The sequence below is a fragment of the Poeciliopsis prolifica genome, unplaced genomic scaffold, assembly GCF_027474105.1.
Source record: "Poeciliopsis prolifica strain line A6 unplaced genomic scaffold, Auburn_PproV2 SCAFFOLD027, whole genome shotgun sequence".
In the NCBI taxonomy this organism is placed as follows: domain Eukaryota; kingdom Metazoa; phylum Chordata; class Actinopteri; order Cyprinodontiformes; family Poeciliidae; genus Poeciliopsis; species Poeciliopsis prolifica.
Genome location: NW_026562402.1, coordinates 3,135,340 through 3,207,428, shown reverse-complemented (window position 1 = coordinate 3,207,428; position 72,089 = coordinate 3,135,340). Strand labels below are relative to the sequence as shown.

At 39.2% G+C, this 72,089-nt stretch overlaps 3 protein-coding genes across 5 annotated transcripts; 1 reads left to right on the top strand and 2 right to left on the bottom strand.

Annotated features, from left to right (window-relative positions):
• Positions 1 to 19,452: 19,452 nt before the first annotated feature.
• Positions 19,453 to 39,654, top strand: snphb (syntaphilin b). 2 transcript variants are annotated; one of them, XM_055048401.1, is made up of 7 exons: positions 19,453 to 19,696; positions 27,502 to 27,634; positions 30,781 to 30,936; positions 33,521 to 33,694; positions 34,116 to 34,223; positions 35,206 to 35,352; positions 35,464 to 39,654. In XM_055048401.1, the coding sequence occupies exons 2-7, from the start codon at positions 27,585 to 27,587 to the stop codon at positions 37,385 to 37,387; spliced, it is 2,559 nt and encodes an 852-aa protein (XP_054904376.1). In that variant the 5' UTR covers positions 19,453 to 19,696; positions 27,502 to 27,584; the 3' UTR covers positions 37,388 to 39,654. The 2 variants fall into 2 exon arrangements, with proteins under 2 accessions (XP_054904376.1, XP_054904377.1); XM_055048402.1 differs by lacking the exon at positions 30,781 to 30,936.
• A 5,212-nt stretch (positions 39,655 to 44,866) lies between these two features.
• On the bottom strand, positions 44,867 to 60,033 carry sdcbp2 (syndecan binding protein (syntenin) 2). Of its 2 annotated transcripts, none has more exons than XM_055048404.1 (9): positions 59,873 to 60,033; positions 53,703 to 53,754; positions 52,577 to 52,673; positions 50,624 to 50,724; positions 48,848 to 49,009; positions 48,280 to 48,455; positions 47,807 to 47,978; positions 46,975 to 47,066; positions 44,867 to 46,272 (listed from the first exon to the last, which is right to left on the bottom strand). In XM_055048404.1, exons 2-9 carry the CDS (start codon positions 53,751 to 53,753, stop codon positions 46,218 to 46,220), a joined length of 906 nt encoding a protein of 301 aa, XP_054904379.1. In that variant the 5' UTR covers position 53,754; positions 59,873 to 60,033; the 3' UTR covers positions 44,867 to 46,217. The 2 variants fall into 2 exon arrangements, with proteins under 2 accessions (XP_054904379.1, XP_054904378.1); XM_055048403.1 differs by having other exon boundaries at positions 48,848 to 49,012; positions 59,873 to 60,032.
• A 1,674-nt stretch (positions 60,034 to 61,707) lies between these two features.
• Positions 61,708 to 71,706, bottom strand: fkbp1ab (FKBP prolyl isomerase 1Ab). Its single transcript, XM_055048528.1, has 5 exons — positions 71,547 to 71,706; positions 71,364 to 71,411; positions 64,760 to 64,872; positions 63,439 to 63,592; positions 61,708 to 62,843 (listed from the first exon to the last, which is right to left on the bottom strand). Exons 1-4 carry the CDS (start codon positions 71,581 to 71,583, stop codon positions 63,464 to 63,466), a joined length of 327 nt encoding a protein of 108 aa, XP_054904503.1. The 5' UTR covers positions 71,584 to 71,706; the 3' UTR covers positions 61,708 to 62,843; positions 63,439 to 63,463.
• Positions 71,707 to 72,089: the final 383 nt, after the last annotated feature.

The window sequence follows — 72,089 nt, the reverse complement described above, 5'->3', positions numbered from 1 at the left end:
TTTAAAAAAATGATGGAGAACCAATGTTGCGGATCATTTTTGTTCTTTTTTCCCGGTTTCAGTTAATTACTTCAAACAAGAAATTTGAGGTAGTGCTGAAGAAATGCAAATGTGAGGCGGTATATCTCGAATGCTCAATTGGAAATAAGCCACAGACCCAATTATAAGATAGTTCTAAAGCTCATGAATTATAATTCTCTGAGTCTGTTCGAAATAGAAAGACTTCCAGTCTTGTGCTTTTTTCTGTTGGTTACTAATCGGTCTGTGATGAAGGAGGAGTCCAATTCTTCGTCACAGAGGCAGATCACTTTTTTCCCCAGATGGATTTCATGTTTTGAGAGTTAGATCCTGGCACCTCTGTGCAAGATTTTCTGCTGGAGGTTCAGGCTTGAACCGAGAAACGCCAGTCAGTGCAGAAATTGATGAAGTGTTATGTGGAATGTACTTGATTTTTGTTTACAGTACGCCAAAATAAAGTTCAAGAAAGGTCATTTCATCTGACAGAAAAAGAAACAATTCTGCTAATTACAGCTTATTCTTCTCATCCAGGCTCAGTTCTGCCAAACCAGTCAGATGATCAACAACCAGATGTTACTACTAGTAGAAAACACAAAGATGATGACAGGAATTGAGTTGAATGTTTTTCAGTCACTTAATGTGTGAATAAACGTATTCTCGTGTGACTATAATTGTAATCTTTATTCAATGTAAACACAAAACTGTGAAACTGTGTTTTTTTGACACAAGTGGAATATTAAAGTTTTGTGCATATGTAGCCTATGTGTACATTACTTCATGTACTTACTGTCAGTCAGCAGAAAAAGAGAAAAAGAGTTAGCGGGTCCTTTAAACATTGATTGAATGCATCCATGGATTTCAGGCCGCAAAGCTCCTCCATGTTTTATGCACTCTTCGAGAACTATATCGTAGTATGAGATCGGATTCAGCATTCAGCATCTACGCACCACACATCTGTACAAACCTTCTGAAAATGCAAAACAGATTAAACACTGAGTTCCTCTGAATGCAGACTAAAATCCATTTGTTTAGAGCTGCTTTCGATTAGCAGTAAGTGGAACATTGATCAAAAGTATTTCATGTATTTTTGCTTGATGAATTCGATGATGCCATTCGTTCATGGCTTATTTCATGATTGGTTACTGCATTGCGTTTTTATAGTGTAAAGGATTTGGAACTGCGTTGTTGCTGAAATGTGCTTTCCAAATAAACTTGACTACTTTTGACCACTGCTCCTGACCCTTTGCATCGCCATGGAAACCTGATCCATGAGGCTGCTGCCACACTATTCCTGATCCAATCTGATGGCCACATGGAGTTTGGTTGGGTGTAGCCTTTGACTATGTAGAAGGTCAGTAACCTGTGGGCGCTACACACACCTCAGCATCCACTGACCCCCTATGGTGACACATGTGGTTCCACTTTGTGGCCGAGTCATTATTTCAACAAAACTGTTGAATATTTAGTAAGGAGAAAGTTTTACCACTGGACTTGTTTGACAGATGGCTTCATATCACTTCATCCAGCTAAAATCCACTGAGATGGGTGATGACTTCCTGGAGGCGGGGTTTCAGAAAGAGCATGAGTTTTAAAGAGACAGAGGCCCAATTTCAAATTGTTAATTTACAAAGTCTAATTTCTTTTCAGTGATATTTGGTGTATGAAGAATTTCTATATTAATTCAAGTTATACAGTCAGTTGCTTGACTGTGCGACCACTATATGTGCCTGGAAATCACTGCACATTTAATTATTATGCACAATGAACACAACAAAGTCTAACATTATTATTTTTTGGGGGGGGGGTTCATTTTTTTTTTTATCAAATTTAATTGAACTTACAATTTGAGCTTAATCACACTCAAGCATGAAAGTTTAAGCTAATTATCTTGATGATTACCAATAAATTATACACAAATTTTTACCTTACACATTTTTTTAAATGTAGGCATCATTTAAAAAGTGTTAAAAAAATTATTTTACACTCTGAGGTAATTAATAGTTTAGTAATTAATAGTTTGTTGTAGTATGAATGCGTGTGCATAAGGCAGAGAGAAAGAGAGAGAGAGAACGGGACAGAGGGAGAACAAGCGAGTGTTGGTATATTTATTGCAGTGAACACAAAGCAGAGAAATCTAAACTCTAATGCATCCCAGAGGAACATCACGTCTGAGCATCTAGTTAGCTAAAACATTTGCGTTATTACAAAGTCATTTAACCTTCCACATCTAAATAGCACATTACACTTTTGCAATACAAATTCCGACCATCTCTTATTATAGCAAATCCAATACATAATTAACTTATTAGGGAAGATGGGATAAAATTTGGATGGATGACCGTAGGTGGCCTTTTCGGGGTTAGGGAAAGGTCCTCTCACATCGTGCTCTCCTTTAATCAGGCAGGAGCAGCCAACAGTCTGGAGGATGCACAAAACTGAAAAGATCCATGGAATTGGCCACCAGATAATTTGGAAAAGTAGAGACAGCCCAGCAGTCCATAGTCCTCAACGCGGTTGTCCTGGGTTCGATTCCCAGTCCTGGGCAGTTTAGTGCAGGTCTCTGTCTTCTCTCTGCACCATTTTTCTGTCAAAATTACAGTTCGTCAAAGCGGCAGTATTACAAAATCATGTTGTTTTCTTTTATATTTGTTAAAACTGTCACTGTGTTGTGACATTACAATGAAACAGCTAATCTTGTAAAAGATCAATCTCCTCCACTTCCTATCTCAACTTATCATTGTCGTCTGAAGAAATTCCCGACCAAAAACAACCAATCAGAGCAAGGAGGTGGGGCTAAGCGATGTCAATCAACCTTGGTTTTTTTTTCTTAGGCTATCCTGTAATGCTAAATCATTTTCAGCTGTGATTTGCAGGAAGTAGTTAAAGTCTGTGGCTTCTGTGTGGAGTATTTATGGAGCTTTTAGAGTGTTCAGAACAAAAACAACATGATTTAAAGTGAATGACTATGAAAGGCAGAAACCACTGAGGTGAGGAAAAAAAAACTAGCCCTCCATGAAGTCGCTTGGTTTGAAAAGCTGACTTCAACACCAACTGTTGCCACTTTCATCATGGTTTACATTATACCGTCTCCTCCATTAACTCTCTTAACATTGTGAAGAGATAGTGTGTTCATATGGTCTGAAGAACTGTGTGTGGTGTGACTGTTTTGGCCGACTGCACAGAGACACCAGATTAGAGCTGAAATAGCAAAAGGAAAACTGAGTTTAGAGGAAACATTGACAACGTCGACACAAGGCCCATGTGATCAGGGAGCCGAATCTCTGAGAACCAGTGTGTGACATACCAATTACACCCTGGATCCTTATTATTCCAAAAGCATCACTTTCTGCCTCTTTGTCAGAACTCTGAGTGCCACAGATCAACAGGCTGTCTTCCTGTGACGCTGGGGACAAAAGTTCTGAACAATTAATCTCATCATAGCAGACTTTCAGTGGGTATTCTTGCAGAATAATTGAGCCTTTGGCTTTACAGCTTTTCCATCCACAAACAGCAGCACATAATCCACTCTGAAGGAATTTTGAGTCAGTTTAATTGCATTTTTTTACCTAAAGCATGCACTGCAAAAACTTACAAATCTTACAAAATCTTAGTGCTACTCCTCTGGAAATAAGATCAAACTGAATTAGAAGTAACTTTTCAACAAGAATTATTGTTTTAAGTCAATTTTTCCATCTTGATGAAAAAGTTCCAGCTCCACTGGAGGATTATTTCACTTATAATGAATCATTTTAATAACTAATTTTAGATGCATCGTCAGCTTTTCTTTTGAGTGACCCGGTTTTCAGCCCCTTTTCCATTATTATGGTAAGCCAATTGTACGAGTCACACTTTGAGCTCACGACAAATAATCGGTTGTTGACATTCAATACCTTGCGGATCACGAGGGGCCGCCCGCGGACCACCGTCAGTGTGGGAAGGACTGATCTGAACCCCTGTGGGACTGTGTGACATGCCCAGTTGTTTGATGCAGACTCTGATCAGACCAAGCCGTTGCCGTGTCATTCCAAGTCTTTCAGTCATTGGATGACAATCTGGTGAAACGTTTCTGCAAGCGCTTTCTTTTACTTTGACCTGATTAGTTTTACTGTGTATTTTCCATTTTAACTTATATTGATGTTACCCAGAAAAGGTCAATCTTCTTAAAAGAAGAAAACGAGAGAGAAAATGTGTTTTAGGGTATTTCATATGTGACCTGACCTTTCTGACTGCTCTCCCTCCTCCGCTGAACTGCAGCTAATGAGAGTGACAGCTCCCTCATGAAGACCTGTGGGAAAACCATCTCTAAGCTCCTGTGTTGGCTCTAGAAACAATCTGCTCGGCAAGTTCCCAGAGTTTAGGTTTGTTTACCTCCTGTGTTGGTTTACCTCCCACTGGTGACTGACCAGCAGCACGCTGTTAACATGCTGGACCAAACCCTCCACCTGCTGTCTGTCTGCTTATCATAAAAAAGCCCTTCTAATATGGATCCCCCTTTTTTTGCTTCTTCTTCTGGATCTCTTTTCCAAGGAAATTATCAAGAATTTCCTTGTTTTTTGGCAGAAATGTATTCGTCCTTTTTTTCTGTCTCCAATTGTCCTAATATGCTGCGGTGGAAAAGAAACAGGTTGTAGTTCTTTCTTTCTGCTTACAAAGCAAATGAAGAGGAAATTAAAAATATGTCACACAACTGGCTTTTCTCACCCTGTTGGCATGATTGAAAGTTTTCAGCCGTATTTGGTCTTTAGCAGCACTAAACTGTCCTCATGTGACTGTGTGTAATGGTTCTGGTGAAACAGCAGTCGTCTCCACTTCGTTCTGCATAGTTTTCTATTACCACTCATAGATACAATGATCATGTCATGTTTAGGAGCAGCCGGCAGACAGGCAGGAAACACCTGAGATAGTTCATTGGAAAGCAAAATTGATCTGACAGACAACAAGAAAGGCAGAAAACAGGGACATAATTAAAAAAAAATTAGGATGTGGTGACAATATGAGGCAGAAAGTGATTCAAGGTCAAGGTCCTCCACTTCAACCGTCCTGGTTCTGATTGGTTGTTTCTGACTCTGCGTTATATTTCTGTAGGTAGCATTGGGAACACTGGGAGAAGCAGTGGTGGCACTGGGGGAATGTTGTAGGATCCCTAAAAAAACATTAATGTTATTTAATATGCGGTTGTTGTCGTGTTTTACTCGCAAGAGACAACTAAATTTATTTTTACAACCGAGTCTCATTCTGAGCCTGACTTCGTCATGCCTGAATTTTCGGCTTCTCACATTTTGCACAATGTAATGGCCTTTGGAGTTTTTGGATTTGGGGAAAAGGAACGGCATCATGGCTTCCTGGTTCCTGATTTCTGAAGTGTACCCTTTGAAAAAAAAGTCAAGTGAATTCTTCACTTGTGGCACGGTGGGTGCCCAGGGCAACAAAGACACTCACAAATAGAAATGTATTTTATAATTCAAAAATATTCTTTTTAGCGATGCTCAGCTAAGAGAGAAGCAATGGCTTTGCAGAGAGACAGAGGGCCAAGCAGAGAAGTGTGGATTGTGGAGTGGGACGTTTTCAAGGACGGTGGAAGAGAGCCTGGAGAGATGGACCTGTGCTCTGAAAGAAAAAAAAGAAACTCAACTAAAAATCAGTAAAGGCATGTCAGAGGAAATGTGTGGAATACTGAAACTGCAAGGAGTGGAGTTATAGAAGAAGCACAATGAAGGACCTGTGGTCAACAAATAAAGGTAGTGAACAGGAGAGGTGCTGAGAGGAGATGAGTGTGAGGAGGAAGGTGTGACAAAAAGGATGGCTGGCTTAAAGGACGTGCTTTGATGAATGGGTGAAGATGGCGGCGCGAACAGAAAGACAGAAGATGGAGCTGAAGAATATCAGAGTGACATCAAGATGGGCAGCTTTAGAAATTATTTTATCCCAGTTACAGGCTGAGACAAAGTTACACAAGTAAGGTTGATGCTTTAAAAGTTTGCAAAGGAACCAATGCGGATGATCGACTCTAAAATGAAAAGCAAACAATTCAACAAAAATAATGTGTTCACATTTTTTCATCCACATTTCAGAAAGTGAAACTAATGTTTTTATAAATACATTTTTGTTGATTATGGCTTTCAGATAGTAGATCCCAAAATCTTGCATCTCAAAATATTGTGAATGTTGCATCGGATTGATAAACAAATACATATTTTAAATAATCATTCAATGTAAACAAGTTAGGGGTTGGTGACACACAATCGCTCTCTGAGTGAATTTAGGGCAGGAGACAGCAGAGGCGGTTCTAGGCTCTCTGGTGCCCTGGGCGAACCACCTTTCAGAATCGGTGGGTTTCCATGAAGCAGATTTATTTTCATAAACTCAATTTGTAATTTCAGCGGAAATGCAGCTCATGACGATCGTGACAGTGACTGGGCATGTCTGCTGCAGGTGAGGTGACTATTTCTGACAAATTACTTCTCACAAACTCATCTCAAAAGATCCAGTCTGACGCTGGAAGAAAACAAGCAAACAAATCAGCTTTGGACAGGAATACACACGACAAGCATAATTCATAACGTCAGATGTTGGCTCTAATCAGTGCACAAGAAGTGTGACTCAGTTTTCCAACAGATAAGCAGCAGGTTGAAGTCAACTGTTCTGCTTTAAGAACTCAGTCACACACGCAGGTTTCCTTCAGATATCACTGAAGAACTGGAAGTGGCCCACGTGCCACGTCATCTCTTTCCTGTGGAGACTTTAAATAGATCTCTAGATCAAATCAAAAGAAAGATGAACTGTTGTCTCTTGCGCTCTCCTGAATTGTGTTTTGTGAAGTAGATTTTTCTTTAAAGAGAAAATCTTTTATTTGCATCATACAGTAGCATAGTCAAGATGTCTTTTCGTGCAGCAGCAGACGGTGTACAAACTAATTGAACAAGATGTGTCTGTTGAAGTTTCCCAGATGGGTTACTTGGGAACTTGCTGTTTTTCGCATCCCGTAGACATGATAGTGAATGAATGTATAAGGTTGAACTGTTCCATCTGTTTTCCTTTGTTTCTTTTGTTTGGTTTTCGAAGATTGAGTCTCCGCCTCTGTTATCAGAGAGGTGAATAAAGCAACTATGCAACTCTGAGTTCATTAGAGCAGAATGATTTTCGCCTAATGCAGTGTATTTTTGCTCTCCGTCTGCAGATGTATTAAAGATTATTTTTGATCCCTGACTTTTGTCTGGACCTCAGTCTCTGAATTATGTACTTCACAGTTTATTCACACATCATACATTGCAACAGGTATTTACAGTATAGGCTTACACAGAAGCAGAAGAGTAACACTTCTTTAGTTTTATTGACACCCCCACCAAAAAAAGAGACATTTTTTAAACAACTTGTTGGAACACAGGGTGAAAATGTTCCAGCTAAATGTATTAAATATGAGATCTTTCTGCTCTTCAGTCAGAAATGCCACTCCAACAGTGACATCCAGCCGCCTGAGAAAACACCGCGACACTATAGAAACACACAAAAACAATTCATCATGGCTCCTGATCCACAACACAGCCTCCCACTCAGAAAAACCCAAGAACCTTTTTTTTTATTATTTATTATTTTTTCCAATTATGTGGAGGTTTCTCTGAGATGGCTGGGGGCGGCTGGGTTGATTGTTTACATACAGACATTTTTTCCCTCCACTTGCACAGTGAGCCCAACTGTATTCTAGAGAGAAGAGAGCATTTCAGTTTTGTATCACTGATACTGGAGTATCGACAGACGTAGCTGATGACCTGGCTGTGATGAATGAAAGCTGTGTCATTCATCATAAGTCCAGTTTGCATTCTGCTTGCCGCCGCTGATTGTTGGAGCTGGTTTTGAGTTGAGGGTCGTCGTACTGATAGAAGGTGAACTTGTGTCTTTTAAAACCTCTACTATCCAGTTCCAACAATCTTAAGGATGTGTCGATTATTTGGATGATTCTTAAGATGGCCTTAATAGATAATCCTGCACGGCATATCAGCTCCATGTCAAAAAGACTTCTCGATGTGGAGCCGACTTCTTCTTCTTGAGTTTATTTGCGGTTGTCAAACAGCTAACTACGATGCAGGGATGACGTCGGACCACTTTCTTCAGTAATGAGTAATCTAATGCGTTACTATTTCAAATCCAGCAGTCAGAATACAATTACTTAACAAAATCACTTTGCGTTACTGTGTGTTACTATTTTCTTTTGTAATTCATTTTATTTATTGGTCAGGAGTGTGACTCAGAATCGCAGTATTGTTTAAATATGCATAGAGATCTAAAGGTTAAAAAAATACTTATGTGAATGATCTCAGTTTCCACAGAGGAGAGTATTTACATTTATATGGACTTTACTTCAATTTTAATACAGTCATGTTTTAAAATTTGCACTCCATATTGAGCACAAGTGTTAGTGTGCTACTTTTATATTGTCAGATATTTTACTGCTCAAAAATGTGAATGCATGCACAGTAAAATAATTTACATTGTTTACATAGGCAAGAAATACATAAAAATCTTAATAGGTACTCCAATTAATTGTTGATATATTACTAAGTATTGAAGTATTTAAAGTATTTCAGTCAATACTGAATCAAAAGTTGAATTGTGAGGTTCTTATCGATTCCCGGCCTTTTTGTTCGTGATTTGAGACATTGTCTTGGACACTATGCTCCAGAGAAGGCCTTGGAAATTCATCTTAGAGATTCACCTAAGAAATTACATTAAACTTACTGTATCGCTTCATCTGTGATCTTGATCTCTGCTACTTTCCTGCAGCAGACAGGAATTACAGACAATGCTTCAGGCGCTCTCCACTGAATGTCCTGTGTAACATCTAAAAATGGGAGCAGGTTAAGTTGATTACAGAAGCCAGAACATGGAGCCTCCGGGTGTTTAAAGGTTAACGGAGGGCTCAGTGGACCACTGCACCGATAAACACAGTCAGGCTCCCACTCCCAGCTATCCGGACGTATTATTGTTCAGCGCAGCATTAGCTGCAGTGTCAGGCCAGAATGTTTTGGTGGCTGTGATTTATTCTGTTGTGTAACAGCATTTTCAAAGTACCTCACACCTCTTCGTTTTTCCCACATTTTGTCTCGTCACAGCCCCAGTTCCAGATAAACTAAATAAATTTTTTTTCCACTTTCGATGCAAAACCTGTAAAGCCTCCAGCGTCAAGCTGATTCACTTGAAACTTCATAGCAGTAATGACAAACTGACAAAAGCTTCATCTTTATTTCTGCAAATATATTAGACATCAAATTCAGAAAAGAAAACTACAACGTACTCACAGTTTGAGTTCAAAATTCAGGCATCAAAATGGGGCAACTTTTATGCCTTACTTTGATGGCATGAAAATAAATAAAAATGTAAAAGATGACCTTAATAATGAAACTGATTACAACATTGATAGATCAGCTTCAACAACTAAATTACTTTAAAACTCAGAACCTGTCAATACAGGTCACTAATGAGGAAAAAGATGTCTGTGGTAAAGAACTATTTATATTTATAAAAACTGTTGCTGGCTGTAGCATCTCTGACCACTTGGGGCGTTTTGCCATCAGATGTTCTGAGATGCAAGAGCCCAAAGATATATCTTTGCACTCAATAAATGTGATTAATTTTACCTCGCTGACTCTTTTTGTGCTGGTTTAGTGCCTTGCATACGGATCTGTGGGAGATTTACTTAAGCTAACACTAGCTTGGTAGTGTTTCCTGCTTCAATGTTTATGTTGAGAAAACAGAGACAGAAACACAGAAAAGAAAAAACAAAATAACATACATGAAAAAAATTAAAAATGTAAAATATTTTGAAATGTATTTATAAAAAAAAATTTTTTTGAACTATGGTGCCATTATTCCCTGTGACAGGGTGGAAACTTGTCCACTGTGTCCCTGGACAGACAAATGGCTGGCTGGACGATGATTTCATCAGCTAACAGTTCCATTACTCAATACTAGATTGAACTAGAATATCTACATTATGATTAATGTATCCTTTGAACGCTTCAATGAAACAAATCAGATGAGACGAAAAGCCTCACGCTTTAACCAAGAAATCTGGCCTCAGTCTGTCTGTAACTTCTGTTTAAATGTGAAATGTTTTGTTTTGTTTGCCTGCATCAACCCGTAATGTAACGCTCCTTCAACAGTCACTTCATGACATGTAAAGTTTTCAGGAGTGAAAACTTTTTTACCCTCAGCTTTCATGATTAATTTTGACCTTTTTTACCATCGGGTCCCCAGACTCTCTCTGTTTGCCTGCCCTGTTTGTACCTTTCCTCAAATATTGCTCAAAACAACATAATAAGAGTTAAAATTCAATTTTATCACTTCTCTGCAACGATCAAAAGCTCAATTTCAGTTTTTTTTTACCCCTCATTTGATGCTGAAATATATTCAATATGTCTCCCGACAAGAAGCATCAATTGGGAGCAACTCAAAAGCACGTCGAGGGTGTGAAGAATTTAAAGTAGGTGAGTAGAAAGACTGCGATACGGAGATGAGGGGGAAGAGGTCCGAAACAGCAAGCAAAACAATCTGTGATCCAAGGTTACAAACGATGTCGGAAAAATTGGAAAAGACTTTGATATCTGAAATGTGAGATTGAAAATAAACAGCAACCGAATAACAGGAGGCAGAGATCCAGACTCTATTTGAAAGAGCTGAGAGGCGCGAAGAACATCTGAAGATTTAAAGCTTACGCATTGAAAGAAAAAGAGGCCAAACATGGAAATTAGAAGACTAGCACACATCATTGTAAGCACCCTGCAGCAGCTGCTAAGTGTTCTCACTTCACATCAACAAATCCAATAGTGTACAATCCTCAGTGGTTCAGAGATTAATAAAATCTGCTGATAAAAAAGAAACAGAAGTGATCTTTCCTTGCTCCCTGAGTGTGAACTTTCTTTGTGAATCAGATTCACAACTCTAGATTCTAGAATTTTGTCATAACACAGATTTCACACATCTACGGGCGTTTCGCTCTTAGACTGGACGCCTAAACAACAGCTGGACCTAAACATGCCAGGACGGCACCAAAGGTAATGAAAACAAGGATGTACAGTGACAGGAAGGTGAGAATGTGGAATGGGCAGAGTCTGTTTGACGGGACACCCCCAGCAGGAAGCCTGGTGCTGGTCGTGGAGTCTGCACCCAGCTTCCACAAAATGAGTCGGTAAAGATCAGCTTAGATCGAACCTGTCCATGCAGTCAGCAGCTGAGAGTGAACCTCATCCATACCTAACAGTGTTTCACTGCATGATTCGTCTTAACTTCAGAGGCTTCCTGAATAATAGAGGCTGGACTTCCTTTGAATGACTCAATCCTTATTCCCAACAGGATCACAGAGAAATGAGAACATTCAGCATGGAGATGCATCACTGCAGACTGGTGGAGCTGATCTGAGCAAACTGGTCCTCAAACTGGTTCTCAATATGATTTTACTCGCATCATATTTGCAAGTAAATATGACACAAATATGAGTTGACTGCTTGAGTTGCAAAGTGAAACTCAAGCATTTAAATTTTGTAGAAAGTGTACACTTTTAGGTAGACTAATTATTAAGAGTATATTTAATTCAAGTCATGTAGTTTACGCTTTATTTAGCACTGTAGTTGTCGTTCCAGGCACAGCAGGCTCCAGGATGTGGCAGGAAAATTCCCACAAGAATCAGCTTTTATTGGATTTAACTAGAGATGCGCCGACCCCATATGAATATTTGCATCGGTCTCGAAAAGCATTCTAGGATGGGTATCGTGACAATGTGCCCAATCCTTAGTCTAATTCTTTGCTTTGTGCTCTGATTATGATTACATACTTTATTACTGATTTTAAATCACATATTGCACTTTCTGAACTGTTTGAATGAAGGTTTGGTTCAGTTTATTTTTTAAATATGTGACCAAGGTAGTCAACTTATTGTTTTTGGCTGTTAATACCAGCTTGATTAGGTACTGAACAAGTTACATTTGAGTTGTTTTTACATTTTTGATCAAATTTGTGAAGTTGTTGGTGTATCTAAGTGTGATGTACTGGTGCAGAGTTATCAGATATATTTACATTTGTAATTCAGTACATTCATGTTTGTGTTTAAAAAAAGAAATGTTTAAGTCAGTTCAGCTGTTTTTCTCTGTTGGATCAATCTATAGATTTAATCGGCTCAACACTTGAGATCTGAATTTTCTGTTGTTTCAACAACAATTTTATTCAAAAGGCTGCATTAGATATTACACTTTTGGTAAGTTTGCAGACCCATTTACTGTACTAATTAAAGCACTTTGCCTCTGGAATAATTTTAATTTTAAAGAGACAGAGGCCCAATTTCAAGGCATTAAATTAAAGTAATTAAAATGAAAAGTTACATTTCATTTAAGTCATGTTTGGTATGTAGAGCATTTTTTTAAATGGCACTATGTTCCTGGAAAATACAAATACTGCCTCTTTAAGACAAAGTATGTCATAAGTAGCAACTTTGGTCATTTTCCTACACTTGAGAGAAAAGGTCAGTATTTCCTCTGCTGTTTGTGAAAAAGTTCTCATCTCCTAAATGAGGTAAAACTTCTTCTCTACAGTCAGCAAATTCAAGCAGGACACACAACATCAAACTCAATTTCGCATTTTCATTTACAGGTTGTGCTTTGCCTCCTGCCTCCTCTCTTCACACACCGTCGTTATGATGCAAAAGATGAAGCATAAAATTGTTTACCTTTTGGATCTATTCAGACTCACAGTTCCATTTGAAAGTTTCATTGTGGAGCAACCGCCCAGTAACAGCTCTGTGTGAGTTCTCACCCAGGTGCTCAGAGGTGGCAAGTAAAACTGAGAAGATCCTGTTCTCAGTCCACTCAGGTGACGCAAACAGCCAACAATGTGACGCACATGCCAAATATCACCTCATACAAACCTACACAACACAGTTTCATAACTCACCATCAGCATTATTACAAACTTTTTATGGTTTAACCGGGACAAGGAGCACAGGAGAGAAGCTGAAGGTAAACGACAATGACTTCATTGTAGCTGTAATACTTTCTACTGAAGGAAAATATTAAAGACACATTAAATACGATTAAATTCCAACATGTTTCAATACTGTGACTGACTGATGGACTCCATCATGAATTTGCAGTCAGAGGCCCCCCATTTAGAGTATAAATGAGATTGCAGAGACTGGGTAATACCCTTGTTTGTGTTTGTATCGTGGCTTCAACAAATGAAGCAGGGTCAGGTTGCCTGCTTTTTGGAAAACACTGCAGCACTGAAATAGATTCTTCACGGGGACGAGTCCCGGGAGATGGAGCTCTGAATGAATGCTTGCGGGGTCAATTGTTTGATCGTCGCGCAACACCACGCTGCTGGATTCTCCTGAGAACAGCAAGAATGACGAGAGGCTGCACTGGCCATGTTCTATGTTATTAGATTGTGACATAAACCAACTATGGTGCTCTTTTTCACTGGCAGGTTTCACAAAGTTTAAGAGCATCCTGTGGTTCCAGCCTGGCTGCTGTGTTCTTAAAATAAAGATGCATTTGAACTTTTTATGGTTTTTACCTCTTTGAGTCTTTCACACACACCCTAAAACTTCTGCTGATGAAAGCAATCCTTTAGGTTTTGAAGGCTACATTAGCAAATGTTAAAGGAGGCAATATTATATCATTTCCAGGCACAAAGTGCAATTTTATAGCACAATCAAGGAATTATGTTACGTTCAGTTGTTATAAAAATACTTTACATATCCATATAGTTTGTCTTAAAAAAAATATTTGACTTAAATTATTTAGCTCCTTGAAACTGGGCCTGTGTCTCTAAGAAATTCCTGCTCTTTCTGAAACTCCGCCTTCAGGAAGTCATCACAGCATCTCTCTTCTATTAACCCTTTATCAATGTTTGTAGCAGAGGGACACTGAGAAGTAGCTCCTGTAATGAGCTGCGTCTCAAAGGTTGACTGGTATCCATGGGAGATTAAAGGATTTCTTAAACATGCATGAAGGAACCAAGGCAACACTCCAGGCATGATTTTGATGAGCAAATAACATTATAACATGGCGTAATTTCAAAAAAGTCAATTTTACATAATACTGTCCCATTTAACTTTCTGCACAATAAACTGTTGTTAAGTTTGTGAAACAACTTTTGTGTAACTACACAAATGTGATGTACATTTTGATCTCTTTCTATTAGAGTCTGACATCATCACTGGACCTATAAATAAACGGACCCTAAACTGACACACAAATAGACACTCATAGACATTCATGAGCAAACCTCTTCACTGTTAAGGTCCGCCCAACAACATAGCTTTTTATCCTACTGGTTAGGTGTGTTCAAGGGCACTCGGTATTTAAAGGTTTATTGCAGCTGTGTAACCATAGAAACTGTTTATGAAAGAACACATGAGCGTTTTCTGTGAAAGCAAATCAGCTGAGGAGTCAGTCAGAGATCCATGGATTCATGGTTGTGACATTGAGACAATCACTGTACATATACTTTATGGCTGAACCTAATTTACTCTCAGTAAAAATACTGCTTTGTTAAATCAAAAACAGATCATAGCCTCACTGAAATCTGACTAAATGTCTCAAATTTACTAACTTTTGCAACTGATTACGTACAAATAATATTTGCTCACCGAAAATCTCCTTTGTTTCACGAACAAGTAAAGAAAGGCTTTTGTCAGAGGCAAATTAGCTGAGGATAAAATCAGTTACATATTGTTTCTGATCTACTATTTCAAAGTTTTTGTTGTGTTTTTGCAGGAATTTAATCCAAACTGCTTGGTGCAAACAGACCAGAGTCTGTGATTTAAGCACTGCTAAAGGTGAAAGCTAAATGCTATGCTAAGCTAACTAAGACAGCCATCCAGATGGCTATTATCGATTCTGTTGTTTACAAAATCATTGTCTTCAGTCATGCTATGGTCAGCTGTAGCAAACTGCTGACACGAATAATATTGTTATTAGCGTAGCTGAAAAATAAACATGGTTCTTCAAGGGAACTTTATCTAAATAGTGTTTTTATCTTCTGCTTTGCACTGCGAACCATCCTATGTTCATGAGAGGTTTTGTTAATCTACATCTTTTCTTAATCTGAAAACCAACTTTCAACTAAAAAACGATATGTGTTAGACTTATTCTAAGTCTGTTTAATAGTATCTTGAGCTTCCTGGTGCAATCTATACATGCCACATTAGGACATCAGCAGACATAAACCATAACCATTGGTGGTGATGACATCATCCTTCCCATAACACTGATCACACAATCACAGAAATGTCCCTCCATCTTGAACACTCCTCAACCATAAAATTGAATCCTGCCTTTGCTTAGCGGTTCACACAGAGAAGAGGTACCAGTGGTGCCGGTCTGAACGCACACTCAGCGATAAATCATATCGACACAAAACAAGATGAGATGATGCAACTGCCAAGCAGACAAGCACTGATCATCAGACCTTAGTCATGTCTTTATGGTAACACCATCATGGTTTACATGGTTTGTGAATGTAGTTTCTGATTTTGCTGTGTTCTATACATCAGTAACCTAAGATTTGAAAATGCAGTCCTCCCCCCTACAAACATAGCAGAGAACTTTAAACCAAAAAGTAAATTCATTACAAATGAATATGCAAAAGTTTCATATTCTGCCAATGTAAAAAAAAAAAAGATTTTGTAATTGCAAACAATTGCAAAATGATCAACAAATGTTGATTATTTGTTTCCAGCAATGGAGGGTGAGCAGTACATGAGAGTGAATGTTACCATACCTTTTGTAGCAGTGGTGCACATTTGCTGCCACATTCTTCATTTTAGAATATCATTCATCTATGCTGCAACCAGAATTTTTACCTTGACTTGCATACCTGCAGTGTCCCCTCCTACCATATATATATATATATATATATATATATATATATATATATATATATATATATATATATATATATATATATATATATATATATATATATATATATATATATATATATATATATATATATACATATATATATATATATATATATATATATATATATATATATATATGTATATGTATATATATATACATACATATATATGTAATATATATGTATGTATATACATATATATATACATATATATATGTATATATATATATATATATATATATACATATATAAATTTTTTGTTTTTTCACTCACTGTATGGCTTCTTGATTGCTTTTAAATAAACTTAATGTATGTGTACTTAAGACCTTCTGTGGAAACACACACTGTCCTGGGAATTCAATTTTCTCCCGCAGATTCATGTGGATTACACTAGAAAAGGTTGGAGGGATGAGAAAATACCATCTGGACCAAGACAGCGGCTCAATTGTCTGGGTTAAAATTCCTGCCTGTTCAAGTTTACTTTTTAAATCGATAAATGGATGAAGCAGCCCAGATTTGAACTTTTCTGGATGGTTTCCAAACTAGCATGCACTAAACTGCAGCTGTAAATCTAGTTGTATTCCTGATTTATAAGAGGAGCCTTTCAAAATACTTAATGTCCTACTTGATGACTAGACTGAATTGCAATAAATTTATCACTGAACTGCCAACATTTGTTCTCAATTGGCCGATGATATGATGATTACTTTCTGTATTCAGTGCAACTGCTTTGTTGGGGAGAATAACTCCAGTTCGACTGTTATGTCCTGTAAGGCAGCTGGTCATGTATCCCAACATTCAGTCTGAGGGAATAACCTTTCCAAACCGTTTCACCCATCATGCAATAAAGAGCAAAATGAGTGAAGAAGAGCCATTTGTTGTTCCAGATGAGCTTTGAAAATAATCAGCATGTCCCCAGTCTGCAGTCTTTGTTATTGTGAAGGAGGAGAGGATTTACTTTTACCTTCCCAAACAGACTAAAATTTGCTGTGAGCCACACAGCTGCTGGTGACTACAGTCAGGCCTCTGCTGTGTTTGCTCAGGCTCAGCTCTCTGTTGACTTTTCTGAAATAAAACCAGAGGAGTCATTTCACTGATCCCTGATCTGATTAATAACTTGAAACTGACATTTTTTTCACTCCATCTGTTCTCGTTTCCATTCTGGATCATATGATGAATTATAAGATCATTTGGAGTTTAATATTCTCACAAATTAAAAGTGTGAAACCTCCTTACATGTTGAACGTGTTTTAATCATAATTGTGTATGTTGTTTGTGTTGAACAATTTGCTTTAGGATACCTTGATTGTTTTGAAACCGGTTGTTATAGCCACTGGACTTTGCTTTTCCGTCACAGTCCTTTTCTTAGCTGAGCTATTCAATGAATAGTATATGATTTGATTTTTACTCTTTATCATTCAATAAGGTTTGAAGCACAGAACATATTGCACTGATTCTTAGTAGAACAAGACGCAGAGCTTTCAGTCATCAGGCTCTTCTGGGTTTTCCTGAGCTAATGTTTAACCTCTGATATACTCCTGTTTTTGTTTTGGGTTTTTTATGTGTTTTTTTTTGTTGTTGTTGTTGTTGTTGTTGTTGTTGTTTTGTTTTGTTTTGGGTTTTTTTGGCATGGTCAATGTTTCATTATCAGAATAAGTTTGAAATTAGAGAAAGATAACTTACAAACAAAAAGCAGTTCACAAATGATTTCACATGGTCACAAAACGGACCTGTATATGTTCTAATGCACATTGAAGAGACTGTCGCTGCAGGTTGGCTCTATGAAGAAAACTCTGATTCAAACATTTCATCTTGCAGAATAGAGGGTCAAATTTAACTTCCTCCTGCAGTTCCAGTGTTGCAGGACTGGAACTGCAGCACTAGAATAGACTGAAGTATTTTCTATTGACTCAAAGTCTTTATGCAAAAGGAAGTGCTGATTGTTCTCCAGCATGTTAAAGAACATCCCACACATGAAAGGTTGTGTTTTAAGCATTCTTAAATACTGAGTCTATGGTAGAACAGAATTAATGTATACACCTGTTGTTGACAATATGCTTTTGGAGTTTTGTTTGGTTTTAGAAAGAGTTCAAGTATATGGATACTGGGTCTAAGTGTAGATTTTTTTCTACATGAACACTTGAGCTTACTGTTTTGTTTTTTGTTTTTTGTTTGTTTGTTAGTTTTTTGTCAACTTATACAACTTCCTGCTATGCCTTTCTCTGCTTTTTCCACCGTCGGATCCAGTCTCAGTAGAGAGCAGCTTATCCAGATAAAGGTGGTGATGATAAAGTGACCTCTGCTGTTGAAGATGTGGTATTACAAGTGATTGCAAGTATTGCAAGGGACTTCAAATGACTGATTAGTGGAGTTTTATTCACCCTTCCAACCATCCACTTACCTTCCATTCTCTATTGTTTGATCTTGGTATTTAAAGTGACGGTGAACATCTTTGCTGCAATAGAAAATAATCGACTCCATTCACTCCCAATTAGAGTTGATTTGAAAGAAAAGGTTTTATTTATTATTATTTTTTATTTTTATTTATTTATTTATTTATTTATTGGACACACGGAAGTTTCTGTAACATATTTTGAATAGAGCTCAGTAATGGGTCCTGATTTTCTTGACTAAAAGAGGTTATTTTTAGACTCCAAAAAAATGTTTGAAAACAAGTTTTAAAGAAATTCAATTTTGGACAAAATTTCAGCCTGGACATTTATGAACCACTCTGAACTTGCTTCTTATGACTCAAAACCGAACCTGCAACAGCAGTTAAGGAATAATCCAGTTGTCAATGTTTGGTAGAGAACATCTTACTGGCACACAGGGCTTCGTCCAAACCTGCCTTGATGTTTGCATATCCACCACTAGGTGGCAGGAGAGACTGGCGGTAAGGCATCGATGAACCGACTGTGGTTCTCAGCATCTGTTCCGAATAGTCGCTTGTCTGAAGTATGTCTGTCTATTATGGCCGACTAATTTAGAAAAATCATTTGGTTTTATGAAGCAAATGTCCCAGCTCAGGTGCTGAGTGGATCAACGTTGCAAATCATTTCAGGGAAAAAGTTTCGGTGTTGTAACTCGTATTAGAAATGTTGTATAATTAATCTAAAACTTTCTGAGTTTTAATTAGAACATTTTTGTTTCGTGCTTTGATGGAAATGCACTTTTCCTTTTATTTTTGTATCTACAATTGCTCCATTTCACACAGTTTTAAAACTGAACCTCCGTTTTTTCTTATTGTGAAGAATCCAAATTATTAACTTTGACTGTGTAATATCACAGATGGTACCCCATGTGACAGTGGCAAGCCGAGTTGTATACCCACCCTTTAACTTTAACCCTTTAAGTTAAAAGGATAACTGGAAGGGTTCTCCCTTTAAGTTCTTACTTTATGAAAGAACCAATCAAGCAATATCGAGTTCTTCAGCCACAACAGACTGAGAGGTATTTCCCTTTAAAAAAAATGAACCGACGTAACGTGACGCAGACGCTTCCGTCCAAAACCCCGTGCGCCTCTCCCGTCCCCTCTTCCTCGCGCCTTATCCATCCATACATCCATACATTCATTCTTCCCTCTGTCCTTCCATCCTCCTGTATCACCCCCTGGACCAGCCCCTCCCTCCTCCGCATCCCTCCGCCGCTGCTCGGCTGGCCTGAGAGTCAAGATCAGCGCTCCATCGGGCGGAGCTCAAATCACAAGAACCGAGGACATGGGAGTGTGAAAAACGGGGAAAAAAATCCGGATGAGACATAAGGAGCACAGGTAAGATCTGCTTAGTGCAGCCGTCAGACCCACTGGTGACTGCGACAGAGGTGTCGTTTTGCGGCGGAAGAGTGAAGACCGTGTTGTGCGTCAAGGACTAAATGTGTTCTAAGGAGAAAACAATACAATAAATGCATGGAGAGATTGTGCAGGGAGTGTGCAGCTCTCGATGGTTAACTCAGCTCTGAGTCAGGCCTGCGGTGCGCTTCCTGCTCTGTTTGTGTTGCTGCAGCTGATGGAAGCTGCGCACTGCGCTCCTGCGCCGCCAGATGTTTTGCTCACGCTGTGCGCCTGATTCAGCTCAACTCCTCACAGCCTTTACGTGCACACTCACTGCACCAAATCTGGAATTCCAACGATTTGTGCATCTCAGTTTCTGTGGAACTGTGAGCGTCCAGGACTTGGTGCCCAGGACTCTGGGTGAGAGTCGTCCATGTTTGTTCGCAGCGGAGTCGTGACAGGTTGCTTTGCGCTGCAGTTTGACCTTGCAGTATTTGTGTTTTGTTTTCTTTTTTGCTTCTTCTTTGTTTTTTCTTTGGTTCTGCCCCAACCTGATAAATGAGAGGGATTTTTACTCTAAGCATATTAAGGCCCAAACTATTTGTCATTCTTTGGTGGTGAAAGGAATAACTATGAAGCAGACTAAGTCAAGGACTGCTTCCTAAATGTGCATGGAGTCAGCAGTCAGACTCAACCACAGGGGTAAGTTAGGATGATTACTCTGCCAAGAATATATCAATAACCTTTATGCAAAATCAAATAATGCATGATGACGTTTTATTTATTGGTTTGCTAGTTTTAATTAGTTATCACTAGTTAAATGAGGTCTTGTTTTAGCTTGTTTTTTATGAGTGATTTTAGTAGTTTGGATTTTTTTCACTTGGAGCTTTTTGAGTCCTGTACCTAAAAATGACCAAAATATTGTATTGTGATTAAATTGACTGGGTAATGAATACGCAACAGAAGATATCGTTTTATGTCTCTGGTATTTTCTCCCAACATTTGCTGTCACTGGTGTTTTATTTTGATTGTTTTAGCTGCATATAATAACCTTGGTTACAGCAAGTTTGAGTCTTGAAGTGCCTGGATTTATTTTAAACCATACCTATTGAAAATGGAACAAATGTTGCCGTTTTGGTCTCCATTCAAACCAAGTCTAACAGACTATCATATGTAAAAACTTCCTAAAAGAAAACTCAAGTTTGAAATTCTTTCTTAACCTCAAATATGAATCTAATTATGTGTCTAAAATGAAGTTCTTTCCTGCATTTGTTTACCTTGTGCAGTAAGATTCCCAATTTTAGAGCAAGTTAGCCTATTAAATAGCAGTGTGAACTGTCCAGAACTGAATTTGCAGAAGTCTGTTCATATCACTCACAGGCATGCTAACACTTAGCATGATGATGACATTATTTGGGAGTGAGCGCTTTGACACTTCAAATAGATCTTCTAGCTGTTTCTTGGATGTGTTTTGGATCTTAAACAGTTGGTTTGATTAAAGGTTTTCTGTCTTTCCAGATGTCACACACAGCTGACTGACAGCTCATAGGAAACTCATTCCGAGCAAGTTTTTGTTTGTTCTTCTGATTCTGTACTCAATCTTTTGGTTTGTTCTTAAATATTGCAACAGTCAGACGCTGTGCTCTAGGGGCCATGCCATATGCACCCTGATCTATTTATAAATCCAAATATAACTTGTTCAGCGACGCAATACATGAGTGAGGAGATGAAAACCAGCCAGACCTCTCCTCTGGTTTTGGTTCCTCTTGTCCTTTGTCCAGCCTGCCTTCCTCATCAGCTACAGACTCCCCCTCTTGTCCCGTTTTCCAGCGTTATCCGTCGGCCGCTGCTCCCCTTCTGCTCACGTTTTACACACGAGTGGAAAACCGACTGTCTCCATGGTGACTTGGCACTGATTGTCACCGCATGGTGCTTGGTAAGATGCACACATGGAGAGAAACCTAATCATTCCATATATATATATTACATAAATGAAAGCAAACAATCAATGTTAAGAAGTAAAATATGTTAGATTACAAAATGTACTCAGAAATTTCAGTTCCTTGTAAATATCCTCAATGTATATTTGATTGTGGGACAAATGAGACTATTTGACACTATGTGCCACAGTCAGTTGGAGTTGTTTGCACTGTTTTTTAATTAGAGTTTGTGCTACTAATCACAAAGTGGAGGAACAGCATTTATTTGAAAGCAAGACCAGCTGCAGCATATCATTCAGAATAACAAGACACCCAACCCTGCACACACTTACACTCTAAGTTACTGTTCTCTTTAAACTGCTCTAATAATCATGTTTTTGGACTATGGAATGAAGCCAGAGTCCCTGGAGAGAACCCAGTCATGCCCTGGGAGAACATGCAATCTCCATGCAGAAAGATCCAGAACCTTCTTGCTGGAAGGCAACTGTGCTACCAGCTGTCCTTTGTGTAGGACAATGGTTCAAAACCTGCACATCTCTACCCGCAGAAATCATGCAGTTAGCATATTAGCAGTAAGTGCAAAGTGTATATTTTATGGTGGGATTGCTGAGATTTCAGCTGCTGATAAATGTACACCTAAGGATTTTTAAAATGTATTTATTTGCGTTGGACAGTTTCCATTATCAAGGCTTGCAAAGTTTTTTTCTTGTGATTTTTTCTTCTGTTTAAAGTTGAGAATGCCAAAACAATTCTGGACTGTTTATGTAAAGACAACACTTTTGAGCTTTACGTCATACCTGGACTATTCCATAGATTTTTCCATGCGTGTTTTTTATTTTATTTTTATTTTTTTATTTTTTTTCCCCCTACAGGGTTTTTTTGGGCTCTAGTGTCCCTTATATGAAAGTAGGCTGACAGGAATGGGGGCAAAGAGAGGGGAGAAGACATGCGGCAAATATCGTCGGGTTCAGGAATCAAACCCATGATGGTCGAGGACTCAAGGCCTCCAAACGGGGGTCACGCTAACCCCTATGCCACCACAGCACACCCTTTTTTTTTTCTTTTTTTTTTTATGCGTGTTTGAGAAACGCATAAAAACTCCACGGAAAACATTCACCTGTGTAAAACGCCAGGGTGGACCGAGCTCCACCTTCCAGACAAAGCTCTTCCTTGGAGCTGCAGTTTCCAAGCTTTGCAGCTTCCACATTACAGAGCAGCCCTCCCCTAAGACTCCCACTCTCTGCTCCTTCAGACTAGCCAGCAACAATTAGCAAACACCTGGTGGAACTGCTGTTCTCATTATAGGAGCTTCTTCTCAGTGGTAAAAATTCTGTAAAAGGGTCAATAGAGGAGCCATGTTGTGACAACTTCCTGAAGGTGGAGTTTCAGAAAGAGCAGGAGTTTTTAAAGAGACATAGGCCCAATTTCAAGGCGTTAAAACACAAAGTCAAATTTCTTTCTCTCTCTCTCTCTCTCTCTCTCTCTCTCTCTCTATATATATATATATATATATATATATATACATATATATATATATATATATATATATATATATATATATATATATATATATATATATATATATATATATATATATATATATATATATATATATATATATATACATACAGCCTTCTTATAACACCTGATAACAGTATTTGATTATGCTATAAAATGGCACCATGTGCCTGGAAAACACACAGTACTGCCCCTTTAAAGGTGTGATTTGACGTGCCTTGCCTCTAGTAACACCAACCGTCTCATTTGGAAAAGTGTTTTCGAAGCTCTGCTAACAGAACAGACAGCTCTATAAACACAGAGGCTCCTCCCTGTCAGCTTCTTGTAGAATTGCAGAGAGTGCCACAAATGAATGCAGTTCAGTCTCCTCCCACTTCTAATGTGATCATAAACATTGATTTTCTGGTTTGTAATAATGTTCCATTGCTCCTCCTGGCTGTGAGTAAAACACACTGTGGGTAGCAGCACTCAGGGATGATTTCTGTCAATGTAGCTTGACTCTCTACTGACAAAGCCTTAGTGTATTAGATATTTCAGGCTCCTGACCTGAATAAACTCACATTGAGCACCAGATAAGCCTAATGAGGGCTAAGTCTTGCTTGTTGAGAGAAAATCTCTGCAGGGACTTTGGTCAAGCGACTAATATTGAGATTAAAACCACCGATTAATGTGTCAGATACTTCCCAGAATAAGATTGGGTGAACTGCATCAGACTTATGTTAATTGGGCTGTAGTGTGCTGTGGCGCTTGGCAAAACTTTAGCTGAGCTGGGCAACATGCACTGCAGCAGGAGCAGGATGACTCTGCAGGACCGGCCAGTTCTCTGTTTGCTTTAAAGGCACATTTTAGGTTCCATGAGGAGTACTAATGTTAGAAAAGGTTTTCAAACACTTTTCCTTACAGTCAGGGTTTTTTTTCATACGATAGTCTGGTAGGCTTGGTATAATTGGGGACCAAAATTACAACATTGGTGAAATTTTCAGCTGGTGCGGTTCACTTTCATACTACACTATGTCAAACCAACTAACCCCAAATTTGAGCATTTGTAGGATTTCTCTGTGCTACAGTCCTGGTTTTGGAGCAGTCTCTGGTATGCTTAGTGTCCGCATATGCATTCGAACTGTTCCAGAGTTCTCCTCAACTAAACCTTTGTAGGCGGACCAGACTTTGCTGTTTTGGTCTCCATCAAAGTTTGCAAGTTGTGCATTCACACCTCCCAACTGAACTGAAATTTTGATTAAACATACCAGACAGGACTAAGCTGGGCTGGTGTGAATGCACTCTAAGTGCTGCTCAGAGCATCTCCAAGTCTATGAAGAACTTAGTGGAAATACTCCACTTTCCAAGTCCACCTTTGTGGTTCAGTCTGTTTTCCTGTAGAAATTAAAGCATTCAGCGCATATTATACCTTATGATTACCTTTACTGACATCTTGACATGTTCCAGCATGTAATGCTGAGTAAAAAATCTGCTAAGTTTCTTCTTACTTTGCTTCCAACTGCTGGACTGTTACACATCAAACTTAATCATTCAGATAAAACAGGAATTTTCTGTCATCTAGTTAACAAAACACGAAGAGTCGCATGCAGCAAAGAGTCATGTTGCAACAGGACAGCTCACCCCATCACCCCATCACCCTCACTCAGCATCATACTGACCTCTGCAGAACATCACATGAACACAAACACACTCACAGCAATCACACAGTACACACACGTCCTGGGATATCAGACAGAAGAGTCCCTGGTTCACCAGTCTGTGTGGCCTGTATGCTGTCAGTCCACCATTGCAGTGTTCTCAGGGAGCTGAGCTCCGTTGTTGTTTTTCTGCATCTACATTGTGCTTTGTTGCCCTCTGAAAGTCAGGTGTCAGTATATTTATGCACTGATGCTGCTTTTAATCCTGCTGGGTGTTGTGAAGGTCACACAAGGCTTAGAAGGCAAGCACACACTGCAGTGTTTCCAGTGTTAGCTTATCACACAATTTTTCATTCTGCACACCGTCTTCTCTCCCTCGCTATGCCATCTCTTCCCACCGTCTCACTGGCTCTCGTCTCGCCTGGTCCCTCCCAGTGCTCCTCGTTCTTTCACAGGTTGTCCCGTTCTCGTAACCTGCTCGGTACTTCCACCGCGTCAGCGCAGAAACTGCTTGCGTGTCAGTATCTCGGAGGACAGGGACGTCGTTACATAACCAACTTAGTAAATCCTGCATGATGATGCGCTCCTCTCCTGTTTGATGTGTTGTGTCAGCAGCTGGATATGGAGAACAGACTTTCTTTAGAAGACTCATTTACTTTAGACAAGAGGTTTAAATAAAGCTGTTCACTGAGGTCAAACAGTAAATGTTGGAAAAAGTCTGTGCTTTCTCTGTGGACCCTTTGCAACACCACTCTTAATCACACGAGGCACCATAACAGACGATGAAAGTCAGCAATGGGAGTATTGATCACTGCAACTGCGATTGTTTTCACAAATCATTTCTTCTCAAATAACCATAAGATTTCAAATCAAACTAACTTGCCTGTGGAAGTAGCGTACCTATCGGGGTCTTATAGGCAGTGCATTTCACAAAAGTTACGAATAGTTAGCTGAGAAACTGAACAATGTCATCTTATTTCCAATGTGTTTGTTAATTTGATCAGATCTGACTGAATTTATGCCACATAATTTATACCACTGTGTCATCAACGTCACCTGCCCTTACATTGGAACAGTCTTAAAAACATGTGAGCAAGATGCTTACCACTTTTTTTTGTACATGGTAGGCTACATGAAGGTGAAGCATTGCCTCTATGGTAACAAATGTCTTAAATGCAGAACTTCTCAATAATGCAATATTTTATTGCATCGTACTTATAAAGCATTTGGACGTCAGTCTTGCTACCTTATCAAAAGTGTTCACTGGAAAATACCAACGGCTGCCAGTGCTTGCTATTGTCAGCTACTCTCCATTATTCCTCATCAAAAGTTTTATGATTAAATGACAAGTTCAGTTTGCATCCCTGTCTGTTTGTGTAGCCAACCATGCAAAACTGTGAGATCAACTAAATAAAAGTATAAAGAGTCAATATCCGTATATCCTTGCAGGGTGAGAAGTAGGATACACCCTGAACATGTTGTCAGTCTATCACAGAAAAAACATAAATACACGCAAGGCAACCAAACACATATGCACACACTATAGGCAATTAATATCAAGCAATTAGCACTACAGTCTCATTTTTGGACTGTGGGAGGCAAGTGGAGTTCCCGAAGAGAACCCTGACTTATGCAACTTATAGCTGCAAGGGAGGAGAGCAAGTGCATTGCTATGTAATTCATTTAAGATATGGATAATGTATCCATGATAATTTTCCATGTTTCTCATACGTTGGACTTTCCATGGACTGATGAGTCTGTGAGGCCTGAGATTAACTGTTCACCGCAATAAACTGAAAAAGAAAAACAAAACGCATCATTTATTCTCTGTATGTTTTAAAATATGAACCAAACATCAACTGTCAGACTGTGACAGCTATCCCACATGTTTGGGATAAGTTTTTTAATGTTTTGGTCATCGTCTTCATCTACAGAGTAGTAGTAGTAATGATTTGTGTATTGCTCCCAATTTTCAACAGGCATGTCATTATTTACATTAAAGCTGATGTAAATAATGACATGCCAAAAGATTTAAAATATACCTAGTTATTAATGGCACACATTACATGGACTGGATTGAATGAAATATCTGCCATGCAAGTGATGAAAGGCGTATGAGTGAGATTCTTTGAGTGAATCACAATTGGCAGACAGCACAGCAGGCAATAGCTTGCAGTTCCTCACACACAAGCCGAGATCTCAAGGCCCAACCAAGTTGTGATACATTATTAATGACAATAATCTGCTTCCATGTGCTTTTCCCTTTCTCTGTCTCAGCCTGCAAGCTCATATTGGACACTGACAGAATATTTCTGGCACAGCTGTGCCACAAATATGCAACACATTTGCGCCATGTTTGGTTTTAAAGTTCTATCAAGTGCAATTATTACCTTGAGCTGCTGTTTCTCTTCATTTATAAAGTCACATCTGTGCTTCAATTGGCTTTGACCTTCACAGACAAATGTCAACTTCCATTGCATTTGACCTGAGAAAAAAGAGACTAATGTTGACTGGGTGGTTCACCCACATGGCTGAGAGATGATTGGTTGATTAACTTTGATGTCTAGCCTGCGATGATTCAGCTAATTGTCAAATTGAGTCATCAATGCCAACCTGCATGTTGAAGCACCCAGAACCTATACGCAGGAGCTGTCAATGAAGCAGCTGTTGACCTTTGTTGTTTCTCGATGGTTGTCTGTTCTTCCTCCAGCCTCCGAGTTCTTGGAATCAAGCTGAAAACAGGAGGCCGACAACAGACGAACCTTCGGGCCTAGCAAGAGGTTGTCTGACTCCATGTCTGCCCCTGCTCCAGCCAGTCGGAGGACGACCTCAGGCTCTCGCCGGTAAGAAGCAAACAGGACATTCAGCGTTCAAGGCAATTTCCAAGGCAGATATTGTTCAATGTTGAGGATTGGGGTTCATTTTTACACTTGCATATTTACATATCTCAGTTTCATTTTGACCACTGATATAAGACAACTAAAACTGATCTGGCGTCTGGGCATATCAGATTGTCTATATGGTAGGTATAGCTTCACAGTGACTTTATCATCCAGGATGGATGAATGAAACTAATCTGGGTTTGTTGACACTTATTGTTATTTATGGTCTTGAATCGTTGTGAAAGTGGCTGTTCCCTTTGGGATAAAATATACATGGAGCATTTCACACTGGAGGATTAACTGTTTTAAAACCCACCAGCCACATAAAATTGTACATTTTTACCTAAATGTATCTGACTTCTTCAGTGTTAAGTGTGCCACCTAAGCAAAAAAATAAAAGGAAAACAAGTCATTTTGGAAACAAAAGCTGTCATCCATCTACAACAAAATGGTTTGAGGAAAAAAATCAAGCTTAGACATTAACTTGACATCTAGAATGTTTAGATGATATGACTTGATGGGTGTAAGTTTTTGTGGCAAAAAGAGGAACCAGCGTGTATGGGAAGGCGTCTTGCCAAGGCACGTGGAGAAAATGCAGATTCAACACAGAAAGCAGCAAAAGTATTTCATAAACTGTTAAAGAAAAAAGAAATGTAAAACTTCATGTAAAACGTTTTACACTTCTGGTTTTCTAAACCAGTTTATCAGCTGGAGCTGCTCTTAAAGATATCCCAGTTTGTGCTTTTGTGTCATTCTGACGTATTTTATTTTTGGAGCGACTGGTGTCCATATGATGGAGGAAGAGACACGAGGAAGACCAAGGACTCACTGGACAAAAAATGTATCCTGTCTGACCTGGGGATGGACGGACAGATGGATGGATGGTTTTATTCCAATTTATGAATATTGGCATCACAATGTCTTGACAGAAAATAAGGGAATTTCGGACACAGCTAAATAGATAATTCTAGAATTGTGTGTTAAAAAATTGTTGTCAAGTCAAATATGGACAAATCCAAAATATTACAAATGTATTGCTTAAAGATATTTTATGGCAAAACCCCTCCCATTTAAAGTTTTTCTACGCTGTTAATTTAATACATCTTTATTAGAGGATATTTACACCAACATTTCAGGGGCAGGCTTCATCCTGTGTCATTTTCTCTGGCATCACACAATCTGCTGAGTCACTGCCCTATGAATACCAGATCAGAGACGCCTGCATTTGGAATCGACCCAACACACGTCCAGTAATGGATCTGGAGACACATCTCTCCATCAGTGATATCCTGTGTTCAGACAGAACATCCTTGTCAATGATCCTGATAAAGTCTTTAAAAACATACCTGTCTCAGTCTGACACCTGTCTGTTAACTCCCTGAATCTCCTTGAAAACATTCTTTGTATGGTTCAAATCCAGCTTCATGGCAGTCTGCCATATTATCCTGTGTTATGCTAACTGAAATGGTTTTGGTCTGCAAAGAGTTTTAGCAGTTCTCTCAATGGATCTCAATTAAACAGATAAAGCGGATTGGTTAATGGCTTATCAGAAACAGTGGTTTTTCATATAGTTGTTTATTTCATTTTTCACATGTTCCTCATATGTTAGTTGGCAGGTATCATCCAATCATCCCTAAACATGGTACCAGAACCAGGAATATATTTCAGAAGTGACAACATTTCATGCAAGTGATTTTCCTCTGTGTCTGTGGGGTTTGGATATCTTCACTTACTTCTGAGTATCACAAAGGACATTTAACAGCTGAAAGAAATTCCTATTTCACAACACTTGAAGTCACATGTAGACCTCTAAACTCTTCTAATGGCTACATCCAGAAAGTACTCACAGTGCTTAATTTCTCCCACAATATTACTGCAGCAGTGGTTGGAAGGAATTATGATAATTAGTAACTCTGAAGCTTCTTTGTCATCTTGAAGCACTGTGCTGATGATCATCGACTGAGTTTTTTATATACTGTATGTTTTTTTGTTGTTGTTGTTGCTTTTTTGTTGTTTTTTTTATCAATAAGTAAGTAAGTTAATGTTTGTTTGTAATTCCTTCAGGACATAGTTGTGTAAGGTGTGAGATGGAGATGAGCTGAAGTGTCTGCACAACAAATGGATCCTAATGCAGTTGTGGTCAGACAAGTTGTGGCTCAGCAGTGCATAAATATTCAAGCCAGTCCTGAACCTGTCTGTCCATATTTTATATTTGCAGATTTCAAAAAGTTTATTGTGCTAAAATAAACTAAAAGTTTTTGCACTAGGATGAGGTGGTTTATCGAAATAGGTGTATTTCACAAAACTGCAATGGAAATACTTTTGTGCATCAGGATGATAGTTTGTTTTGGTTTTTTTCAGATCTCTGCCAGCATCACACAGTCCATACAAATCTGTGTGTCATTCCAGGCTGTAGAGTCAATTACTCTTCTGTAAAATCTCAGACTACAATTTTCCCCCAAAATGCAGCATACTTAGCGACTCTCGAGTGGGCGGAGCTTGCAGCTTCAACGCCTGAATAAGATGCCAAAGTCTCTTCTGATTGGCTGGCGATGAGCGCTAGCACCATGACTGGACTGTGACTAAATCTCATGTAATTGTTGACATCTATCTTTTACATCATTTTGAATGACTTATGACGTGAATAAGCTTCTTCACCTTTGACTTTGATTTCATTCATTTAATGGAAACACAGCAATTGTGAAATTTGACATTAGCAGAATATAAGCAAAGATTTGCACACATTTGACACAGAAACACAGCCACTGTTAATGTGGAGCCTTTTCTCTGTGGAACTGTGGCTTTGTGCGGTGGTCATGTTCTGACCGGTCTGACCCTTTATTCTAACAGACTACCTTGAGAAGATTATGTTGGTTTGGACCTTCCTTACACAAACAAATGCAGAAAGGTTTTAGAAACTTTCCAAAAATAACTTAATACAGCTGAACTGCATTAGTTAAGTTGAGGTTATTTGTTGTACATAAGCTCTGACATCACTTCCCTCTCTGACAGGTGTTATGTTGTCTGCTTTTTATGGTCATGGTGATGAGCAGCAGCCTCAGTCTGAAGCCGTGGTCTCCTCCTCTCTCATCTCTCCTCTTCCTCAGATTCAACCCTCTGAAGGCGCTGCAGCCCAAACGCCGCTTGCAGCAAATACTGGCGTCCTCACCCGTGCCGGCGGCTTCCAAGCCGGCATCGGGATCGGGGACGAGTGCAGCCGCGGCCACTGCGGCGGTGGCCATTCCGGTGCCTGCGCCCCCTGCGTGAGACACTGTTGAATTGCAGTCTCAGCGAGCATGCTCTGCGGCTGTAGCTGCAGCTCTGACGCTCTAGCCACTAAAACCAGAAATGGAAAACTAATTTCTTTAAAACTTCATTTTGCTGCTCTTGTTGAGCTTTCGTTCGAGCAAATAGATGAGGTTGACCTGCTCATACCTTGCACTCTGCTGGTAAACGTGAACATGGAGTTCATATTGGAGGACCGGTGCTCTTGTGAGGTCGTGTTTAGTGGCTATAGTGGAAGCAGCTGTGCTAGGAAAGCATACTGTGATCATGAGTGATCACTGGTTCACCACTCACTGCTTAGCCTGTGGACACGTTTGAGACACTGGCTTCACTTCGAATGCGAAAGATATTATTGTTTCATTTTGTTGTTGTTCTTCTTGTTTTTGATTCATCAAAAATACTGAAGCCTTTTAAACTTTACCTCATCATGTAGCAATATCCTGCCAATCATGCTGACACCTAATGCTCACCTTCACCTGACTGACTTGCCGCAGGCACCATCTGTAGATGGACGAACAGACCAGAAACACTGATTCTCTGTGTATTCTGTCACTTCTTAGGCTCATCCCCTGTTCTTAGCTACTCCTGTCTGCCTGGTTCACCTTTTGCTAATGTCTCAGCTTGTTTGTCATATATTGATTTTCAAAGACCTGTTGAGTTGTCAATATCTGGCCTCCTCCCTTTTGTGCTGCACAGGGCACGATGACGCAACACAAGCAAAGCCAATACGTAGACATTTTGATGCTTTAGCGTCAGATGTACTCTGCCCAACTTTTGGGACTGGTAAACACCAGGTTACTTAATTTTGTATTTCTTCTCCAAATTAAGGGTTTCAAATTTATCCCGTAGAAAGAAATCCAATTCATCCACCATTAGTCTTGTATCTAGCTATCTAACTGTTTTCTAAGTGATGAGTCAAAATCAGCAAAAATCATTTAAGAGTTAATATATAAAACCTGTTAGAAAGCCCATCTTCAAGCCTCAGTGTATTTGTGAGAAATTATTAAATATAATCATATTAAATATAATCCTATTGTTTTTGTTTAATCATCAAATTAATAGATTAAATTTATGTGTGTGTGACTTTCTGAGAGCAATTGGAGGGTATTGAAAGAGTTGTACATTCATAACATTCTAAAATTGTACTTTAAAAATAATAGAGAAAAATACCTGCTCCCCTAAGTCATGGGTTCCCAAACTTTTCAGTCTGTGACCAACTGAAAAATAGGACCAGAGCGTCTAATGACGACCCGGTGACGCCAATAATACATGTGTAATTAATTCACTCTGTAAATAATTATATGCCTTTTAAATGCATTTATGTTTAAGAACTAACCGCTGCCCTAAATGACAACAGGAAGTAAAGCAAAGACTGGAGCCGTGGTTTAGCTTGTAGTTACCGTGTCCTGTGTGTAAATCCCTCATGGCTGCTCTGAGTCGACCTGCTTGAGTCCTCTTCCACTTTTGGCGGTTGCTCAATGGGCAAATTTTTTTTTTTTTTTAAAAACCTCTCCATAATTATAGAACACAGATCTAGAAGTTGCCCATCACAGAGCATTCTGCCTTTGTCTCGCCTGGGACGGATGTGCTTTTACATAAAATGCTTTACTTTCTTAGCAGAATCCAGAACTTCTGAACATCAGCATGTTTTTATACAAAAGTTGAAGTCATGGGCAAACAGCTGGCAAAATCCTATTCATACATAACAACTGGATGTAGAAGAATGAAAAAGTACATAGAAAGGAAATATAAGCAAAAAAAAAAACACAGACCACTGCTGTTGCTAAATGCTTTCAGTCTTTTAACCTCTTGCTTTATATTTGTTGGTCTGACAGAGTGCAAGCATGAGATGTCTGCTACAGGTTTGCTGACATGTTAAATTTCTACCGGGAATATGCAAATATTGCTATTCCTAATAACTTGTCAGCTGTCTTTCATCACCCTGAAGCAGTTCCCTACTGCAGCGTTCTTTGGCTGTTCTGTAGTTTGTCTGGTAGTTTCTGTGATAGCAGTGATAGAAAGGTCTTACAGATCAGCTCTACTGCAGTTTTTGAAGCAAAAGAGATTCTTCTTATTGAAATAAAATAGGTTTTAGCCATGTTGTCACCATTTCTCTATCAGTGTTATCTAGTGTTTGTGACCTCTGCTGTTTAGAATCATTTGTGTGGAAACCTATTTGGCATAAAGTGCTTCTGGATATCAAGGTTTTTATGTTCAAACATCCCATGCTCTCCCTCTAAGACGTCTCCAGCCTTTTTCTCACTTTTAGATTGTGTTTTAAGATCCACACTATTAGTTTATGTTTTCTGTCAGTACAGCCCTACAGCAGCAGATTGTCCAGAATGAGGGGCCCTTCCCTTGATGCAGCCTTTTAGAAGGCATCATCTCATGGGTCAGTTCAGTGCTTAGTGATATTCAGTGCAGACACCACCTGAGAGCTTCTCCTGTCCCTTCAGGGCAGCTGCAGTTTGCCTGCATGCATTCACACACATCGCATCATGCAGGTGCGGTTTGCTGATCCACCTTCTGCGGTTTAACACCTTCCTGTTTCTGCCTGCTCAGGTTTGACTACTGCAGGTTCATAGAGCTAGATTATGTCCCCATGGAGTCGGGCTACATGGTCTCAATGCGCCCCACTAAAGGCTACGCATCAACCAAGTCGCCCACTAAAGGATACACCTCCACAAAGTCTCCGGATCGCCGCTCGACAAACTCTCCCTCCACACCACGTTCCCGGTCTGTGCCGAGTCCAAGTCTTGGTGTTCTTTGGTCGTCTAGAGCATGGGAATGTTTTTGGTGTTTCACGATGTCTTACAGTGGGAAGCAAAAGCGTTCTAGTTTACCAACAAGTTAGCCTACTTTTGTTGTATGCTACTTTGCTTGTCTTTTTTTAAATCACTGAGCCCATTCCCTTCTTGATAATAATATCAGTATCCAGAGAAGTGTGTGTCCATGTTCCTCATGCAGACTTATTTTCTGTTGATATCCACTCAAATGTCCGAGTGTTGTGATCTGTCAGAGTGTATGCTGCAGTGGCATGCTGGTGATCACGAGTCAGTGCATTTCTGTCTTTGTATGTGTAGTAGAACTGCTTATCAGTCTGTTTGTGGTTTTTAGTTGCATGGTAAGAGGTGAAGAGTTGGTTCCTTCTTTCCAGGCGGCCTCCAGCTGCACCCAGTAATAGAGATCCCCATGGCAATGCCTCCGTCAGCAGTGGCAGCAACTCAGGCTCGTGTAAAGGCAGTGACTGCAGCCCCACCAAAGGGTAAGAAGTCTGAGAACAGTAAGAGTGATGCAGAGCAGCATCATCCACCATTCATATTTCACACCGTTTAACTACGGTGACATTGTAAAATTATAGTGAAGTTTCATAGAATAGAAATGTAATCAAAGCCCATAATTGGTTTTAACTATACATGTGTTTGCATTGGATGTTTTTTTTATATCCAGCAGTCAATGATAATCTAATGCAGGAAACAGAAGTGGGAGTCAGTGTACCATCAATAATTTTCCTGTGTGAAATACAAACTAAGAAAAAAAGGATTGGTTGTAACTGTTCTCATAGTAGCTGTCTGATGTGACTTAGGCACTTTATATTCTGTTCTCAGAATATCAAGGATTTCTGTGCAAAATCTATGCAATGCGAATGTGATAGTATTAACTGATCTAGCATTGTAATCCTGGAACCTCCAAACTGAACGGCTTTTCTTCTAAATGAAGACACTAAAAGAATTGTCAGGTGTTAACTGCTTATTACATTTAAACATATTCCTTTAACTACAGGAATCCCGACATTTCTTTTAAAGTTGTGTAAAAAGACACACTCAGCTTAATCTTATGATGCTAGTCTGATTTTTAGTATTGTAGTCGAGACATAACCTGAGACCAAGTCAAGACCAAGACCAGCGCCCCACAATGCATCACACACTAACGTGTGAAACACTGTTTTTGTTTAGTTCCCTCAATATGTTTACTATATAAGGTGAGGTCAGTTTTTGCAGCTTGGTGTTTTCATGTTTTAGTGTCATAAAACATATGTTTTATACTGCACACAGGGAGGCAAATTAATATGTAGCTAATATTTACTAGATCTCTCTATATATTTCTATATTTCAGGATTTCTGAGCTTTCATACAGAGACTTTCTTTTGAAACAAGCCATTTAAACACAGTTACTTAAAAAAAATACTTCAAAATACTCAACTTGTGGCAGATCACTTATGTTTGGTTGTGTCTGGTGTGTCCCAGACGTCAGAAGTACACATCATGTACGGACAACCATGGTATTCGCCCTCCTCCCCCAGAGCAATACCTCACACCTCTCCAGCAGAAGGAAGTGTGTATCCGACACCTGCGAGCAAAGCTCAAAGAGACCATTAACACCCTGCAAGACAGGTGAGAGATTGAGTCAGAATGACAAAAACCTGGATAAATGTTTAAAACGACTTTCTGTATTCTGCTTAGTTTAAATCATTCTGTCCTTCCTCTCATTTTTCAACCTTTCAGGGACACAGAGATTGATGCTCTGCGATCTAAGCTTTACCGAATGCAGGAAGACTGGGTCGAGGAGGAGTGTCACCGCGTGGAGGCTCAGTTAGCCCTGAAAGAGGCTCGTCAGGAAATTCAGCAGCTCAAACATGCAGTGGACACAGTTCGTACCCGACTTAGTGATGCCGGTGGGCTCAGTGGAGACGCAGGGGTTCAAAAGTACTTCCAGGACATCAATACTCAGAATCACAAATTGGAGAACCTTTTGTTTAACATGGAGATAGCACAAGCCGGACTAGCCAAGGAAGGAGAAGCCATACCAGGCTGCAGGACCCGTGCTGGGGGCTCAGCTCCGGCATCTGTTTCTGGAGAAAGCCCTGGAGTTGTACCTAAGTTGCCAGTGGGAGGAAGGGGGTCTTGTTCTTGCGATGGCTCTCCAGCCCGTTCTCTGACTCGGAGCTCCACCTACACCAAGCTTAGCGACCAGGCACTGGGAGACCGCAATTGCAATGACACAGACTTTCCTTGCCTGTCAGCTGATGGCACACAGGACAGTGGGTTTGTGTGCTGCGGAGAGAACACTGTCCCCAGCCGGGCAGACCTCCTCCTGGAAGCCGCCTACCTCTCAGAGGAAACGGCATCTTTGTTGAACTCTTACACGCAGGCCTTCTCCCACACTTTGCCTCATTCTGCCCCCCTCTCTCTGCCTCACACTTACTCCCATACCTTACCTCATTCTTTCCCTCACAACATGTCCCACTCCATGCCACACACGATGCCTCACTCCTCCACCTATGAGAAACTCTGCACAGGCGAGCGGCTGGCTCCATTTCGTTGCAGTTTGGGTGGAGTGAGCTGCATGAGCCACCCCTGCCTGTCCCACCACCACCTGTACCTGCACCCCCTGAGGGAGGCAGGCATTCAGACTGAGAGCTGCCCCATCCCTGCAACGGCGGGGTATCCCTCTGATCTGGATACTATTGCAGAGCAACGTACGTTTCGCTCTCAGGCCTGCAGCCCCACCTCCACCTGGATGTCTGATGAGGGGGAAGAGGATCTGGACTCCATCACCACCACCACTTCAGTGACCACAGCGACCGTGATGAGCACAGCCACTGAGCCAATTCCAGTTTCCAAAACACCACTGGCTCCACCTCTTCCACGATCCGCTACTGTGGCATTTTCCATGGAGAGTCCTTCATATCAGGCAAATGACAAAGTTGAGGAAGAGGAAAAGCAAGAAAAAGAGAACAGAGAGAAGGCAGGAGAAAAGTTGGAAAACACAGAGGTCAGACAATCTGGAGAGGAGGAGCAGACAGAGCAAAGCTCAGTGGAAGGAATTGAAATACTGGATGAAGAGGCAGAACAAAGAAAAGTCTGTGATTTAGCAGGAAGAATGCAGGGTGAACTTCATTTTGTAGGGTGCTGTGGAGAAAACAAGCAAGATGACCAGAGAGTGGAGGACAAGCAACAAGAGGCCGGGATTGGAGAAATATCAACAGAAGAAAAGAGCCCTGTGATTACTCCAGAGTCTGCAGGCGTACAAGAGCCTCAAACATCCCAACCTCTGAGGAGATCCATCTCCCATGAAGAGATAGCTGGTGTCACAGTGGTGGAAGTTCACGACGAGGATGATGATAAAGATAAGACTAATGAACAAGAGGCCACAGGGATTGTTGTAGCAGAGGACGAAGACTCTGGGAAAATCCAAAAAAGCTACTGGAGTCGTCACTTCCTGATTGATCTGCTCGCGGTGGCCATCCCTGTGGTGCCAACGGTAGCGTGGCTGTGTCGTGGCCCGGTCCGTGGCGGCCAGCCTATGTATCACATCGGTTCTCTGCTGAGAGGCTGCTGCACTGTTGCACTGCACTCGCTGCGCAGGGGCGGTGGCCTGAGACATTACCCCGCAGGCGGGGGAGATCTTGGCGGCACACAAATATAGCAGAATGACATCTTTCTGCTCCTTTACTGTGGTGTCACTTCTCCTGTATGGTCTGTAGCGTTAGACCATCGCTTAAAGTGCAAGAGCAAGAACATCTTGTTCTTCTGCGTTGGATGGTAATAAAGAAGTGGCAACAAAGAGGAAGATCTTTGACTGGTCAACTCAACTCTGACCCTACAACATATTGTAAAAGCAAGAAGGATAATTACTTTTTCTTGCTTGGTCTTTGCTGTCGTTACCAAAATATCCATGTACTGGCTTGTGCTAGCTGAATGAACTGCTTGAAATGAATGATCAATGCTTTGGTGTTGATTGTTTAATTTATTTTTGAATGTAGAGAAAAATGTCCCTTGCCATGTCGCCTGTCAGTTATGATGTAATACGACGATCACATGTTGGTGAATGTGTACATAAATACTTTATATGTATGTATAGGCGTGTATATGTTAAATTAAATTAGAACAAACTAAGGCAATGGTTGTTGGCCAGTGGTAGTGGGAGAAAAATCCACTTTAATCCAAAGCTGCAGACACTTTTCCCTGATAACTTCAAGAGGTAATAGATTGAATTTGTCTGCTGTGGAGAAAAACATGGTAGACACAGAACTCAGGTATCTGCTAGGGGTAGAAACGCAACCGATCCTGTCAGCCTCCTCGCACAGAAGTGTGCTAAATGAACTTCAGTCAAAAGCAATTTATTCTTACTGGCTCCCTCTCTTTAAACTGGCAGTGGAGATATTTTCAATGAGTATGTTGTCTTTGATATACAAGCTATCTGTACCTAGACTTAATGGAGAGGCCTGGTTATTACAGTTCAGATGGTTATAAACAGTCTCTTTAGTGTCCACTGAAAACATAAGAGGTTTAAATTGGGTAGAGCAGGAAGAAAACGCTTCACCTTTCCTGGACTTCCTGACACAAGTCCAGATGAAGATCAAGGGTTGTTCAGATTTAAATGAAAGTTAATGGTTCCCTCTACTGGCCAGAAGCAGAAGTGAATAAACTCAAAAGTATGACATTTATTCTTTAACGTTAGCTTTATTCCTTTTCTTAAGGTTTTCTTAATGACATTAATAATGGTAAATTATAAAATTATTCCGTGGAAAGGGACTTGGATTTTGTTGTTCTTTTATGTTTTCCCAATGTAGTGCTCAGCTGAAATGTTTCCATTTTCAGGTCAGTAAAATATTCTAGATGAAATTCTAGAATATAGGAGATATGACTACCTGTAGCTCCAGCAACAAACGAGACAGAACGACGAATGGGGGTAAACACATTTAGTGTAGAATTGGTCAGGCATTTTTCAAAATAGAAATTGAAATCATTAAGAGCACATGACAGTGAGGTCGTGCAGATTAAAAATTACAGAATAAAAAGAAACATAGATTATTTTTGACCCATACATGATACTCTCTTTCAATGGTCACTTTACATGTTGGCACTTCAGCCACATTTGTCTAGACTGATGGAAAATAATCAAGTGAATTTAGCTGTAATCCAGTCGCATGTTACACTGGCTCTGATTAGGTCCAGCAGAGCAACAAGTAGTCCAGACATGTCTTAGTTTCACAGGGACTAGTTGTGTAATTATTTAAACAAACATAAAAGAAGAAATTTAGCTAAGCTGTAAACACTACAAAAAAAACACCTCATTACATAGAAACAGAGCACTTTACAATAGCTTCCGCCGTCATGATGGAAGTTCAAACAGAAGTAATCGTAACCTATGAACAATGTTAGTTATTACTTTGGCTAACATTCTGTCATTTTTACAGCTGTGCAGTTTTCTCTACATGCTGCATCCTGTACCCTGGTTGGTTTTTGCGTTTATGTGTTGCATTCTTTTCAATCCAACCCTCCTTGTGCAGTCTGCTTCTCGAGTCGACACTGATCTGCGTTCTCACAGATTGTTGGTTGTGTTTCTACCCTGAGATAGTTTTCATTAGACTCACCTGTTTATTTTCACTTGTGTGTGAAGTGTTCTTCCAGCGATTTTAATGATGTGGTCCCCCCCCGACCCCCCTTCAAATGTCCATCCTGTCCACTAATTTTCCGCCATTACATAATGAGTTCACAGACAACACATTCAGCGCTGTACATATCCTCACACCTGCTCTGAATGGTCCTTTAGCTAAAGGTTAGCCCAGCTATCTTAACTTTGAAAGAACTCTAAATAAATCAAAGTTTTTTTTGGTGAGAATTCATGAAATGTTATGGAAATGCAGTGTGTAAATTTTGTACATTGAGAAATATATTGCTCTTAGACTATTCCTCCCTAATTTGTGCCTTTTTATTTTCCAATTTCACAACAGTGTCTGGGGAGTTGACGTGGGCCTGGAATATTTTCTATACACAGTTACCTATATAGCTGTTTAGTGTGCTGAACCAACAATCAAAACTCTTTAGTCATACAGTGAAATCATGATCAAATGTCTGTAGATACTCACTATCTCAGCTTGACACCATCAGTAGATCTGAGTGAAGTGAGTTGTGCTCAGTCTGTGATATATGCTGTATATTTCTGCTAACCCTGATGCTCTTGTGCTATAGCTAGTATTTAACTGTTGATATGTATTCTCAAGTCCATCGTACACAGATTAGTCCATCACAAAAACAAACTGTGTGTCCACAATGGTCTTGCAAAGACATTCTAGAAATCTGTTAGGGTAAAATGTGTTGTTTGGTTCCAGTCGCATTCAGCTGAGTTTTATTTTCTGTATGTCTGTTATCAGGCTGTCGTTGGTGTTTGCTGATGTCAAAACTCAAGAAGCATGTAGCAGATTGATGGTTAAGTACCAGTAAGGTAAAGCATTTTTTTTACTTAGCATTCAAGATACTGACAAAATACCTTCTGCAAACAGATTTAAAAGAAATAACTACATTTAAGACCATATTTTATTACATCCACAAATTTCAATGTATTTTTTGTTACTATTTCATTGTATGTGATGGACCAACATAAAATGAAGCGTAATTTTGGAATGGGGAAAAAAAGCATAGCTTTGTGGGTTTCAATTTCTTTTTAACAATCTGTTTTGGAGTTTTGTACATCTGGAATCTTTGCCCATTTTTGAGAAATAGCTCATGTTCAATGATAAGGAGTAGAAAGTGTGCAGACCACATGTACCTCCAATCATCAAATTGAAAGTATATATATATATATATAACATATTAACTCACAGTACGCTATTCGTTACAAAATAACCACATTGAAAAACTAATATGTAGATCCAAAATAATTTTTTGGAGACGAAAAGTTCCAACAAAAATATGCCATATAACTCTAAGGGCTAAAGAGACTGAAAAGAGCAAAATGACAGCAGAAGGAACCAATACAACATCACACTGTGCAGTAATATTCAGAGACAGAACAGAGACTTCATAAAACGATATAGGCAAATACGCTTATGATTAAAACATAAAATGGAAAGTAAGAAAATGACAAACTTGTCCAAAGACAGAAATCACAGAGCGCGTTACAGAACGACTCTGGCTGAATTCAGTCTGTGCTGCTCGTCTTCCTCAGATGAAGGTTCTGCTGGCCTTTTGATTTTTCCTGTATTCTGGTAAAAATGTGTCTCTAAATGTTTCTATTAAATGTCAGAGTCAAACATGGACGCAAGAATCCTCTGGAACCACCAACACGTCAATACGCAATGTCCTTCTTTTACGTTTTTACTTTTTTTATTGCACTATTATTCACTTTATATGTTTTAAGGATTTACTTGAAGTAGACTGTACATGTCTCTGTACCAACTGTTGTTTCCTCCCTGATTATTTTTGATGAAGTCCATGAGGGTTAGTAGTGGTAAACGTCTTAATGGATTAAAACTCAGATATTTCATGTTGATCATTTTGTATGATGAAATTGTAATTTATGATCCTTCAATCCCTAAAATGAGCTGCTCTTAACTAGAGTGAAACCTGCAATGTGATTGTTATTACTATAATCTGACTGGTAAAAAGATTACAAAAATCATGAGTTTATGTTGGGGGTAATCTTCTATGAAACAATAGACTCCTGTCTATTATTTCATAGAAGGTTCTCGAGAAAGAAAATGTCCTCTGTTGTTTCTCTGTGTGTTGAGCTGTAGGTTTGATCCCTTGTCTGACTGTGTGAAGGGAAATTAAGAGGCAGAAATCATGTTTAAAAAAAAAAGCCATATGCTGTCGAGTTGTCAGGGTACAAGTGTGGAAATGAGAGTCAGACTCTGCTTCTTTGCTGCAAAGTAATGTAAAAAAAAAAGAACACACAATACTAGTGTTATGTGAAGGAATCCTCCTGTGTCCTGCAGTTTGCTTTTGGCAGACAGCTTTCTCATTGTTACTAACCACAGGCTGCTGTGACTGACAGGGTAATAAAGCGAAGAAAGTTTGAAGGTGTCATCTGTAGAGCCTCGATGCAGTTTACTAGGAACATCCTGATAAATGGGAACAAAGAAAAGTCAATTTATTGCAATAACACTATTTGAAAAGTTCAGACTTATATATTTTCATACCCAGCACACAGACTGAAATATTTACTTCTATTTATTCAGACGATTATGTCTTGCAGCTAATTAAAATTTGCAGTTTAGATTTTTTTTTTTTCCTTTTTTGTCAGAAAATCTAATACAGAAATTCATTGGACACCTGCCAAGGTTGTGTTTTTGCTTTTTTTTTTAAAATGTTTTGTGAAAAATTTGCTTATGCTTGGGCATTTTCCTGGAGTGTATCAAAAAAACAAAACATAAGTACCTTTGTTCACGCAACTTGACATCCTATTGGCAGGCTTTTGCAAAGCAGCCAATCCAGGAACACCATTCATTTTCCTCAGAGCTCCAAATAATGGAGCTGATTGGCTGGATAACCAGCCAATCAGCTCCATTATTTGGAGCATTAATGCTCCAAGTAATGGAGGAGCATTGATGTAATCTTCAACAGAAGCTAAGAGGGCTTCCACTGTGCATATTAATTATTATTTGGCTAGTAAAGTAAGCAGTTCTAAGTTATTTTACAGGAGGTCTAAACCTTTTGTTTCAGCAGATTTGAGCTATTTCAGGGCATCTTCTGGGGGCCACTGCATAAATATCAAGACTAATAACTCTACAAGTTTTGTTTCTTGAAAAACCAAGTCCACTTTGTAATTTGTAATTCTTCCTCAAACTCTTTAACGGGTTTGGCTTCACAATCCTGCTAAGGCTGCAGTTTTTCCTGGGATTTTTTAGTTTTGTTTTTTTTCAACCAAACATTTTTTTTCTTCCAACCAACTTTCCATTCACATGCAAACATTGCTATAACACTGTTAGCTGTCGACAAGGCAGCAGGCAGTCTTGCCCAATGATTACAACTCTATCATAACATTTCTGTATTGAAGACCTTTGTAAGATGGTCTTATGCAATTTCTGGAGAAACTGACAGTCGGGTTTTCATCAGCTGTAAGCCATAACCATCAACATTAACATAAATAAATGCTTGAAATACATCACCTCCTTACTAAGTGAATCTGTTTGATATCAGAGTTTCCATTTTTGAAGTTATTTGAAGTAAATTATTGAATGAAATTATTATTTGGATGATATTCTCATTTATTGACCTGCACATGGAGTTAAGCTCACATGTTTCTGTTCAGTCAGGCTTGTTGTACAGGATCTCCCCGCTTTCTAAACAGAAATGATTTTGCAATACTGGCCTCTAAAGTCTATATCTTAAAGTACACATATTATAGAGTTTTGTTAATTGATTATGATTTGTGAAGATCTCTTACTGATGTTCCCAGTTCTCATTGTTAACAGGTGCAAGTTCTTTTTATAACACATAGAAAATACATTTGGGTTTTGCATTATAAAGCAGTTTCACCTGAGAGCAATAAAAATTTACAAGATTGTCACACATATCTCTTGAGGAAAATATGTATTGCTTTCTTGAGAGTTGCCATCCAGTTGAAGGCAATTATTTCAATTAATCAAAAGTGAGCAGGGGAAATTATTCCTTAGAAGCAAATATGTCCAAATGTTTGGGGTTGGGCTGGTCATTAAACAGCGTTCAATCAATAATGACCATGATTGGGTGGTGATTTTTGACCATCCAATCATGAGTACTGTGAAGGGTACCCAGAAAAAAAAATCTCAGATCTCCTCCTGGGGGCGCCACTGCTAGCTTCCTGTAGGTGGCTCCAAGATAAAACAAATGTCTTCTGCCATTTTAAAATAGTCTCAAAATGTTGCTGGTGTAAGGCCGGTCTCATTAAGAGTTTTTAAAGTACCACCATATTTCAGCTGTATAGTTATATTTATCCATGCATATTTATCTGCTGCAGAAGGAATACAGTGTAAGAAACTACAGAAAGCAACTTTTAGTGCCCTGAAAAAACTTGGCATCTACAGAATGAATTTGTGATTTGCCATAACATTTATGATATTTCAATTAATAGAACTGTTTTGATGTCCATTTGTGTATGAAAAAAAATGCTAAAAATTACTTTTCCAGTTTCTACACATCTTGAATGTCTGTTTAAAAAAAAATCTTTGAAAAAAATCTGAAGTATCAAAAAAATCAGAACTATCGAAAAATGACCCATCTCTTCTAAATAAAGCGTTGGAACAAGCTGCAGGTTGGTGTGCAGGACCGATGAAGACTTTGAAAAACACATATAAAAACACCAGGAATATTAATTCTCTTCAAAGTCATGGAATATTAAAATCACTTTCCTCAATTTCCAGCATATTTTCTGAGTTATGAAAATCTACTGATATTTTGCCCTTCATTGACTTCTGAGCAGAATCATATCTTATTAAATGTCTTGTTCATGCTCATTGTTTAAATAAGCCTTTAGGTCATTTTGATATTTTGTACACCACTTATTTCAAATAATTTGCACATGCCTTTTATGTACCTGAATGTTCAATACAGTAGCTATTGCATTTTAATCAAGTTGGGCAATAATTTAGAATTAAATATTGAGATTATTAACACTATTGAGCACATTAAATTCAGTTCTGTCAGGTTATATATTTATAGCGCCAATTCACAACATATGTCTCAATTACATTCACATGACAAAACACAGATGATTTTGTGAAATTAAGATGGTTATAGTAAAAAAAATTATTTTATTAACATAGAACATATTTTTAAATCTTCTTTTATCTTACTGTTTGAATTATGCAGGAATACTTGTGTGTGTATGTGCGTGAGTATGTGCATGTTCCCCTCCGTAAGTAACCCTGATGTATCCTGAGGTCTAGTTCCTTAACATCAAGCCTGTTCAGGCAACCATTAATTACCCTGTACAGAATGAACATATATTTGAAGTTTATCTGAAATAACTATTTTAATGCAATAGGAGGGCATGCAGTGAAAAAAGTTATAAAAACAAATGGGATCTGCGTCCCTCCACACTGTATGAAGTCAAAAATAAACTTATGTTAAAAGAGCATGATGGACACGTTCTTGTCATCTTTGTCGTCGAACTGTGAATCAGTGAGGCAGAATCAGGGTGTGAACAGAAAAGACTTTATTCAGTTTTACAATATTATCTTGGTTACATATGTATATAAACTTTTAGATTTTTGTAATTTTTTTTACAGAATGACAGCATTTTTTGTTTTTTTATCAGATTGCATACGGAGAAAATTAAAGAGTCATGCATCCCGAAAATGAACAGCAATAAAAGGAGGAACATGTGGGAATTTACAAGTGTAAGGTCGGTGTGTTCATCGGTCGTGAGACAAGACGCAGCAGAGGACAGCAGGAAGTCCTGTCTGATGGACCGAATCGGATTATTTTTTTGTATGAGTTGTCTGGTTAACACGAGGCACCACAAAGATTAAAAAAGATGAAATGGATAATACAGGAGAAAAAAACTCTGATAAAGGTAATGAAAAGTGCACTTAGTGGGCGGGCCCGGCTCAGGGCCCCCAATGAAATAATATCAGCCATTTCCTCATGAAACACAAGACCATACAACGCTTTACCTCCTCTTGACAGGCAACCACAATAATATTAAGATAATTATTTTATTTCCCTCATCTGATATAGTCAGTCCTCCAAACATTGTTTCTTTTCCCAACAGTTCCCCCTGGAATATGCACAGTGTTTGTTGCAGCTGCAGCGCATCAGAGGCTGGAACTGTGTTGTTCTAGGTCGCCACCTTCTGGACAATATGGAAAACTGCTGCATTCAGACTGAATCTCAGAACAGCAAATTAATAGGAATAATAATTTTTAAAAAATGCTAACACTCACAATGTTTGACTGAAACCTGATTCTCACCATTAAATGAGAGGAAGTTAAAAACAAACCACTCCTACTGGCCCCCGATATATGGCTGTACACTGAGATTAGTTTATTTTGGGTTTGGAGAGCCCAGGTGTTAGTTCAGATTGGATTATTTACAGAAAAAAAAGGTGTGCAGAGACTACATCTACTATCCGCATGGCTGCCGATCAACTTCTACAGCATTTAGGAAAGGATGAAGTGTCACCGACTTAGCTCCATATTGAGGAGGAAGATCTGGACTCATGATAGTTTGTGCATGTTTCTTTTTAAAGACAAGAAAAAAAACTTACTCTATAGTCCTAATCCTGAATAAAAAATAAAAAAAAGAAAAACAGATGTGTACTACATATCAGACTACTAAGTTAACATATAGACAGTACTAATGATAAAATGTAGAAAAGTGAAGAGTAAAAAAGGTTTTTTTTTAAGAATATGTTACAGGTAATGAAGGAAAACAATTGTAATGTGAAGTTGAAGGCTTCTTGGTATGAAGACAGAAGAAAAAACTGTTAAAAATGACAAGAGGAACTATTCTGTAGAGATGGTGACGGTTTTCAGCTTGGCTGACGGTCCTCACACCTCAGGGACGGAGTGGTCCATGGCAGATCGCAGCAGGCCGGTGGACATCCTGGACGGAAAACAAATAGTTTCCATCAGCTTGGAAATAGACAAGATGCAATCACATTTGTTTCATTTATCCAAGCTCGCTCCAATAATTAACTGATAGCATAATAATTATATTCAGCTTTTATTTATTGAGTTTGGTTGTTTTATTTTACTGAGGATACTCAAAATATCTTACAATTCCAGTGTTGAGTTCTTTATGTCTCAACAACAGTATAGGGTGATTGATCATCCAGAAAAATGTGTTATTGTGACCATTTATCAGAAATAAATGGTAGCTTCTGATGAACTGCCAAACTAAATTTTCAACATTGTTGCATGTTACCATTTCAGAGTAAAACATCACACAATAAAAAAATACATATAGTATAAAGTTAAATATCTGCACAATATCTGAGCCAAATAGAAAATTGTGATTCAATCTCGGTCAATTAAGGAACCGATTATGAATCTCGATCTTTTATATAACACACTGCTTAAATGACCACTCAGTAAATTAAAATTTGGGTTTTATGTCATTTTGTCCAAAAGAATGTTAGCATAAGAGAAATTCAACTATTACTGCAGAGAGTCTCAGTCTAACTATAAGTTTAAAGTCCCAGAAACATTGACAGCACACTTTTGCCAGTGAGATAATAGAAAACAATTAACATCTTAAGTTATACATGAGCAGACTGATTAAAATGAAGGATGGAGTTGGGCGTACCTCTTTATCATGTGTTCATAGATTAACTTGGGCATGACGGTGATGGTCATGGTAGTGGGGGAAGTGTTCAGAATGTCCTTAATCTGAGAGTCCTAGAAAATACACAAACATGTCAGCAATTAACTCCTATTGGAAAAACGTGCAGGAGGTAAAATTAGTACTTACACATACAAATATTCTAGAACATAATAACATGTGGATGTGTGCAATACAAATGTCAAAATATACTGTTGAAGAACATTTGGTTCTGATTACATTCAGTGTGAGTACATTAGTTTAACTCTGGTCGTCTTAAATTGTTATTTTGATAAAACATCTAAAGTTGTGTTGCTTTTAATCTTTTGACCTCAGTTATATAGTCACTGAAACTTAATTCTAAAAATGTCTGCATTTATTTTCTTGCAAACATAGCAGTATATGCAAGTGTTAGATTCTGTATCCTAAAGTTCTGGCTGTTAGCTAACCGGGTCATGACCCAAAACTGGTAACATTAGTTTAAGCAAAAAGATGTTGATCCTTTTTCCATTAAAACTTACTGTTTGTAACATTACATTTGGTGAGTTTGCATCAGCTTGCAAAAATGTAATAAGCAATCAGGATTCAACTTTTGGTATATTATTTTAAATAGTGGATATAGTGGAACCATGTTTACTGCATCATCTGTAAAAAGTGAAGGAAATGCAACTGAATCCAAATACGACGAGACAATAATTTCACCTTATCTTAACTTTTTCTTTGTCACAACTGTAACAATCCCAACCTGTATTGAATTTTTACAGACTCTAAGGAAATTTTATGAAACCGTGACCGATGGGCACAAAAGCAGTCAGACCTTGAGTCCGATGACATTCTGTCCGTTGATTTCACAGATGTAATGTTCGGTTAGCAGGCCGTTGCGAGCAGCAGAGCCATCTTTGACCAGGGAGGTGATTTTTCCAGACTTGTAGATGAAGCCCACATGTCCTGAGCTGTCTTTGTGCATGGTGATGGTGCGCTGAAAAGGTCTTGAAAAACAAAAAAATTCACAATCAGAGATTTACAATCAGACATTTACAATCAGACATTTACAAGGGTAAAGCTTCAGTTTTGATGTCCTGGATGTAAATTAAAATGTATGATTACTAGATCATGTAACATCAAAGAATAAAGTAATGACCTCAGTCCTTTATAGTGACTAAATGGGTGTTTCTGAATACTGATGAGCTAATTTTGACAGAATTTCCTCCAGAATAAAATAGAAATGACCGGAATTATAGTTTCATGTCATGTTTTATTCCCCAGCTCTTTGGGTCAATCAGTCCTCACCTGTCCCTGACCACCATCTCAATGCGGGTCTCCGCCGCAGCTTTAAGAGCCTTGTGGGCCTTATCTGTGCTCCAGCCAGCGCAGTTCTGTCCGTTGATCTGAAGAACCTGATCGCCGAAGCGCAGCCCAGCCAGGGCGGCAGGGGAGTTGGCCTGGACCAGCTGGACGAACAGCCCCTGTGACCCCAAACATTCAGTTAGAGAGAGGAGCAGAGGAAGAGAACGGCTCATTTTACAGTTTATACACAAACACACAATCAACCTTCAGGCCTGTTAGAGGGTGCTCTGTTAATTTAAGACAGTTTTACAGCGTATTGAAGTCAAAAAAAGTTTCAGCATCATGTTTTAACTAAATAACTTAAATGAGGCTGCTAAACTTTAATAAAGGTGCTGACTTCTCTCCAAATACCATTTCAATACTGATAGGGAGGGATCAGATGTCCATATCTAGCAATGTATTTTCTGCCCACTATCATGGCCATTTCCAAAAACGTCACCTTGTTAAAAATCAGTCTGTGCTAAATCATTTACATGCGGCAACGGCGCGGGCGAGACGATTGCTGACTCACGTTGTCGATGGCCCTCAGCCGGAGCCCGACCTTCCCATCCTGGTCCTTGCAGAGGATGATCTCTCGAAGGCCGGGACGGATCTCGGCCCTCCTGATGCCCATGTCTGTTCCCGTCACAGGGCGGACCATCGCCCCCACACCGGAGCTGGAGGGCAGCGCCACCTGCTGTGTTGGAGGAGGAAAGAAGAACAAGAAGGTTCAGAAAGAAAGAGAGGGAAGATGAAAGATTATGATTTAAAAAGAGCAATTCAGATCAGCTAATTTTGGGAAATTTACATTACTAAAAAGAAGACTAAATAAAATACTGTTTTCCAACCCATAATTTACCAACAAAGGAATAGGCTGACCTTTTTCATAGACTCAGCAGTCTACAATATTGAAGGATATGTGCCATTTAAACACACACACATTTATATTTAAATATATACACTTACATTACATACATACAGTTAAAACTAGATCATTACATTCACTGAATAAAAAGACAAACATTTTAAAAGAGTTGTCCCTCACACTGACCAAATGCATATAACGTCTTGAATTCGAGGAAATTTACAAAATAACTTCTAAAAACTGTTTGATGAGTTTTCTGGCAAATAGAATTAAGTTTGTTGATTCTAACTATGCTAAAACAAGAAAAATGTGGTCAGATTTAACTTCAAACGGTGAGAAAAATGTGTCTCACTGTTCAATGTATGTAAATATTTGATTTCAACTGTACGAGTACACAACACATGTACATCTGAATACCAGTATAAGCTTTTATCATTTTAAAGCTCATCAAAACAGCACATAATTTGAGATCATTCGATCCACTGCACATTTTGACACTGATAAATATTTCATTTGTATGTGGGAGGATTGTGTTTCATCTCCTCCTTCAGCAGGCAGAACAATTAAAAGTGTCTCATGAAGTTCTTTAGAAAGCTCACTTTTTCAGCTTTCAAATAGAAGATGAAAAATGTGAAGCATCAAGATAAGAGTTTGAATCAAACAGCTGAGAAGCTGACAGGCTGGGGGTGGAAGCACGCTGCTGGAGGAGCGTGAAGGGATCACAGTCTCCCACTCAGCTTCAGGCCTGCAGTGAGTCACTCTGCAGACTGGATCTCCTGCTCCTGCTGGGCTGAAACCAGAGCAGCAGTTTTCTATGTCTCCAATCCAGCCTGACCTCTTCTGGTTCTCTTTTTAAAGTGGCAGTTTTCCAGGCACGGAACGCTGTTTTATAGCTCAATCGAGTAACTACGTTGCCATCAGTTATGCCAGCAATGACAAATAAAACTTAAAAGAAATGTGACTTCGTAATTTAATGCCTTGAAATTAGGAATCTGTTTCTTTAAGAAACTCCGGCTCTTTCTGAAACTCCACCCTCATAAAGTCAACGCAACATCGCTTTTCTGTTAACCCTTTAACAATGTTTTTACCAGCGTTTCACTGAGAAGTATTTTCTATAATGAGCTCAGCATATGCACAGTTACACCAGGTGTAAGCTAATTGCTGCTGGCTAGTCTGAAGGAGCAGAGAGGGGGAGTCATGGAAGCTCCAAATCTGCAGCTCTGAGGAGCTTCGTCCTCGAAGGCAGCTCCACATCCATCCAAGCATTTTACACAGCTAAATGGTTGCCATGGCTATTGACAGATTTGTTGCAAACATGCATGTAAGAATCAAGACAGCATTTCAAGTGTGTTTTTAAAAGTCCATTTTACACAGCAGTTCCTCTTTAAAATAAAACTTAAGTCTGATGATAACGATGAAGCAAACAACCACTAAAATGCTTACATTGTCGGCTACAGGAACAAGAGCCAGGTTCCTCTGGACTTCATCGCTGTTGAGGGCCAGACCCATGTAATCTCCCAGCTCATCCAGATTAGGGTACAAACCTGAAAAAAAGAGAAGAAGATGCAACATGAAAAATAATGAGTGGGAGAAGACAGAAAGGTTGGTCCTCTGTTGGATAATAGCTTCCAGAAATTCAGTGAGGTCTTTGTTCAACTTTGAACAGATACAATCAGCCCTTCACTCACAGGTGTAAAAAACACCTGATAGAATATCAGATGATGGCAGTCATGTTTTACAACAGCAGTGTTCAGTTACAGATTGCTGCAATTAGCAGGTTTTTCCTGCTTGTGAAAACATGGACACATAACTGTGTGTTCTACAGTTACTCTTCTTCTTTGGTCTTTAAACAAATGTATAAATAGAAACAAAGCAATTAGATGATGCTAGTTATGATGACCTGCCAAGTATAAGCAAGGTCACAGAATCACCCTGACCAGCAGGATGGAGATTTAATAACAGGAAGTAGGAGTTATAGCGTGACTACTACTGGAACAAAATAAGACATCCAGCGATCTTAGAAAGTGAGCTATTATTGTTACACGTTAATGTGAAAAACTGGACTGATGTTGATATGCAATAGTAACACTGCTGTTATGTATGTTTTACTGTTTTATTCTATCTTTTTTTTATCCTATTACTCGATTAATCGTAAGAATAATTGATAGATTACAACAGCCCTAAAAAAAAAAAAAACTTTGTCTTTTTATCTCCTTCAAAATTTTAATAATTACAATAGTTTTCCTCCAGAATGTTGCGTGTACCAAAAGACTGCAGCAGTAAGTCTGTCTCTGTGCCTTAAGGAAGCATAATCTGGTTCCAGACCTTTGTCTGTCCTAAAAATGTCAAACAAACATGGTGGATAGAGAATCTGATTACTCTCTAATCAGCTGTTATACAAGGTTTTCAAAAGTACTAGTTTGACTGGCAGATTACTTCACTTGTAACAAGACATTTTCTCCTGCTGTGAGTGAAAAGAAATCTGCCAGAGGAACCAGCACTTCTTCATTAACATCAGAGAATTGTTTACTTAAAACAAGCTCCTGTATGTTGCTGAAAAGTTACCTGTAAGTTAGATTTGTCTTAGTTCAAGCGCAGTAAGATATTTGTACAAGAAACGAGGCCAGAAATACTTTGTAAAGCTGCCTTGGCAGTGTGGAAATTAATTTTGTAGAAGGAAATATCATGTATGTCCAATACACTAAGAATAGAGGCATTGAAGCATGGTGGCATGTCAGATCAGAAACCAAAACTTGACGAAAATCTTGCTTGGACAACAGCAGATCCACTGACATGTTCAGATTTAATGGGGCAAATCTTTAAACCTATTAATTTTAGATTAAAGTAATTTAAATTTAGCATATGCAGTTTACAATAATATTTAATGCAAGGAATATTTTTGTCAGTAATTCAACCCTGTTCATCTCCTTTTCATTTAACTATACTGCAGTTTTCCTCTTGAGCTCGCTAAATACCCGTGGGTTTCTCCTTCACCTCCCTTCGCCCTATCCTGGCACAACTGCCAGAGCCTGTCGCCATGGTGACTCGCAGCGAGCTCTGCTGAGGTGAAAACAAAAGAGAAAAAACCCACAGGACTTTGCATCCAAATACAGAGAGGAGTCTCTGAAGGGGTGGGAGAATGGGATGCAGGAAAAAGGAAGAAGATTAGCAAAGATTCCACTGTCGCTAATCTCTGTCTATCTTCAGCCCATTTCAGATGATTCTGGAGCACATCATGTGAGCCACTGACAGGATTTCACACAAAATAAGGTGGTTTACCACTAGACACAAGCACAGAAAAGAAGAGCAAGAAATAAAAACATTATAGGAATCCAGGTAACTCGGGGTGGTTCTGTTTTAAACGCTTCAGTACTCGCAATACGGCATGGGACTCACTGGATCCTGGCATCCCAGCAGTAACAGGCTGAGGCTGGTAGGTTCCCTCAGTGATGGCCGGCATGGGGGCGGTGCTCTGTGCAAACTGGGCCTGAGCCTAGAAAGCAATCAGACACAGCAGTCAAATGAAAGCTTAGTGAAGTAGATTCCATTCAGAACAGAAAAGGACAAAACAGAGACATGATGAAGGTCTGGGGAAAGATAAGGTGCAGGACAACACACTGCAGAGGGCAGGAATTATTACGTACCCGTTTGGTTTCAACTGTGCTAAACATAAATCTGAATAAGTATTCAGAATAAGTAACAGGGAAGCTAAACAAATGAGGGTCGAGTGAAGACTAAAGAGACACTCAAAAAGTGTCTGTTGACAAGAGTACGATGATTTTAGCTTCATCAGCCTTTACCAGTGATTATTTTTCAGAAACTCGCATATGAAACGCTAGCAAGTGCGACGCACAACAAGTGAAGAACATTGTGGATACAGAGTGAAGAACATTCAAAGGGACTAATTTGTTTAAAAAACAGGGAGGTGTGCGTCAGAGTTACTGTATAGAAGAAGAGATGAACTGTTCGAAATTTTTTAACATGGTAATATTTATGTCATTAATTCATTAAAATAAACAAAGTTTCGGGGCCTGGTTTATTTTACAAATTGATTTTCTTTTGGTCACTGGTGTTGTGAATGTATAAAGGGTTACATAAATAGATGATTGATTTATAAAGTTGCTCTGTTGTATTGTTGATTGTTTTAGAGAAACTATCATCAGACCATGCAAAATTCTCGTTATGATTTACTGCTGTATTAATGTTGCAAACAACATTAAACAATTCATGAATGTAGACAAATTATGACATCTCAGAAAAACATAAATGTTGTTCTTTTATCTTCTCGGATTCCAGCTTTTGCAGAGATATTAGAACTTGCTAAAACCTGATTTCCCCAAGAATCTTATCTTTACAACATTTTTCAGTCGGAAGAGCTGAGATCCAGTTAGCTCATTTCAAAAAGGCTGGTCTCCTTCACATACGCTCACATAGAATGGGTTACTATAAACAACAAATAATAACTTAACATCTCAGTGAATCAACATGCTATAAACAGAGACAAAGAAGCAATTTCTCTTACCTTGATGACCTTGTCGACCTTGAGGTCTTCCAGGGATGGATACAGAGACATTCTGAGAGAGAAAAAAAACAGCTGTGAGCAACAAGGTTTTACCTCAACTCCACGTTATCCATTAGCATTGAACTTAAGCTACATTACTGAATCAACAGGATCAAACTACTCTGCGAAGCTGAAATGCATTACTGGAAGGTCAATAAAATATTAAGACTTCAGCTGTAAAAGCCAAACACAGGCAGTTTTAAAGAAGACTGCCACCTTAACAAACAACAAATAGACATTTCATCCAAAATAATCTACTAACTGAAGCCTTATTTGAAATAGCGTGAAGGAAGCAGGAAAAAAGTGGACACTGAAGTACACTTTAAATTCCCTTAAAGTCTCCTGAAAGCACGGTTTAGCTCCAGCGTTATTAGCTTGGATATAAACATGACAGGAGCCTGAAGCAGTTTGAGGAAATGAAAGGAAATCAGCTGACTGAGGTTGAGCAATGGCTCAGCCCAGCTGGGCGAGGCTCTCAGGAAGATAACGACAGATACCGAACACAAGCGGCACGAAACCTCTCAAATGACTTCATTATCCACAAGCCTATTTCTGCTTCAGCAAAGGAAAAGAGCTGGAAAGGTCAAAATGCACCTTTGGATTTATTGCAGTGGTAGTAGCCGACGCTCTTTTATCCGCCTCTTATCAAGGTTCTGGAAGGAACTTTTCCAAAAGCAAACATTTATGTTGGGTTTTATTTGACCTGCACCAAACAAAGAACCACCATTTTTGTCCAACAAAGGGATGTGATGTATCACTGACATTCATCCATCCAATCGTCCACGGATCATGGCTTCTCTTGTCCGAATTGTCGGAATTCTTAGTTTTACTATTTTCTCTCATTTGTTCAATGAGAATATCAAATTAAATACAGAAAATGTCAACGAGAACTCATTTTTCCACCATAATTTGGTGCACACATTGGCCCCTCATAGTAGTGCACACCCACTTTTTGAACCAATTATTAACTACAGTTACTGTGTATAGTTCATTGATTCAAATAACTAGGATGCACCGATTTATTGGTGTTGATTTACTTCATTGTGGAAGATCAGTGATCAGCCGAATCTTTTGTCAAAGAAAATATATTACATTGTTGTGAGTGTAAGTTTGGTTATATTAATTTTAGAAACAGTTAACCTTTGTGCATATGAAATATTAGATGTAGCATGAATATTTTGAATAGATTTTAAGTTAGGTAGATTTGGATAAAGATTCAAACTGAAACAACTGCTGAATTTCTGAAGTTACATAAATGACTAAAGAGGGCCTTCAGAAAGGGAGTGTGTTGTACCAGCGGAAAGGTCAGAGGTTGACCTAGATGAGTCAAATTCTTTGGTGTTTGTTTAGGAGTTCAGTAAAACACTAAAAACTTTAAAACAATTTTTCTAGAAGTATGATCAAATGTATTAAGATATTTCTTTTAAGTATTAACAGCATGTTCTGAACTATACTAACTTGCATGCATCCTACATTACTAAAATAGAACAGGATTAGGAAACTAAAAAGTTTTAGAGGTAAAATATTTCAGGTATTCTAAAACAGTTTTTTCTAAAAGAAGATAATTCTGCAATTTTTAGATCCAAACTCACATCACTGACACAGATTTCTGTGTCAGTGTGTTTATAACAGGAATCAGTTTCTTGATGAATCGCTGAGGCAGAAAAACCACCAGGTCTAGCTGAAGCATAAATTTTGGTCTGAAATGTTTAAAGGAGGAGACTGGTACGGGAAGACCCTGTTTGAGAATGACCTTTGTTCTCTCCATATATTTGCTTTTGGGTTTGAACAGGTCTCAAAGAAGGTAATAAAATTAACTTTAAACAGCCCTACAAGGGGAGGACACACCTTCAAATGCAAATATTTAAATTAAGGGATTACATCTCCTTATAAAATGTCTGTTTTACAGCAGAAAAACAAATTGCTTTGTTTGCAGCCGTGAGAGCAATTCTCAAAAATAGATTCTTGTGTCTCTCCTATTGTGTTTTCCTTTCCAACTCGTTGCAGGTAATTGTGTGTTTTGTTATGTGTTTGGATTTCTTGATAATCTGGGTGTAATGCTGATGTAACATTCTATATGCATTGAATTCATTGAATAGAACTCCAGATATGTCTGAAGTTTGATGTTGAATGGTTGTACTCTGTACTTTCCACTGTGCATGCGGACTCCCTGGATCCGGGAGACTAGAGGAAAATTAACGAGCCAAGTAAATTTATTCCTCTAAGTTCAACACCATCAACAGAGGATCTGATCTCAAATTATGACTCTTGATCAAATCTGCTGTTAGATATTATTTATCTGAGACACACAGACACACTGCATTACAGAAGACCACAAAAGGTTTTTTGAAAACATCCTTAAGGCATGAACTGAGTTGTTAGTATTAGTTCACTGTGCATCACACTCGACATAGTCGGGTACAAAACTACCTAATTAGAAAATGAGCCTTTAATTTGTCCCCTCATCTTTCTCTAAAATGCTAAATGCAAAGGCGGTCAGAGGCTGCACAAAGATGGAAACAGAATGCGGCAGAGGAGCAAAATACGGAGAAATAAGGAGAAGTAGAACTTCCTGGATGTTGTTGTTAGGCTATGATCCATAAAGATCATAACCCAAATCTAATACCTGTTCTCAACTGTTTTGTCATCAGCTAAACCTCTCTGTAGATCATTAGCTAGGAAATTTGCAAACTGCTCTTCTGTGTTGTAACATAAACCCTTCATTGAGCTACTTATTCAAATCTGTTTTTTCTGGTGCAATCAAAATAAAACGTAGCTGGCTGCTGCCTCTTTCATAAAAAAAAATCTAAATATATGAGGAAGAAATAAAAAGCACAATATTTCATCCACTATTAATATTAAGGACAACTTTACAAGTCTTTCTAGTCAGTGTTCAAATTTGATATTGATTTCGGAATTTGATTTGATATCAGCCAGAGAATCCGTATCGAATTGTATTGGCACAGATGTCTAAACTTTTGATAGAAGCAGTCCGATCCAGCACTTAGTCTGCTCCAGAATTTCTATCCCGCATGCCTGACACAATAATAAATTTTACTAAGCAATATAAGCAATAAATCGTCCCAGAAGTTGGTTAGATAAAGGATAATGTAGTTATTGTAGATAATGTTGTTTTGAAGTCCTTTCCAAGTAGCATAATGGTAATGGCATAATAACGCAGGAACACAATCTCCAACATCTATAAATTTTGAATTCTAATGAACATTAAACACTGCAAAACATTTTAAATATCAAAAATAAGTCAACAAAACAACAAACAAAATTAATTATGAAATCTCTGTAAACAAAACTGGTCTAGTTGAGCCCAAAGCATCACTGAAAACTTTCATCATCCAATTTTTGAAAAAAAAGAGAGACAGAATAGACACTAAATTATGCAAATGGAAATAATTGAGCTTGTTTTAATTTATTATGTATTTAATTGATTTATTGTGACAGGCCTATCCAGCAGTACTTGTATCCCTCAAACAGATCCACTGATTAATAATAAATAGGTCAGTTGTTTACAACTGACCTATTTGAAAACACCCATCGTCACCCACAGTTCTCTGAGTTATATTAATTTATAAAGCCTTTCCTATCATCCCACACTACAAAGTGAGTAATAAAAGTATATGACCCATGTTAATACTGAATTGGATCAAAATTGGTATCAGCCAATAATAATCAAAACTACAATATTTGCATCATATTGGAAGTGAAAAAGCTGTATCGGGACATTCCTAATAACGATTAAAAGGAGAAGTTCTTGTTATTAAATATGCTAAAAATATTCTTCAGGATATAAATCAAAATGCAGACATGTCAGTAGTTACAGATATAGGAGTTCAGTCCATTACACAACAATGTGCGTCAGTCACAAGACGTGTGGACAGTTCACTTCCTCATTGCAAAACAGAAAAACACCAATAGGTGTGACTGAATGATATCAAAATTACTAATACTAATAACAGAATTAAAGTCGACCATGAAACGGCTTTGATTTCCTCTGAATTACCAGAGAAAGCTAAAACACCACACTGAATCTATACAGACACTTCCCACATAAATGCACCTTCTCAAATACCAAATGTTCAATATTCCCACACTGCTGATTCATGTTTATATAACCACAGTCAATGTGCACAGAGACCTGCTCTGACAGACATGTCAAATCTGCAAAGAGCCTCCAAAACAAGCAAATAAGCCAGCCACAATCGCATCACTGAGACACCTCAGTCCTCCAGCTTTACTCCGGCCACTACTCTATTCTCTTCTCCGCACTCCTCACACACACAAGCCCATCATTGTGTTGGCGCACAAAGAAGGCCATTTTAAATATCTTCTGCTGTTTACTTTTCAGCGGTGCGTTTGCTTGCTTTGTGTTCTTCTCTTGGACCGACCTGCAGACTCGATGTGAATGGGACTGGAGAGAAAATGGGAGTTTGAGCAACTCCTGACGACAACCTTGTCCTAGCAATGGCAGTGGAAGCTAGTCGTCAACATCATTTATTGCAAGATTTGTAAGATGAAACAGAAGCACATCAAGTCACAACTGGCAATTATTTTAAAGTTTCAAGTAAAATCTTTCTTTTCAAGAAGTCACTTCAAATAAATCTCGACTCCATGTTTAATGGCTGGGAATTGTTTTTATCTCAAAAGGCCAAATGATACCTGAATTACAACTCCCAAAACCCAGAAGAGTTTAAAAGGACCAAAGAGCATGGAGAGAGAGCGAGAAGCAAAAGCAAAGGAGGAGAGTTAGCAGAGCTGCTAACAACTGATGGTGTCAAACAGGACATTTTACTGTATTGTTTCTGCAGCCTGGATGTTGAGCCTTTAGTATGTCAGGTGTAACCATCATGACGCTGTCAAACAGCAACGGTGTCTTCAGTCAGAAGTTTCTTCAGATTTGTTGCGAGACTAACTGCTACAAGGATCACCATCCACAACAACTCTGAAGATATGTGAATGGCAGGAGTTACGACAACATTTAATTTCCCAAACACCGACAGCCATACCAACCCTCCACACCATCCCCATGATGACACCAGTCACCAGAAGAGGGTGGAAGGAAGAAAATAGATTCCCATTGCTGGAAAGACAGAAGTTGTTCAGGAAAGTTGATTTATTTTTATTCTTCTGCCTCCTGTGATGTCATCAGCCTAAATGAACACAGAGCAGAGTTAGCCTGGTCGTTTTATGTTTCTTCTTTTCCAATACCGTTTTTTTATTTATTTTTTAATCATGTTGTGGAAATCAATACTTTGTATTCTCATCTTTAGTATATTTCATCTTCCTCTATGTAACGAGGTCAGAGAAATGAATGCAAACAGTAACTCAAGCAGAAATACTCAGGGAAAATAAGCAAACTCAGTCACTTTCCACTTGCAGTTTGTGACAACAGCTATGAAAAGCAGGCGGAAGCTGGACAGCCAACTTCAGGAGGCCTGAACGAATCGGTTGGATCCAGGAATGTGGTGTTTTTGGCAGCTTATTCCACTGACATGGCTGGGAAAGCAAAAAGAGGAAGGGAGAGAGCGACTGACGCGAAAATATGAACTGACCCACACCCTGAACACTGTAGCTGCTCAATATGTCTTCCATTACATCAAGTGCAGGCAAATAAACCAAACTCACGGACAAGGCAGCCGCTGGATTTATTCCTATAGGTGACGTAAAAGAGGGGGGGTTAGAAACTATACATGCTGTGTGAGGTGATCTCGTCTAGATGTAAAAACTAATAATCGTAACAATATTAGTTTAGATTGTTTTCCAACCTGAACAACTTTATTAGGGAACTCAGGTATTTGAGACACAAAACCTCGCCGATCAACGTGAGCTAGCCTTACTGCATAATCATTAAAAATTAACAAGCCTGGCTGGTTTTAAAAGACTTCTGTTTACCACTTCAAGACCGGGTCGGGAAAAAAAAGAGCCGACAAAAGTAAAAGCACCGTGTGTGGGGAATCTGACGGCAGACAGAAGTCGCGGAGCCGCGAAGCAGACCGTCTTTGTTCCGACATAAACAGCGGAGGAGGCGGAGGGGAGCTAGCCGAGACGGTGTTAGCTTGGAGGGGGAAACGAAACCCTTCACCGGCCAGGAAGGGCTCGCCAAACAACAGCCTCACCTGTTCAGTGTCTGTGCGGATATCAACTCGAACCAACAGGACTCCCGGAGACTAGCGCTCTCCCTTTATTTGGCTGCGTCTTCGTCGCTTGTCTGAAACCTGAAGGGGACTTCTGGAAAGTGATGTCACTGCTGGCTTCCTGCTCCGATCCACGTCAATCAGCGTTGACGCCGAAAGCCACGCCCCCCACCGGTCACATGAGTCATGACTCACCCTTACCTTTTTTTTTTTTTTTTTTTTTTTTCGCTTTTTATCGACATAAAGAATCTGGACGGTACATTATAAAATAGCTTTGACTCCAATGACAAGGAAGCTGTGGGAAAACATTCAATTTTTGCATCTTCTTTAAATGTATTTACGGAACTAATCAGTCTGGATTCTGTTCACACTGATTACTGTCTTGCATGGATCACATTTTTTTTTTCAATAAAGATTCGGAAGGAAAAAAATCAGATCTGCTAACCAATAAGATTTGTACTGGAAAATTGATAACAGGGTTCTCTGTCAGCAAGCACACTTCTGTATATATTTAATAATGATAATAATAAAAGATTCCTGCAATAATGCTTAAATGTTCTGCATTGACCCAATGTATACCTCGCTCTAAGGAAATCACCGATATTTTCTGGAACTGTCCTTAAACTGATCTTCTGATGTTATTTTGGAAAGACACAATACATACAATATATCTTCATATCCACTTTAGATTACTGTAAAAAAGATCACTATTATTGCAATTCACCTTTACAGGCCTATGAGTTTTTATGTAAAAAAAAAAACCCAATATTTTCAAAAACATGCAATTACTGAAATAAATACATAAGTAAAATCTTTGGAGGTCCTATGCTGAAGACCAAAACACATTGTAATGAATTTAAAATGTAACCTCAAAGCTATTATTTTTTATTTTTAATATGTACTACTTGTATTTTTCTATTCTCATGCCTGCCTTGCTGTTGGAATAATTTGTCGTACATGTTCTGCAGAAATAAAGGTGAAAATTAAATGAAATACAAAACAGATCAACATATTTTTAATTTTGTCAGGGGACTGTAGTTCTTAAAATGTCATTATAAAAATGGAAAATTACTATCTAAATTATCCAGGTTTCTTATAAGAACAATAAGAACAATACTACATTACATTCAATTTAAAAGCTAACAAAAAAAATCTAATTTCTTTCTAATTTGGCTCAAAAACACTTTATTTGTCCCAAAAGCATATTAAATGTTGTCACAACTCATATAATCCACATAATCATCAAAAGGGTAATTGTGGATGGTGAAGATGTGGCCATAAAGCATCTGCAAGGTTGAGAGATGCTGGTGTTGCTCATTCTGATTGATTGAAAAAGTAGTTTAAACTTCCTCCTTCTGTCTCTTCTCATTGGGATTTGGTGTCCTAGATCAGGAATTATTGTTTGAATTTTTGAGATTATAATCAGCTGCTTCCAGACAGAAAAGAAACCTTCTTGTTATGGTTATGGTTATGGTTATGCAAAAAAAGTACAAAAATAAAACAAAAAAATATTATATAGTTGTCCAAACAAAATTGTGCAACTACACAATTTTATAGTGTATTGAAGACAAATTTTCACTTTGTCTTCCAATTCATAATTTAGTAAAAAGTTTACTTGCTTATTTCATTATTAGGTCCGTCTCATTTCATACAGAAAGTGTTATGTATGGTTTAAAATATTATTGGATAACAAGTAAAAAAAACAAGAGTAATCAATTCGGTTAAGCTGATTTATGTTGAATCATCAGCCATTTTCGTTGTCTTTCTTTGTGAAAAAATAAGAAATCAAGTAACAATGAAATGAACACTGCACGCAGTTGGAGGGTATTTTGTTTTATTTTAAATACATCATTGGTTTAGCCTGCACACAGTAACATCTCAGCACGTAAAACTACACAGTACAGACGGTCTGCCGCTTGCAGCACAGCAAGCAGGTAACACGGACAGCCGCGGTCAGTGTCAGAGAGCCAGGCCAGCGCAAGTCATTCATTTAGACTCCATTTAAAACTAGTTCAGGTAAAAAAAAATCACTTGGATGATGTTGGCTTTTTTTTTCTTCTTCAGGGCATACCTCCACTCCAACATCCGCCGGGACGAAGTGGCGTGTTACTAAGAGAAACTCGAAAAGGACAGTTTCTGTATTTTCTCAGAGAGAGACACTTGGCATCAAAGAAAATGCATAATTCAAGTTATTATACAAAGTGTCAAGAGTTAAAATCCCTGCCCAGCTTTTGGAAGTTTCAAGCATCTCAGACTAATTTCAGTTCTGATTATTCCTGTGCATCGGCACAATCCTCCTTGTGCAGTGTTTAGGTATGGCTTCAAATGGAGTTTGAAGAGGAAGGAAGGATGCAAAGTGAATGCCATCAAATTTTTAGGATGCACACAGGGCAAGGTAGTAACCATATTTAGGCACACGAGAAGTATCTAGAACTAACCCTGGTTTATCCTTCCCACCAATTACTCTTCTCACTCTTCTTTAACAGAAATACTAACATAAGGTTTTTGTTTCTGCAGAAATCTCAGTCTTAAGACCTTTTATTAGAACTCAGGCAAAACTAATACGATTCAACCCTTTAAAATCATAAATGTGTGCTCAGTTTTCTGTCTAATATAATACAAAAAGCTGCAGAATTTTATAATACCAGAACACACTGACTCATAAAAGCTGAACCTTGCTGCTTTGTGATTCAATGGCATATCATGTATGCAGTTCACTGTGTTTACACACAAACAGAACGCTCAGAAATAAAACAAATAAAAAAGACACTTTCTTAAAAAAAAAGTAACAATTCAAGACTAAAAAAAATGTAGGATCGAAAAGAGATGTTTCAAAATGGAGGACGAGAAACAAAAACTACCAAAAACAAACAGTTTGATGAAAACATTGAATTGAAAGAATCGTGCGCAGACTTTCCAAGCTTCTCTTCGGGTCGCCCAGGTGCAACGTCAACTGTGAGGATGACAAAAAGGAGAATTATTTTTACAAAAAAATAAAAAAAATTGAAAACTGATTTATACAAAATAAAGAGAATTAAATAAAAACATGCAAATCAGTTAATATTAATTAGTTTTTTCTAGGTTTCATTAATTATCATTAGTTAAATATAATTTATTGTCAGTTTAGCTTTTTTAGTTTTTTCACCCTTGGTTTAAGTTTAAGGTGGAGGTCAAAGTGTCGTATTGTGATTGTTTATATGTCGATTGCGTGAGAAATACACAAGAGAAGATATCATTTTCAAGAAATGTATTCAGTTATTATGGAACCACAAACTGACTGGTGTTTTCTCACAACTTTTGTTCCTAACATTTTGCAGACCAGCCTGGGTGCCACCAGGAGGAGTACGGAGTGCCGTAATGTACCGACGGCAGACGAGAACTGTTTGTGTGACGGGACGGGAAAAACATCAATTTCACATCAGATCAAAACCCTAGTAAATAGATTCATAAACACGTGTTTACCGTTCTTATTTCATTGAACGAAAATCTCTGATCGCACCTAGATCAGAGTGGCATCATGTGTGGTGATTTCCTGTAAAACAACTTACGCAACAAACAGGCGGCGGTTCGCCTTCACTCCAAACTGAGCAGCTCCACGTCAAAGATGAGCGTGGCGTTTGGGGGGATGATGCCCGGGTGGCCCTTGTTTCCGTAAGCGTAGTCCGGCGAGCAGGTCAGCTTGGCCCTCTGACCCACACTCATCTGGAGAGAGCAGGAGGAGGCAAACAGAGAGGAGAGATAATGGGTTTACAGAGCTGCTCATAATGCAACTGAAGGGAGATAATATCGCGCAGGAGACATGGCGGAGAGGGGAGCATCTAAATTTGTTAATGATGTTTCACTTTTACTACATCAGTTCCCTTGTTATCACTCTCAGCAGTTCATGCAGCAGCAATCAACATCCCAGAGGGACAAAAAATAAAAATAAAAAAATCAAGCCTTTTTCAGTTAACAGAGAGTGTAGCTTATGAAACGTTTCTGAACAAACACTAATAACTTCACCTATTTCAAGAGCTACATGTTATCAACAGGAACCAAACACAACCTTTCATGTGGTTCCTAATGCAGTGTGTATAAAAAATAAAAATAAAACATTCACCCACTTGCATATCTCATCCTTTTTTCAGTTTGTTGAATTCACAAATAAACCTTAATCAACTGAATTTGGTGTTTTTTGAGAAGAAAAAAGAAAATCCCTTTGATGTCAAAGTGGAAAGAGATTTCTAAAAAATAATGACAATTAGATACAATATTTAGTATTGAATAGGTGATTCTAGATTCCTCAGAAGAAAGTCATTTGAATTGTAGCTGTCTGCGCCTATTCTCATCCAACTAATGAAGTACTTCTTACATTGCTTTAAAATTGTATGATTTGGTAGAGCTCACAACAGCATTGACTCTGTACAAAGCCTATAATCAGCTCCTTCTAGAAGTCATTTGAAATTAAATAAAAATTATGAATAAAGGAGAAGGATTTCATTAAAAAATAAAAAGGCCAGGGTGAATATTAAGAACAATTGTGCTTAGTTAGACATGTAGAATTGCTTTCACTCTGTCAACATTTTTGTTCATATAAAATGTATTTGCTAAACAGATAAAATAAGGTTTGGTTATGTTTTCTCTTATGAGTTTGTTTCCAGACTTATCTGAAACTCCTTGGAGATATATTTTAGAAAATTCCTCTTTAGAAAGATTCTGCTGTTGTGATTTTGAGGAAGAAAAAAAATACATACTGCAGCTTTAAAGGTTGAGTTTTTCCAAAGGTTTTCTGTTTCAGTCCAAGTTGTTGTTTTCCAACGACTCCCAAAAGTAATTTAGTTCTCGTTACATGCTGTTTAATAATACTGTCATTAACACCCTTCAGCCTACCTGCCCCACGCCTTCCTCCCACCCTCGGATCACTTCCTGTTTGCCGAGCTTGAACCGGAAAGGTTTATCCCTGTCACGGGATGAGTCGAACTTCCGTCCATCCGTGAGGGAGCCTTCGGGAAGAGCAGAGAGGAACAGTTGATTCATCACCACATTGCTGCATCATAATAATTTTAAACTTCTTCTAAAAGAGAAGGAGTAAACAGTGATCCAGAACCTGACCCCTTTAATTGAAGTACATCTTTCCATTGTTGCCATTCCGACTCAAAGTTTTTTGAAAATCTCAGTTCTCTTTTAGTTGTAGCTGCTTTCTCTCAATTGTGAATAGATTTTGCAAATCTACTCACAATTGCAATTCTATTGTCTGGTAAAGAAATTGTATGCACTTCGTTATATGCAATTTAAATTATTGTAATACTTGTTTCAATAAGTTTAACTGTAAAAGCTATGGAGTTGTAGAGAAGATGGGTACATAAGATTCGCTTCACATTTAAGCTGTGGCAGATTGCATATCACCCAAAATGAAGGAAACTGGGGCAGATTTTTTGGTGCATCCCTAGAAACCTTTTAGTAAGCGTTGTCAACCACTGCAAACATTGCTTCAATCTTTGAACTACTTCTGCTTCGTGACCATCCTGTGGTTATCAAAACTACTATTAAAGATGAAACATTTTCCTGGACGGGTTGATGCCGTTATCTTTGCTTTTTGGCAGAAAAATAAATGAACTTTACGCCTTCTGTGCAGCAACCACAGCCGTCTGTGGGCAGCATCAGGAAAACCCATGCATCAACCTCCAAGGCAGCCGCCTTCCAAAAATAATTCACAGCAAGGCTTTTAGAGCTATTAGCACCAACAAGATGTGTGTGTGTATGGCATGATGTGTCTGTGTGGGTGCAGCTTTGCTCATCTTATTGGGAGGGATGCAACCTTTAATCCCGCCAGCTGAGTGGGACTCCTCTCCGCTGCTGGACAGCCTGATAGCAGCCTAATGGAATTATCCAGAAGAGCCAAAAGGTTCGATCCAAGCATCATGTTCATCAGCCAACAGCACAACACCATAGCATCACACTGACTGTTTTCCTGCAGAAGCATCGATTCAGAGATCCTCACACTAAATGGGAAAAAAAGGGCTAATAGGGTTAATAGGGTTAAACTCCTGTTTCACGTCCAATACCAGGGCTGCTTTGTATTCTGTCAGGAAAATGGATAAGAAAGAAAATCCTGCACACTGGATGATACTCCTTAGGAAAAAAAGAAATGAGGAGAACATAAGTCATCTTCTAAACAGAAATGCCTTGTGGTGAAAGACTAAAATTAGGCCTTACTGCAAGTTACATAATGTTGAAGCAAGCAGGCTAATGTTACCGTATGTGATTCCCTTCCAATCTGCTCGTCAACATCCTGATATATGTACAGTCATACTGGAAAGCAAAAAACATTCTGACAACCAGTTTGGGCACTTGGTCAGTGACTTTTAGGGTGTTTTCACACCTGATAGTCAAGTTGATCCAGTTCAATTGAGAACCAAAATTGCAACATTTGTTATATTTTCAGCTGCTGCTTTCCCTTTCATGCTCTGCACTAAGTGAAATGACCCAAACTCTTTAACCCCCCAGGCCCCCAATCCACCCACTGCTTGTGGTGGCACTGCACCAAGAAGCTCTCAGAACTAGCTGCAGAGTGCTGCAGCATAAAAGAGTGTCTGGGTTTCTCACTGGACCTAATCTAAGATAAGCAGATCATAATCAGCTTTATTGACCAAGACTGTGCCCACAAACAAGAAACCTGAATTCAGTTCAGACCAGGCTGGATTACGGCAAATATGCCTAATTCTGATCTGGGCATTCTGACTGCTGTCAGACTGTTGTTTTTGCAAATAAAGCTCTGTAGCACCAGCCTGGTAAAAGCCTCCATGTTCGTACAGAGAGTTTCGACCCTCGATTATTGAGAAACTATTGCTTGCTTGAGGCCTGTACTCTGTTGACGCTTCAAACAACTGGATCCAATTTTAGCCAAACGCTAATGTTTGGCAGAGATCTATGAAATGTGTCAACTCAATCGTAAAGAAGCGACATTATCAAGCTTACTCGAAATCGCCTATAAAATGTGATGAGAGAAGTGCCAGGCGGAGCGAAGTATCTATCAATAAGAGGGGCCGCAATATTTTTGCTAACAATACAATCTCTTAAATATTCATCATACTCCAACTTTAGTAGCTCAGTTCATTCTGATAAATCAAACTCAATGTGAGAAATACCAGGCGGAGCACTGGTGGAAAATGAGAATCAAGGAGGACTGCGTAGCAAGGTAATGGCCAGGCTACTGTTGCAAAATCTGTGTTGAAAGAATAAAAAAGGTTAGCTGTATCTTGCAGAGTTGATCCCTCAGCTGTGGTAGAGAACGCTGTAACCTGATTGATGGAGAACATTATTTTTACATCAGTGGAGTCCATGTCTCAAAGAATACAAGCTGCCACAATAAACAGAGGCAATGCAACAAACTGGGAATTTAAGAGGAAGAAAATCCAATGTTTACAGAAAGAAACAATGTGACTATGTTTCAACAAAGACATTTTCCTTTCACTTTTGGAATATTCTGAAATATTTGTTGGTTTTTTTGTTTGGTTTTTGATTAAAATTCCCCTTAAAATCAGAAATAAGAAAAAAGACACCAGCAGGGGGTGCTGTTCAGTTGAACACTGAAGGGTGGCAATTGAGATATCAGAATTAACTTGTTCAAACGCCTCAAAATCAAATCAAGGATAAACACTAAGAACCAACAACACGTGGACACAGATCAGACGTTTTTGAAGCTACCGAAAACATAAATATGCTTTGTAATTATCATTACTTTGTTGGACGCTGAACATTTGGTTTGGTTTCTTTTTTTCAACAAAATTTAAGCACAGAAGAAAATAAACATGTATCTGCACCGCCACTTCTTTCTGGTTAGAACAATTTAAAGTAGTGCAAGGAATCAAATATGGCTGTATTTAATAACTTACCAATGATGCTTGCATGTATTACCTCGTCGGGCTGCTACTAAACATTAATGCTCCGTAACTGCAGAGCTGGAGAGAGCACCTAAAAATTGTACTAGAGCAAGAGCGGCACTACTTCAGTATATTTTTACCCAAGCAAAACGTCAAAATGAACCGTCCTAGTAATTAAGATTCCTCAGAAGAATTAAGAGTAACATGCATTCTATAAAAAGGTACAGAGTAACTGATTAATATTTAATTCTAACATCTGATTAAGTATTTAAAAATGATGTCTGAGTTCCAGGCATTCCTTGAACATCTTTCCAAATGATACCTGTTGACAGTCTATGTGTTTGAATCCACACCTTCATAATCTGTGACTGACTGGAAAGGGGATTCGTTCATGGTTTTGCTGTGGCTAGATACATTTGTTTCCATCTGCTAGAGGATCACGGCTTCAGTGAACAGTTGTTTTCTTGCAAGACAATGACCTGAAACTTCAAGCTAAAGCTACACAGAAACGGTTTGAAGAAAACAAGATGGATGTTCTGGAGTGGCCCAGTCAAAGCCCAGACATCAATCCATCAGAGTTTTGCTAGGAAACGTGGAGTAGAATTGCAGTCTCTCTTTTTTTTTTTTTTCCAACACGTCCTTTTCCAAAGTGTGGCTCTCAGACAGCAATTCCCAACAGATTTACTTTCACAAGCAGAGAATTACATCTTCAGCTGTGATGCTCCACTTGAGCCTCTTCCTGAGCCTGTTGAGTTATTGCCAAACAGGACAATTGCATTCTTCTGTGTGCCACACCCTTCCTCAGCCGACTTCTAGCCTGAAGCCACGCATGTTCACAGCAGCTTCTTCTGCAATAATTGCTTGGAGAGAGAAAGAAGGAAAGAGAGAACGCGACACAACACCCCAGAGGTCTGTCTCTACATCTGCAGTAAGAGAGGACAAAAAAACTAACAGAGAGCCAAAAAAAATCATAGCAACCAATGATATATATATATATATATATATATATATATATATATATATATATATATATATATATATATATATATATATATATATATATATAAACGAAAAGCACGTACGGTTCTAGTTAATACAAGATGTATTAACAAGATGCAGCCCAAAACTAATGTATCTGAAAACACCTGAATGAAAACAACTGTGTGTGTGAGAGCATGTTTGTGGATATAAGGTTTCTCCATAAGAATGCTCAATAGCGTGTGCAGGGAACAACACACCCAGCCGAGGCAGACATGAGGGAAATCGGAGCCCAGACACCCAAAGCACAGAGCCCAGACAACTCCACCACGGGGACGACTGCACCTCCCTCTCAGAAAGGAGCACTGAATACCAGAGGCCTAAGTGGCCTGCCCACAGTTTCCAGCAACAGCTAATGGACACAAAAACACAAGACCCCAAGAGCTAGGGCGCCCAGGTTGCGCCAAGCAGTCACTAGAAGTGGAATCTACCCAAACACCCAACCCCAGACACTGAAAATCACAATGCACTGGCAGGCAGAGGCACCAGCCACCAGAAGGAGGTGTGACAGGGGCAGGAAAGGTACATAGATGATTCAGGAGAGGAAACATCCCAAGACCAAACCTGGCAGATAAACAGGCAGACACAGACATAGTCCATCCTCACACAGACATTTACACTCATTGACCCAATGTAAACACACACAAAAATGGATGCCATACACTCGCTCGCACTCCATATACACACTCTATACTCCCAGGTCCAGGTAATGATGCCCCTGAGGGGCAACTAGCACAAAACTCATGCGGTGCTTCCCTTCAGTCTGGGATGGAGACAAGCATACTGCCTGAGTTCCTGCAGTAGTGCAGAAGTCCATCAGTCCAGACTAGAGTTAGGTACCATCCAAATGACCTCGGTTCAGACAACGACCCCATCCAGACACAGTGGCAAAAAAGGTTCATAGTCCAAACGTGCCAGTCAACCAAAGCAGCCCCAAAAGAGGTCCAACTCCATGTGCCCTCACCTTCCACAGTCCTCCAACATGTCCTCTAACACGTATTCTTCCACTAGACCCCCCCAACCAGTGTATATCCAACATTCCTATAAAGAAATGGCAAACTTCCCACTCTCAGAGTGAGTGTAAGAGAACTCCACCCCAAAAAGTCAATGAGAACACGAGCACATGATGCGAACGCCTGCACACAGCCTGGCCACAGCCCGGCCACTCCAAACACCTCAAAAATATGATGTGCAAATAAACTCTGATGCAGATCAACAAAGCAAACTTGTTTGCCTACAAACCTAAGTTTCTGCACTGTTGAAGTGAACTCTGGTACGGTTGGAATGCACATATGAATGCAAGCGGACCGGAAACATAGGAAGCAAAATTTAGCACGAGGCACCCTGGGTAAATACAACAAAAACAAATGTGCATGTCTTGCAACTGTGGGAGAAATGGCTGTTGGTCTTTTATCAAAGATGAAACAGGAAATCCTACAACCGCTGAAATCAGACATCTCTTCTTTCAACGTTTCCTTGTCGTTTTCTTTAGTGGATCCTGGTGCAGCGCCACCACAGGTGGGGAAGAAAAGGATCTTTTAAACAGTGCACTGTGAAAATTTAACAAACGCTGCAATTTTGGACCCCAATCAAACCAAGTTCCCCAGTGTAACAACACCATGGTCACAATATTTCTAAAGTTATACAACTCAAGCAAATGACAAGAAGCACAAAATTATTTACATTTTAAACACCAACAACAAAAATAATAATAATCTTCTAGTCTTTCCTTTTATGCTGCACAGCAGGAGGATAACCGGCTCCAGAGGAAGGACTGGCTGAGGCGATGCTGATGAGGAAGGGAGGGAATCTGCTTACATGTGCGTGTCTGCTGAAAAATATTAAATGAACAACAATACAAGCGAGGCTGCCATTATTCCAGCCTCCCAGACAAGACGATTCTAATCCGCTCAGCTCAACTGCCACTGACCCCCCGCCCCTCGACCCCTAAGAAACCCCAACAAAAGACAGAACCAGGCTGGAAATCAGACAGGATTTAAAGTCTGGCTGTCTGCACCCTGTCTCTCTGTCTGTCTGTCTGTCTGTCTGTCTCTCTGTCTGTCTGCACCCTGTCTGTCTCTCTGTCTGTCTGCACCCTGTCTGTCTTTCTGTCTGTCTAGCTTTCTGGGGAAATCCTGAGGCGGGATTCATCATCCTCGCTATTTCTGAGTATTGTTGCATCCAGAGCAGACAGATGAGCATCTGAATGCTTTTTTTTTTTTTTTTTTTTACTGAAGCGCAGGGTGGAATCCAGAGGATTGACCATGACGCCCTTTGGGGGACTTTTCCTGCCAAATCTCGTAGGGAAACCAGTCCAGGGACATGCGCGGCTGGACGTCAAGCCGCAGCTGCTGCAGGTGTGAGGCAGGAACGTGTCAGTTGTGCCTCGCAGCGTTTGTCTGTGGGTCCCGATCATTTCTAGCGCGGTGCTTCCAGGACAGAACTATTCTGAGCCGGGGTTTTATTTGGGGTGCAGAGACAGTTGCCCGCAGCAGTCACCCAGCTCGTCTCAGAGCAATCTCCAGAGACGGGAGCGGAAAAGGAACAAGTTTCACCTCCTTCCCCAAACTCACCCACATAATGCACCACACACGTCTGGCCTTTCTTGGGGAAGGTCCTTCCTGTGGAGGAAGCAGAGAGGCGCTCAGCTGGAAGCGTGCAGAACAGGCGGTGATTTCTGCGTCCTGCAGCGGAATTAGACAGGAGGAGAGCGGACAGATAGTCCTTCTCCAGCCGTCCAGTGCGGCGGCTCTTACCGTCTCCCGGCGTCACTGTCTCGATCTCGACTCCCATGTCAGCGCTGTGCGTCTTCCTGCTGCCCGCGGACTCGGTGCGCTCTTAGTGCAATCCTTCTGAATGTTTGGTGGCTCCTTCCCTACTGGATCTGATCTCTCTCTCTCTCTCTCTCTCTCTCTCTCTCTCTCTCTCTCTCTCTCCTCTCTCTCTCTCTCTCTCCTCTCTCTCCCTCTCCCTCTCTCTCTCTCTCTCTCTCTACAATCAGCGTAAGGAGAGCGACAATGCACTCAACTACTTCCGCTTCAGACTTCAAAATGGTTGAAGTCTGGAAAAGTTTGGCGTTTGATTTCACAAATATATATGTGTGAGCAAATTCATAGACACCATTCTGGGTAAGAAATAGCATTTTGATGAACCAGCTCCCTGTTGTAGAAAGAGAACCTATTTTGTCTTTAACGAGAGGAAATGAATTCAGACTGAACTCCAGTGAACGTGATTTTTTCTGATTTTATTGATTTTTTTATTGCCTTTTAGCATCACTAGCTAGTCAGTTCATCTCAGCC

Coding starts and splice junctions, on each gene's coding strand:
- fkbp1ab (XM_055048528.1), bottom strand. CDS start 71,583: ATGGGAGTCGAGATCGAGACAGTGACGCCGGGAGACG. Junction 64,873..71,363: donor GTGTGTGGTGCATTATGTGG/GTGAGTTTGGGG, acceptor CTCTTCCCGAAG/GCTCCCTCACGGATGGACGG. Junction 63,593..64,759: donor GGGAGGAAGGCGTGGGGCAG/GTAGGCTGAAGG, acceptor TGCTCTCTCCAG/ATGAGTGTGGGTCAGAGGGC.
- snphb (XM_055048401.1), top strand. CDS start 27,585: ATGTCTGCCCCTGCTCCAGCCAGTCGGAGGACGACCTCAGGCTCTCGC. Junction 27,635..30,780: donor ACGACCTCAGGCTCTCGCCG/GTAAGAAGCAAA, acceptor CCTCTTCCTCAG/ATTCAACCCTCTGAAGGCGC. Junction 34,224..35,205: donor GACTGCAGCCCCACCAAAGG/GTAAGAAGTCTG, acceptor GGTGTGTCCCAG/ACGTCAGAAGTACACATCAT.
- sdcbp2 (XM_055048403.1), bottom strand. CDS start 53,753: ATGTCTCTGTATCCATCCCTGGAAGACCTCAAGGTCGACAAGGTCATC. Junction 47,979..48,279: donor GAGATGGTGGTCAGGGACAG/GTGAGGACTGAT, acceptor TTGTTTTTCAAG/ACCTTTTCAGCGCACCATCA. Junction 46,273..46,974: donor TATGAACACATGATAAAGAG/GTACGCCCAACT, acceptor TTTTCCGTCCAG/GATGTCCACCGGCCTGCTGC.